Consider the following 70,834-nt stretch of genomic DNA (forward strand, 5'->3'; position numbering starts at 1 on the left):
ATTGGCATGGAACAGATCCTCCTTCACAACCTTCAGCTAGAAACACCTTGATCTTGGACTTGCAGCCTCCAGAACTGTCTTCTTCTGAGAGAGTAAATTTCTGTTGCTTAAGCCCCCCATCGTCACCCTTTGGGATGGTGGCTCTCACCAATGAATACACCTGGCACGAGGTGGAGCCAGGCAGTAAATCCAGGCTGGGCTCCAATGTCCCTGCTTCGGACTGTGAGGACAAGGCGTGCCATCAGCCAGCTCAAAAGACGGAGTCCTAAACGACACATTAAAAATATACTTCCGAGTGTTTTAGAAGAACCACTAGGGAAGAGGAGAGGCAGCGTTGGCTGAATTGAGCCCCCAAGACTTTGTTTCCCATGCCTACTGTTTTCCTGGCACAGGCAGCGAGAAGATGAACAGTTGTTGCCAAGTTCGACGATGGATGCCGAGAAGGGCAGCGGGCACGTGGGGAGGGCCCTCTAAATGAAGGGCTCCCCAGACGCTTCCACACAATTTCTGGACAAACAGGTAATTACAAACCACGGTTTCGTCCCTGCTCTTCACCAGCTGGCCTTTATTTGCAGTTTGCAAAGGTTGGTCCTTGGTAATTTCAGGTCCTCGCTTCAATTCAGGAAAACACTTCTGCTAATAGCCCTTCAGCAGCTTCGTGGAGACAAACGCACCTAAATGCTTTATCTGCTTTTTTGCCAGATACATAGTTGGAAGGCTATACTCGTGTAAAGACGCCTAGCCAGCAAGGCGACTGACGTGATGGGAAATACGCTATTTCACAAATTCAAATACAGTTCCGCTGATTAAAGGCACCAAAGATGATCTGCTCTTCAAATACTGAGAGCATGTGTGGATTTAGACCCTTGTTCCAAGTGCAGATAATTTTTTTTATGTTTATTTAGTTTTGAGAGAGAGAGAAAGAGACAGAGAGACAGAGCATGAGTGGGGATAGGGCAGAGAGAGAGGGAGACACAGAATCCCAAGCAGGCTCCAGGCTCCGAGCTGTCAGCACAGAGCCCGACACGGGGCTCGAACCCCCAAACTGTGAGATCATGACATGAGCCAAAGTTGGGCGCTTAACCAACTGAACCACCCAGGCGCCCCGAAGTAAAGTATTTTCTAATGACTTCTGCCCCATTCCTTGTCAATGGCATCTTGCACAATTTAAGATATACATGGTTATTTTTATATAGAGCCCATTTGGGCACCTGGGTGGTTCAGTCAGTCAAGCGACCGACTCTTGGTTCGATCTCAGGTCATGATCTGACAGTTCCTGAATTTGAGCCCCACATTGGGCTCCGCAGCTGGCCGCACGGAGCCTGCTTGGGATTCTCTTTCTCTCCCTCTTTCCCCGCCTCTCCCCCACTCATGCTGTCTCTGTCTCTCTCAAAATAAATACACAAATTTTTCATACAAGCCACTTGGTAAAAACTAAACCAAACCCAAACCAAAATAATAACAACATTCTCCCACATCATTCTTTAAAAAAAATTGTTTAATATTTATTTATTTGAGAGAGAGAGAGAGAGAGAGAGAGCTGGAGAGGGGCAGAGAGATCGGGAGACACAGAAGCCAAAGCAGTCTCCAGGCTCCACAGAGCCCAATGCGGGGCTCGAACTCACAAACTGTGAGATCATGACCTGAGCCCAAGTTGGACGCTTAACCGACTTGAGCCACCCGGGTGCCCCGACACTTCTACTATCATTAATGACACTAATGATCAATAATCCATAAACTATATGCCTGAACCCAGTCTTTCCAAAATCACATTCCTGTATAGATTCCGGGGGGGAAAAAATAAGGAAAGTATTCACCCAGTTAATTAATATTGACACGTCTATTTATGCATTCTAGTTCCTGAAGAAACATAAGGCATAGACCCAACCCTCGGAAACCGTTGGGGAAAGAAAAGAGTCAAAGCAGAAACAAAGGACAGAGCGAGCCAGTGTGGCAAAAGTCTCCAGCCTGAGTAGTGAGTACAGACAGCAGGAGGAAGCAGGGACTCGGGACATGAGTGGCTTTTCTCGCGTCCACCAGAGGGCGTGGGGGGAAGACGAGTTGGGAAATCTGTTCTGCCGCATCATTCTGGGCATATGGCAGGTGTTCAGGCAGTGTTTTCCCCCCGCATCATTTAAAGGGCTTCCAAGAAACTCTCCTGCTACCTCCCTCCGCCTTTCTTTGCTTATTTGCATACCGACTGACCTTAAAGTCTGTGTGCGCGAGATAGGTCGTGCCTGCAAAAGAGCGCATAATGTGCCTTTCGAGTTTCAAGAAAATAAAGTCAACACCTATGTGTCCACCGACCATTTTAAGAAGTAAAACGTTACCACGCCCCTTGAGTCTCACAGGAGCCCCACGTTTTGTTCAGAGGTTACCATTCTCCCAACTGTTCGCTGCTTACTCTCTTCACTTTAGAGTTTTCCCACAAATGTATATATCCCTGAGCAAAACATTACGTCAATTTGCCTGGTTTTGAAAGTTATAGAAACATAATTATACTGCAACTTACTTTTTCTTTTCAGGTTTTGGTTTTTCTTAATATTTTTAAATGTTTATGTATATTTGAGAGAGAGAGAGAGAGACGGATTGCGAGTCGGGGAGGGACAGAGAGAGAGGGAGACACAGAATCTGAAACAGGCTCCAGGCTCTGAGCCGTCAGCACAGACACCGACGTGGGGCTTGAACTCAGGAGCCGTGAGATCATGACCTGAGCTGAAGTCAGATGCTTAACCGACGGAGCCACCCAGGCACCCTTGTGAATGCCCCTTTTAAAAAATGCCTTTTAGTCAACTATTTTACATTTTTGGAGTCTTTTTACATTTCATGGCAATGTACTTACCTACACGGGTGGAACAAAACTATGTCCTCCATTTTTCTTTTAAACCAGAATGTAATTGGACAAATTGATCGTGCAACCTGGGTCAAGCCTGGAGTGTTCTATCAGAGAACCCATCTCGTTGCGTCTGATATGACAAACCCACCGGTGAAAGTGCCTCGTGTCACTGACACTTTAGGGCATTGTCTGACAAGCTTCTTCAAGGTCATCTGACTCTCTGGATAGGGAATTATAGCTTTGTTTCTTTCACTATTTTCTATTGATTAGGACCCAGAAACCTTACAACTCTGTAAACTTAGATGTTTATAAAAAAATACCTGCTGAGATGCGGAAGATTTTTATCTGGTAAAAGATAATTCTACAAGTTATGACTGTTTTATTTTTTATTTTTTTGCCCTGTAGGATATTAAGCCATTAAAAAAGTATAATTCAGAAATCACAATCCAGTATTTTATCTATCTCTGTCTATTATCTATCCATCAATATATCTATCACCTGTCTATTCCACTCACATGAATTTCTTGTATCTGCCCTTACACTGGCTTTATCATTCTACTGATTCTCTCATTAATGACTTAAGTGAAATTTTGACATATGCTCCCTATGTATTTAAATGTGTGTGTTTTTAATGTTTTTTTTTTTATTTTTTTTGACGTTTTTTATTTATTTTTGAGACAGGGAGAGACAGAGCATGAACAGGGGAGGGTCAGAGAGAGGGAGACACAGAATCTGAAACAGGCTCCAGGCTCTGAGCTGTCAGCACAGAGCGCGACGTGGGGCTCGAACTCACTGAACGCGAGATCATGACCTGGGCCAAAGTCGGACGCTTAACGACTGAGCCACCCAGGCGCCCCAATGTTTATTTATTTTTGAGAGAGAGAGAGAGAGAGAGACAGAGTTCAAGCAGGGGACGGGCAGAGAGAGAGGGAGACACAGAATCCAAAGCGTGACCTAAGCCAAAGTCAGACACTTAACCAACTGAGCCACCCAGGCACCCCTGAATGTGTGTGTTTTTTAGAATGTTTGTTTATTTGTTTATTTATTTATTTTTGATAGAGAAAGCGAGCAAGAGAGGGGCAGGGAGAGAGGGAGACAGGGGACCTGAAGCGGGCTCCACACCGACAGCAGAGAGCCCAATGTGGGGCTCGAACTCAGGAACCATGAGGTCGCGACCTGAGCCAAAGTCGGAAACTTAACTGACTGAACCACCCAGGCGCCCCTTGAATGTGTGTTTTAAAAAACATTTTGAAAAGTTAACTTGGATATTCCTATCCCCTGTGCATGTGGCCTACTAAAGTCCAAGCTCTAGGCCACCGGCGACCAAAAAAATACCTGCAGTAGAACTGCTTGCCCTCTGAGTCCAAGCTTTTTTGTCCTTTCTTCTCTCTGAGGAATTTCTCTATTTTCCTGACAGCTCAACTGTGCATTAAATTAAAAAACAAATTCAGGGGCGCCTGGGTGGCTCAGTCGGTTGAGCCTCCGACTTCCACTTAGGTCATGATCCCACTGTTCGTTCGTGGGTTCAAGCCCCGTGTTGGGCTCTGTGCTGACAGCTCAGAGCTCGGAGCCCGCTTCGGATTCTGTGTCTCCCTCTCTCTCTGCCTCTCCCTGGCCCGCACTCTGTCTCTCTCTGTCTCTCAAAAATGAATAAACATAAAAAATTTTTAAAAAAACAAATTTGCTGTGCTGTATTGAAAGGGATCTGTCTGAGTATCTAGGCTGCCATAGTGATCAAAATAGAAGTGCTTCCCACTGATTTGTTAGCAGTTAGATGCTCATTGTATTATGCTGACTTTTCTGGGCCAGGAAAAGGCCTCTTTGCTCTCTGGGTTCCCCATCCTCTGTACTTCTGCTTCATCCTGGGGGGCCCTGGAGGATGGGAGAAAGGCTGGGGTAGGAAAGAGAAGGGTGGGTACATTCTGACCCCAGGCCTGGTACCGAGGGAGGGTATGGGTGGCCAGAGGGCAACATAGAGGCGGTGAATGAGGGAAGAAGCAAAGGAAGGAAGATAGCCCCGCAGGAGGGCAAGGCCACACCCATGCCCAAGGGAGTCCCTGTAGTGAAGCTCCGGACTGCAATGGGACCAGAGCTATCTAAGGGTAAAGAGGGGCTCATGCTGAACAGCAGCAGGAATAAAACTGCAGCCTCCTGAGCGGTGGGCAGGGCGGTCCCTGCCGTCCCCTGGCTGGAGGCACCGGCCCTGGGTGTTATCCCAGCACAGGGGGTGTTTGGTGCATGGTGCTCACTCCCTCAGGGTTCTGCTTGCTCCTCAGGATGTGGGGGCTGACTGCGCCTGGCAGACTGAGCGGCCCAGGAGCCGTGGGACTGGGAGCCCCAGGAGCCATGGGACTGAGCTCCCCAGGAGCCGTGGGACTGGGAGCCCCAGGAGTTGTGGGACTGAGCACCCTAGGAGCCATGGGAGTGGGAGCCCCAGGAGTCATGGGACTGAGCTCCCCCGGAGCTATGGGACTGAGCTCCCCCGGAGCTATGGGACTGGGAGCCCCAGGAACCGTGGGACTGAGCACCCTAGGAGCCATGGGAGTGGGAGCCCTAGGAGCCATGGGGCTGAGCTCTCCAGGAGCTGTGGGACTGGGAGCCCCAGGAGCTGAGGGACTGAGCACCCTAGAAGCCATGGGACTGGGAGCCCCAGGAGCCGTGGAACTGAGCGCCCCAGGAGCCATGGGACTGAGCTCCCCAGGAGCCGTGGGACTGGGAGCCCCAGGAACCGTGGGACTGAGCACCCTAGGAGCCATGGGAGTGGGAGCCCTAGGAGCCATGGGACTGAGCGCCCCAGGAGCTGTGAGACTGAGTGCCCCAGGAGCCGTGGGACTGAGCACCCTAGAAGCCATAGGACTGGGAGCTCTAGGAGCCATTGGACTGACCTCTCCAGGAGCCATGGGACTGAGCTCCCCAGGAGCCGTGGGAGTGGGAGCCCCAGGAGCCATGGGACTGGGAGCCCTAGGAGCCGTGGGACTGAGCGCCCCAAGAGCTGTGGGATCAGGCTTGCAGGCCTGATTGCGCTCCCAGGAAGCTCAGAGCCTTGCGCTTGTCTCACGCATGGCCTCGCAAACTCTAACGAGGAGAGAAAGAGATTAAGAAGAAGGAGAAATCGAACAGAGGCAGGTTGTGAAATTCCATGTGTCTGAGCAACTGCCCTGTGGGAAGCGCTGTTGGGGGGAGTAATCGCTTCTTCGGTGGGGGTGGGGGGGGGGAATGTCAGATTTCCCAGACGGTCCTGCTTTCAAAGATTCTGCCCCAAAGTCGTCAAACTGGTCAGAAGGTTGCCTTCATTTGGGGACTGGAAACGAACTAGGAAGCAGCGTTCCCAGATGAAGGCAGTTCTTTCCTAATGTGGAATCTGCTCATTACTGGTTCGCTAAGCACAGACGGGTCACCTACTCTCCCAGCCCCTGCCTGCCCCTCGGTAAGAGGCAGAGGCTCCTACAGAGTCATTGTGTGTCTGCTGGTTCTGCCCCGGGACCTGCTCCGTCTCATGGGGACAATATACGTGTTTAGAGAACAGCCCCTCGCCCACCGTAACCTCCCCATCACAGGGATCTAGAAGGGGCTGTAGTCACAGTTGCCATTAGCCCTGGCCTCAGGGGACGTCTATATGTCAAACCAGTTAGAATGCTCCATGATTTCCCCACCGGAATTAAGTCATTCCTTTCCTTCGTGTCTGTGTCTTTCCTTCGTGTCGTCCCCCAGCTGCTGGCTATTAGATTGGGGCCCCGTTGAGCCTGCTGGGCCTTCATCCGTGACAAGCCATCACTGTGGCCAACCTAGCTTGGGGTGGGCCGCACAGGCTCCCAGGAAGCCTCAGCCTCGTGGGCTCCTCCCGCTGTGGGGCATCGGGGGGACAATCGACCGGTGGCCTGTGACCCTCTCGGGGCCTCCCTGGGCCCGCGTGCGACTTTAACAAACGCACGACCCTGATGTGCTGGCACTTCTGGCAAAAACCTGTTTGGGCAAACACAAAATCGCCAACCACGTTAAGCGACATGCCGCGTAGCATCTGTTCTGTGACCCGTGTGGCAGCTTCTGAGTGGATTGGCCCTTGAGCCTATCCTGAGGCCCAGCCTACGATGCTTCTCGCTTCTGGCTCCAGAGAGCCTCTGTGGGGAGAAGGGGTCAGGGAGGGCAGAAGGGAAGAATGTTTACAGCCCCTCATTTCCTTCTATTATGGAAGCCAGCCCGCCTCCTTCCCATTCTCCCTCTTCACATGAGTCCACCTGCACGGTTGTAAGAATGTTCTGTATTGGTTAAGGCTATTGGAACCCGTGACAGAAACCCAGTTTTCCCCAAGTTAAACCAAAAGGGGACTTTATTATAAAAATACCGGGGCCATCGTGCAACCCAGGTCGTGCCTGGGACCTCCGGGACATGGAACTCAGACGTGGTGTCTGTTTTGCCCGGAACATCGCACTGGGTCCTCCTCTCCTTCTTTCTGGAAACACGTCGCCTCTTCTTGTGTGGTTCCTGAGGAAACGTGACCGCACCGAGACCCAGACACGGAGGGAGAGACTTTTCTGTGCCAGTTGCGTATGGCGCCCATTCCTGGGCAGGACCACCGAGGCCACAATGGGACAGGCACTGAGGTCGGCCCATGGTGACCGGGAATCTGTGCCAGGACCCGTGGCTGAGATCAGGATCCTGTTGGAACATGGGGGCGGCTCCTGGCCCTCCCGCCTCTCTTAACACCCTGTTCGCGGGGCGCCTGGGTGGCGCAGTCGGTTAAGCGTCCGACTTCAGCCAGGTCACGATCTCGCGGTCCTTGAGTTCGAGCCCCGCGTCGGGCTCTGGGCTGATGGCTCAGAGCCTGGAGACTGTTTCCGATTCTGTGTCTCCCTCTCTCTCTGCCCCTCCCCTGTTCATGCTCTGTCTCTCTCTGTCCCAAAAATAAATAAACGTTGAAAAAAAAATTAAAAAAAAAACCAAAACACCCTGTTCTTAGAGGCTGACCCCCAAGCTGAGCGCTTGGACACTGATCTACATCCACACTGCCCTGTACTCTCCCAGTAACTGCACGTTCTCCAGCCGTCCTGCCCCAGAGGGTTGACAGAAAACCAGATTCTAAATCTTCCCGCGATTTAGGTGGCATGGCTGACCTCCCCTAGTCATTCGTAACATTATAAATGTCTAAAATTGTCCTAATTATTTATGTTTACGTCTTCATGCAAGCAGGAACCCCGTCAGTATTATGCACTGCTAAGCACCTAGGTCCTGGGACAACGTAAGCAGTAAAGATTCAATAAATGCAATTCATTTTAGTGAGTTTCTGCAAAAGTAGCAGACTGTTAGTTTTAAGCTTCGAATTCACATTTAGCAGAGGCAGGCCATGCCTTCACAGAATTGTCATGTATATTATTAATAGTTTTGCTCCACGTTTCCATGTCCCACTTCTTGTTCTTAAATGTTTATTTCTGAGGGAGAGACAGGGAGAGGGCAGGTGTCAGCAGGGGAGGCGCGGAAAGAGAGGGAGGGAGAGAATCCCAAGCAGGCCCCGTGCTCTCAGTGCAGAGCCCGACGTGCGGCTTGATCTCATGAACCGTGAGACCATGGCCCGAGCCGAAATCAAGAGTCGGACGCTTAACCGACCGAGCTACCCGCGTGCCCCTCCATGTCCTACCTCGTAATCCCTTCCTTTGTGCCCCAAGATTCTGTCTTTGCCCCAACACGGACAGCCAAAGGGGAGTTACCTCCTTTGGGGCAGAAGGGATCATTTCAGAATCTCAGGTTAAGGCGATGAATTCTTGATTTCTAAGATCAAAGGCACCATTCAGATGTAAAAACAAAAGGATATGAAGGGGGCTGCTCTCCAGCATAAGCAATTTTTCTTTGAATCCCTTTGAAACCTCTAAGGTCGGGCATGGAGAGGAAAGTTAGAGGGGAACTGGTACAGATTACCAGGCTGTCTGCTTCCACCCCCTTCCAGCTGAGTCCTGAAGATCGAGCAAGGTCTAAAGATACATGCTTTGTTGTTGTTGTTGTTCTTCTTTTTTTAAATGTTTATTTATTTTGAGAGAGAGCACGAGCAGAGGAGGGACAGAGACAGAGAGAGAGAGAGAGAGAGAGAAAGAGACAGACGGAACCTGAAGCAGGCTCCAGGCTCTGAGCTGTCAGCCCCGACCCCGATATGGGGTCGAACCCACGAACTGTGAGATCATGACCTGAGCCGAAGTCAGATGCTTGAACGACTGAGCCACCCGGGCGGCCCATACACGCTTTGTTCAAAGATTGGTCATTCCAGACTGGAAGTGCCTCATCTGGGCCTCTGAGCACTTTGCCAGTGTCCCCTGAGCTCCAGGGATGTAAGAGAGAAGAGAGGAGGGGACGCAGGGCTTTAAGGCCAAATGACGCCGAGTGATGTACCGAAACCCACTTCGGGATCAGAAAGACTTGGGAAGACAGTCGAGAAAGGACCCAAAAAGCAGACCAGGTACATCCCGTAAGTCTGGGGCTTGAGGCGAAGCATGCGCACATGAAGGCTGAGGCCAGGACAGGCACGTCAATGGGGGCAGCAAGGACAGAAGCCGGTGACTCCGTAGGGGAAGAGCTCACATCCAAGGACCAGGTAAGACAAACTACATTTTCCAGGATTCTGGAACAGGAGGGAAACAGATCAAGGAGAAACAGATGCAAACTACAGGCCCTGCGAGTCAGGATATGCCTCCCTTAACTCGGTTGCCATCTGGGGAGGAAAAGGAGGGGGTGGGAGCGAGTATTTAAATACTCTCAAATGGACCCAGTTTTAAAACTGAAAGTGATTGTACTAAGTTACTGCACACGAGGCAGAAGGGGGCTTTAATAGAACTTTTCCAGGCTATAGGAAAAGGTACTTACATTTTGCCCCCTGGAGGCCATGGCTGTGAAATTTTACTTGCCACGGAACCTTAGAGGCCACGACTTTGTTTCTACAGATGAGGAAACGGAGGCCCAAGGAGAAAGATGGGTGGTTCGAGGTGATACTGCCCTGCAGGGGCACAGCAAGGAGGGCAGCACAGATCTCCTGGATCTTGTTCCGGGGTGCCCAGCACCACAGGGCATTGTCCTGTGTCTGTCAAACTCTCGCACAAAGTACCGAGCCTCGTGGACGGAGCAAATGTAAGAATATGTCTGCCTAGCTTTTTCTCTTTTTCAAATAGAGATAAACTGAGAAGCTAAGTTTTTTTTTTTAAGTTTATTTTTGTTTATTTTGAGATAGAGAGAGAGAGAGAGAGAGAGCAGGCAGGAGAGGGGCAGAGAGAGAGGGAGATAGAACCCCAAGCAGATTCCGTGCTGTCAGCGCAGAGCCCAACGCGGGGCTCAAACTCACCAACGCCAGATCATGACCTGAGCCGAAATCAAGAGTCGGACGCTTAACCGACTGAGCCACCCAGGCGCCCCAAGAAGCCAAGTTTCAAAAGCTTTTGAGAGTCACGTGACAGCCAAGTGGCGTGGGACATACAAGGCAATGAGCATCTTTGATTAGTGAACGTGGTCTGCCTCCCTGCCTTCCCGTCGCTGTTCCTGACACTTAGCATAAAGTCCCCTCATGGGTGGCCGTAGCAACTGTGACGCACAGGGCGGTAATCAGAGGAGCTGGGTGGGACAGAAGAGGTGGCAGCTGGAGAAGTGGCTTATTCTGACAAGAGCGCTTAGGCAGCAGGTGGCAGATAGATTGAGGAGAAGAGGCAGCCAAGTTTCCACGCTCTGATGATGACGTCCCTGGGGGACGGCGCGGCTATTCCCAGGCTATCCTTCCACGGATGCAAAAGGTGACAAGGGCACAGGGCAACTCAGAATGGTGGTGTCGGCCCGTTAACCAGGTGCTGCTAATTCAGATCTGACACGAAGCGACTCATTCCTGCCCAGCCAGCCAAGCTCCAGTGTTCCCTCGAGGGCTGACCAGATTCCAAGTCATCCATCGGATGTCTTCCTGCTTGGTCTTCACTTAAGAACGAGTCCTACCTCTCTCCCTCCAGCTCAAGGACATGAAGATCCCTGAGATTCTGCCCCGGTCTTCACTTAAGAACGAGTCCTACCTCTCTCCCTCCAGCCCAAGGACATGAAGATCCCTGAGATTCTGCCGCGCTCAGGACGGTTTCCAATACCTTCGGTCTGTAGGCGGTAGCTTGGGCTTGGGAATTGAAAGTCGAAACTCCCACCTGAACTGTGTCTGCTCATCAGTCCCAGGGGCTTGAAAAGGCAGAAAGCAACAGAGACTCCGTGGTGTAGGAGGCAAGAGAATGAGTGTGGACGGGGCAGACCTGGATTCCAATCCTGGCTCTGCCTTCTCTTAGCTCTGTTTTGTTGGGAAAGCTGCTTATCATATCCGAGACTTGTTTTCCATTTTCTGTAAAATACGATTTTGGTAATTGCTAATAAGAATAAAGAAGCGTTTACCTGCTACAAAGTAAATATGGGGAAAAAAATGTTAGCTGGTATTGACTCTGTACCAATTCTTTGCCCCCCTCCCCCCACTCACAAGGGCTACCCAGATGTGCTAAGAGGGTTCTAAACCAGAGTGCATACCTTTGATTGCGTCCTACGTCGTTCACCTCTTACTCCGTATGATAATCATGTCTGCACATATACAGCTTCGGCTGGATTTAAGAACTGTGTCTTACTCACCTCTGGGTTCCTAGCGCTCAATGGAACAGACAAATCAGTAGGTAAGAGAGTGAACCGATTGTCGTATAGGCGATCTCTTAAAGTTTTCTTTCTGATTATGCCACATGATAGAAGGGAGAGTGCATGGGATCGGCCTGTGTTTAGGTGATTTCATTCAGAAAATTAGTATGCCTATTTCTCCATGGAAGAAGGAAAAGAAAGCAATATTACATTTTGGTTTAAGATATGCAGCAAATCCAAGGCAACTCCAGAATCAACACCTAGGCAGAAGAATGCTTGATTTCTGGCACGAAACTAGATCTCCCCAGATACTGGCAGCAGGGCTTACGGTAATTCAATTCTGCTCCTTTTCCTCGGTCTTTGGAAGAAATAAGCTACTGGGAGCTCAGACTCTGTACTTGATATCACAGAACTGCCAGAGATAGAGAATGAAGAGCTGAGAACAGAGACAAAGCGACAAAAGCCCCAGTCAGGGGGTGGGGTTGGAGACTTCGGGGTGGCTTAGTGGTACTTCGAGACCGCACTTACTTTAATGACTTCCTTTGTAAGAACAAGACAAACAGACAAAACTGAGGGCCCAGTAGCATCAGGAGCTGATTCCCGAGGGATCTCCAAGATCACACTTGTCACAACCATATCACACGGAGGGAATGTGTGGATGCTGAGCGTGGACCCTGCCCTTGGGCAGGATGTCCGGTCAGGTGTCACAGCTTCTGCTTTATCTCCTTCAAAGGGCCTCGTTCCCTGTTTTTTTTTATTTTATTTTATTTTTTATTTTTTTTTTCAACGTTTATTTATTTTTGGGACAGAGAGAGACAGAGCATGAACGGGGGAGGGGCAGAGAGAGAGGGAGACACAGAATCTGAAACAGGCTCCAGGCTCTGAGCCATCAGCCCAGAGCCCGACGCGGGGCTCGAACTCCCGGGCCGCGAGATCGTGACCTGGCTGAAGTCAGACGCTTAACCGACTGCGCCACCCAGGCGCCCCTCTTTCCCTGTTTTTAAGAGCCTAGTGTTAAGGCCATTCCTACAGCAGGGTGGCAGGGAATGGCCGTGAACCACACAAATGTATCTGCTAAACCCAAACTAAATATATTTCCAACTCAACTTCTCCTTAGCTGGATCCTCAAAATGCTCCTGTCCTTCCAACATGAAGTATGGTGGAGGGGAGATTGGAATGCAAAGAAACAAGACTCAACCAACAGCAATTCAAATACCTTGCTTTTGAAAACTTTACAAAACTATATGACCATTTTTTTTTCTCCAGGTCCTTCAAAAGCGCCTTTGCGAGCGAGCGAAGGGTCCCAGAGTTTACCTTTCATCAGCTTTATAGTGAGTTAGCTTTTGGGATATTTTAAACTACAACCTGCCCCCTTCCCCCAGAGCCCTTCCCCCCTCTTACCTGCCTTTCTTATTTATAGCACCACTGCCCTCTAGATACTATGTAATTTATTTATTATACCGACTTCTGCTAGAATGTAAGCTTCATAAGGGCAGGGATCTTTGCTTGTTTTGTTCACTGATGTTTCTCAAGTGCCTAGCACAGGGCCAGGTGCATAGTTGATGCTTCAAAAAGCTTTGTGAATAAACGAATGAAATAAATACTGCGTAATTGAGTCAATGAATGATCTAGCTAATCTAGGATCGGGACAGCAGTAATCCAGGATTTGGAAATTGTAAAATGTGAGTTCTAATCCAGACTCTGACCCATTATCATACAGACTTTCTGGGCCTCTGTTTCCTCGTGTACAAAATTAGGTGGTTATTTACTCATTCAAGTAACATTTAGCGCAACACAACTACGGTCAAAAAGATACAAAGATGCTTCCTTGCATTCAGAATCCTACCACTTCTTACAGAGCACAGAACTCCAACGTTTCAAAAATCCCGCCTCTTCCAAGCCCCGCCCACTCGCCTGGCCTTTCTTTAGGCTCCTCCCCGATTCAGCACTGCCGGCTGCCAATGCAGAGGCCCCGCCTCCGCCCGGCGCAGTCATCCAATGGCTAAGGTACACGGTTAGGTGAGTGCCAGGGAGCTTTAGGTGTCCTTTTGGCGCCTGACCAGAGTCTTGGGGAATTCAGTTCCTCTTGAATAGTCACTTCCCCGAGTTGTCTCTGCGATATGCAGGATCACTCTCTTTTCCAAGTTCGCTCCGAAGGGTCGGACAAAGCTCCTGAGTCCCATCGCTGCCCTCCCCAGGAGCGCTGGGCCTTCACTGGACGAGCCTCTCGCCCCGCGGCATTCTGGGAGTGGTAGTTTTCTTCTTCCCAGTTTCTTCCCGGCGGCCCGCTGGCTAAGACGCGCAGGACTACCACCCCCAGACGCCCGAGCGAGTCGCCAGTCACGTGGCCCGCAAGGCCGAGGGGCTGGTGGGCGGGGGCCCGGCCGGTGCTCCGCAGCTGTCTGTGGCACCCGGAGCTGGCGGGCCGTGCGGGCCCCTGGAGAGCCCGCCATGGTGCGCGCGGGCGCCGTGGGCACGCATCTCCCGGCCTCCGGCTTGGACATCTTCGGGGACCTGAGGAAGATGAACAAGCGCCAGGTAAGGGAGACCCGCGCTGGGGGCGCGCCCGGGAGCAAGAAAAGGCTGCGACTGCGGGAAGTCGGGGCTCCCTGGGTAGGGCTCGGGCAAGGACAGCGCCCCGCGCCCCCAGGCTCCCCCACCCGCCTCTCAGAGGCCCTGGGTTCAAGTCCGCGCAAACCTACGTGTGGGCACGGGTGTACGCTTTCCTGCGCTGACCCGAGCGCAGTGAGGGGAGTGTGGCCAGGAAGGGGAAGAGGATAGAAATCTAGTTCCGTGGATGTCAAATGTGGTGGAGAAAGCGAGAGATGACTCGGCCGTGAGTGACAGCTGTCTGCACGTTGTTTGAAGGGCCACCCCCTGGAGGAGGGAATAGACTTCTCTGTGAGGCCTGACATCCCGAAGAAGGCTGCCCGAGGATAGAAGGGGCGGAAAGGCAGGCGAAAGGAAAGAACTTTCTGGCAGTGGGAACTGTCCAGTGCTGCCTCCCGAAGTAATTGCTTCGCTCTCTGCGAAGTGTTTTGCCCACCGTGCGTCGGGACTAAACAAAGCTCCTTGTGCCTGGCGATCTCACTGGTGGTGCTCAATCATTTTAGACTGATGCAGTGTTCCAAAACTCTTCGCTAATCTCCGACTCTGTCATCTGGCTGCACCTTGAATGTAGGAGGCAGTTAGCGTGGGGCCCCTGGGCAGCTGGGGTGGACTTTTCGCTCTTCTGTGACCTCGGAGGAAAACTTCCTTCTTGCTCTCTCCTTAGTCAGCTCTTTGGCCAGCATCGCTGCCTTTGAGTCTTCAATATAAGGCGAGAGTGAGGAGCGACTGGAAAGGAGGCCCTCTCACCCCGGAAAAACGCCACAGCGTAAGCTTCTAGAGAGAGAATTTAGGGGACCTGTAGGGCACGTTAGAGCCTAATGGATCCTAATTCTTCTATTGATACTAACAATAAACTATGCTAAGAAAAATGGAACCATCCTATTGGTAATTTTGATTGTCTTTGAAAATGGTATAAATTCTCATGATTTTGAGACATCCTGTCATTTTTGCCACTATATTGAGGAGTCGGGTGATGCCTGTGGCATGGCACAACGTGTTCCTGTGGACATACGGTTTGTTATGTTTTTTCCCCGAATAGAATTACATACTACTGCGGTGGCGGGAGAGTTTGGTGACTTGAACTTCATGAACTATGTCTAGAACCTGGTTGTTTCTAGGTGTGCCTAGCTGATGAGCCCTTGGGAGTTTCTGTGATTAAGAGGAGTTGTGGCAGTGATTATCAACAGCTTGAAAAACCAACAGCTAATTCCCTGAGCACCGATGCTATTCCCAAGAACCTCCAGAAAAGGGAGCTTTATTTAAAAATCTAGACTTAATTGGCTAGCGTTTTTAAATGTCTCTAAAACTGGTACTGATTGCGGGTGGTTATAATCGCAGACGATCAGAGAAGGCCTTCTGACGAATGTATCAATTCCTAAACTAGTTTGCTTTTTGAAAAATCTGTATATTCCCTCTCTCAGTGATTAGGCCTGTTGGCTCTTGCATTGTCTATGTTTTGCTAGTTTTCTCATTAAAATTCAGAGGCTCAAATCTGCTGCCTCCTGGTACTTTTTTTTCCCCCCTCTCCTTTTAAGCTTTGTCCTTTTGTTTCTTTTTCTTTTCCCCTCCAAAATAGCATTCTCTGACACCTTGTCAGGCATGCATGCTCCAGCAATCTTGGAAGTGGGACCCCCTTTCTCTGCCGCCCCAGCTTGCTCTAAAGTAAGGCGAGAGCCACATACAAAAACAAGGATTCTTTGTTTCTGCAGTGAGGAACAGAGGAAGGAAGAAACACAGCGGCTGGCATGTCTGCTGCTTTGTGGGCCAGAATCTCTGGTCCGGAATGTTTGCTTAAAACTCTCAGACGTTAGCTATTTCATTTTTGGTTGACAAAGACTGAGTGTGGGCTTGCTTCTAAACTTTGCTGGGGTTGTGAATTGCCAAGCGTCTAAAATTGGTAGGCGAAGATGAATTAACAGGAGACACCAGTGAAACGTGGTGGCAGATTGTTAGATCCCAGTTTGTCAGCAGTTCAATCCAAATTGTGTCTCTAGATTCTAGGATTTCAAGCCTAGACTTGGATTAGCCAGTCTCTTAAAAGTAGGGGGTTGAAGTATGATCTGTGGTTTTGCAACTAGCTTGGTTATTAGGTTTTTGTATAATCGGTCGTTTCTTTAGCAAATCGATGTCTTGCTCAAAGGAAGTGTTTTTTTTGGGGGGGGGGGGATTTGATTTTACTTCCCCATGATGAATTTTGCAAGCACAGAAAATCATACTGGAAAAGGTAGTCTTAGTGCCGGGTCTTTATAACATAAGTGGCGAGGATTTACACTTTGCTTTTTTTTTTTTTTTAATTTTTTTTTTCAACGTTTATTTCTTTTTGGGACAGAGAGAGACAGAGCATGAACGGGGGAGGGGCAGAGAGAGAGGGAGACACAGAATCGGAAACAGGCTCCAGGCTCTGAGCCATCAGCCCAGAGCCCGACGCGGGGCTCGAACTCCCGGACCGCGAGATCGTGACCTGAGCTGAAGTCGGACGCTTAACCGACTGCGCCACCCAGGCGCCCCTACGCTTTGCTTTTATCAGGGTGGAGACCGATGGTTTGAAAGCTGGTCTACAAATGACAATTTCTGTTCAAAATGGTGGCTTGTGGCTTTCCCGGGCAGATCTGCAATTCATAACGAAACAACATTTACTTATCAAATCCTTCAAGGCAGAGTGGGTGCAGAAGTTTCTGAATGTGAGCTACAGTGAACAACTACTGCTTGAGACCAAGGTACCCTGCAAGGCGGATTTAACTTTGGAAGCAACAATTTAATGTATTACAGCCCGACACCTTAACCATATCTGCTTGGCAGTCCGGTCTCCTTATTTGCACTTCTGGGAATTTACTGAGAGTTTCATAATTTGCTATTGACATAGTAGACAAAGAGGATTTTTTAAAATATATATAAAGTTTTTATTTACTTATTTTGAGGGGGGGGGGAGAGAGAGAGAGAGAAGAGAGAGAGAGAGAGAATTCCCAAGCAGGCTCCGCGCTCAGAGTGCAGAGCCTGATGCAGGGTTCGAAACCATGAACCATGAGATCATGACCTGAGCGGAAACCAAGAGTCAGACACTTAACCGACTGAGCCACCCAGATGCTCTGCCAAAGAGTTTTTGTTTTGTTTTGTTTTGTTTTTTTAATGTTTATTTCTGAGACAGAGAGAGACAGAGCATGAGGTGGGGAGGGGCAGAGAGAGAGGGAGACAGAATCCGAAGCAGGCTCCAGGCTCTGAGCCGTCAGCCCAGAGCCCGACGCGGGGCTCGAACTCACGGACTGTGAGATGGTGACCTGAGCCGAAGTCGGACGCTCAACCGACTGAGCCACCCAGGCGCCCCAGTTTTTTTTTTTTTTTTTAAATATGGTGTGTAACTTTAATTTTGAATTCGATTTACCTTCTTTTCGACTGTTACATCAAAACGTCTTCATGGTCATTTTTATCCATTTTTACGTTTCCACTCAGTTGTTTCCTTCACAACCACCTGCAATGACATAACTTCACAGACATACACTCATAACAATAGGAACTCGGCTTTTCCCACCCACTGCCATGTGAGATTGGGTTTTCCTGTTTTGTCACACTCTTCAAAGTAATTATTTTAATGGCCATACAATATTCTGTCAAATCCCTTGAAACATTTATTTTCCCCAGACTTTGGAATTCTTCCAGGCCCGTCACTATTTTAAAGCATAGAGAAGAGTTTAAGAGAAGAAAATTCAGCCATGAATTCCACCATGCTAAGATGGCCTCTGCCAGCACTTGAGGGCGTCTTCTTGTGTTTGTCTGACAAACTGTTGTAGTTTGTGGAGATTCTCCTGCAGCCCACATACACTTTGGTTTTAAGTAGTGCAGTAGCTTGCCATTATTTACGCAATCGTTTCTCTGCTGTTGCTCCTTTATTTCTTTCTCTCTGTTACTAGAACGGGGACCGTGACGCATATCTATCTGCCTTTATTGTACACTGAATTCCTAGAAGGGGGATTATTGGGCTGAAAGTAACCTTGTGATACTAATGCCAGATCGCTCTCACCATGGTCGTATCCACATGCACATTGCACACGCCCATATCGTGCCACAGTGTACCCTGGGCAAGCACTGAGTATTGGCATTAAGAACAACAACAACAAAAAAAACCAAAAAAAAAAAAAAAAAAAACCCCAGAGGTGCCCTGGGTGGCTCAGTCAGTTAAGTGTCCGACTTTGGCTCAGGTCATGATCTCACGGTTCGTGAGTTTGAGCCCCACATGGGGCTCTGTGCTGACAGCTCAGAGCCTGGAAGCTGCTTCGGATTCTGTGTCTCCCTCACTCTCTGCCCCTCACCCATTTGTTCTCTCTCTCTCTCTCTCTCTCTCCCTGCCTCAAAATAATAAACATTAAAACAATTTTAAAACAAAAAAAACAAAAAAAATCCCACCCAAACTTGAAATTTTCTAGGCATAAAAAAAGGGGAGGGGGGGAAGCAGCATTTGGTTTGAACACTTCAAGTGTTTATTCACTGCTGTATTTCTTCTTTGGAAAATTAATGGTCTTCAGCTCTTACCTCTTTTTGTTGTTGTTGGGATTTTAGTGTTTTTCTTACTAGTAGTTTGTACCCACTGTGTATTAAAGATATTTATTTTCTCACTTTTTATTCAACAAATTGAGTACTTACTCTTTGCCAGACCTGTATTGAACAAGATACAGCTGTGAACAAGGCCAAACTGACCCTTGCTTTTGTGGAACTTACAGTCTAACGTGAAAGACACATTAGAAATGATACGTATATCGGCCGCCTGGGTGGGTCAGTCGTTAAACATCTGACTTCCGCTCAGGTCATGATCTCACAGTTCACGAATTTACGTCCCACCCTGGGTGAGCTTGAGCCCCACTTTGGGTGAACACGAGCCCCGCTTCCGGTAAAAACACAAGCCCCGGGTGAGCCCCACTTCTCTCTCTCTCTCTCTCTCTCTCTCTCTCTCTCTCTCCTCCTCACTCACTTGTGCCCTCTCTCTTTCTAAAAAAAAAAAATGATGTGTATAATTACAATAGTGATGGATGGCATAAAGAAGTACAGGATGCAGTGAGACTGTGTAAAAGTTTTACTAGAACACGGCCATATTCATTCTTTCCCATATCGTCTTTAGTTTCTTTCTCACTACAGTGGCAGAGCTGAGTCACTTCAACAGAGACCCTGTGGCTTGTAAACCGAAAACACTTATTATCTGGCCACTTGCAGAAAAAGTTTGCTGACTCCTAGTTCTAGTGGGTCAGGAAAGGCTTCCCTGGGGAGCCGATGCCGAAGGCAGGATTTAAGACGAGCAAGCATTAGGTATGCTGAGGAGTCTGGGGAGAGAGCCTCTGGCCAGAAGAAGCAGCCAGGTGAGGTCCCGGAGTGGATGGGAGCGTGTGCTCTCCGAAGCGCTGACAGGTGCCATTAGAGCACCTGGAGCGCAGTGAGCTTCACCAGCCGAAGCTAGGGATTTGGGGATGTACCAGACAGGGCGTAAGAGACCGTATTTATCCTCAGAGCAGTGGCACACAGTTGAAGGGATGCGGTCGGAGCAGGGCATGGAGACGATCAGATGGCCAGAGGCGCCTCTGAAAATGAGTACGGGCTGTAACAGGGAGAACGCACTGGAAGAGGTGTGCGTGGACGTCGGGAGACTGGTCAGCAGGCTCTTGCAGTTGCCCAGTGGGCGATGTTGGTGACTCGGATGAGAGCGCAGCCAGTGGGAATGGAGAGGTTGGAACAGGGTCCAGAAGTATTTAGAGAGTAGAATGTGTAGAGCGAATGGGTGGGTCGGTGGGGGGTGGCCCCTGAAAGAGCAAGAGTCCTGCCACGTAGGTGACTGCACAGGCGTATGTGGGCAGGTGGGGGGGGGTCATTGAATCAGAGACGTGGGGATTGAGGAGTTTCAGTTCCACGTGTGTTGCCAAAAGTGGTTGGTTCGGGTGGGGGAAGGAGGTCTTTAGAAATGAGGATGTCTAGGGACTGAGACCCTAGAGGATTGGGTAGGCCGTCCACGTGGCTCGTCGGGTCACCCAAGGCAGGGGTCGTGAGGAGGAGGATAGAGGCAGGTACTGGAGTAAGGAGCCAGCCTGGAGGCCCCGAAGGGAAATGCCCTGAAGGACTTACATTTCGAGTAGCAGTAGGCACAGTGACTTCTGTCCTTAAAGCCTCTTGGAAGACCGGAGACGTCTGGCCCAACAATTCAGCTACAGCCGGAAGGGTGTTGGGATGTGGGCAGGTGTTGCTTTTCCCCTGTCGTCGCCAGGGGCTGGTGGGTGTGGCAGGCGAGGCTGTCAGCAAGGAAGAGCCTTGAGCTTCAGCAGGACAAGCCGGGTCGATGTTCACTCAGTGGTCTAAGGTGGGACGAGGCCAGCTTCGAACTCGATATTGTCTTGAGTGGCTTTCTGCCTGTGTTCTTAACCAGATATCATTTACTTTCTAAAACGTTTATGGAAAGTGCAAACTTCCAGGTGTTTAAAGTTTTTGTTCACTTTGAAATGTAATTTGAGATGCAGAACAGCCTCATTGCTAAGTGCTAGAGGACTGTGAAGCCTCATGTGGGGCCTCCTTGGCCAGGGCGCCAAGGGGTGGTTCTAGGCTCTGTGCCAGGCTCTCACATCAGACGTGCCCTCTCTCTGCCAGAGCGGTAGGCCCTCGGGGTAGAACTTGAGTAACAGACTTTTTTTTTTTCATTTGCATCCAAGTTAGGTAGCATATAGTGCATCGGTGATTTCAGGAGTAGATTCCTTAGTGCCCCTCACCCATTTAGCCCATTCCCCGCCCCCCACAACCCCTCCAGTAACCCTCTGTTTGTTTTCCGTATTTAAGAGTCTCTTATGTTTTTGTTCCGCTCCCTGTTTTTATATAATTTTTGCTTCCCTTCCCTTGTGTTCATCTGTTTTGTATCTTAAAGTCCTCCTATGAGTGAAGTCATATGATATTTGTCCTTCTTTAATTTCGCTTAGCATGATACCCTCCAGTTCCATCCAAGTAGTTGCGAATTTGAGTAAGGGACTCTTCAAGGTTGAGGGTTCTGGGAAATCCCAGAGAGGTAAGTTGAGTCTTACCGAGGCTTTAATAAAGTGGGTCCTGTGGATTGCTCTGGTTTGTTGTTGTTGTTGTTTTCTCTCTCTTCTCTCATTGAAAGAGAAACAATAAATGGAAGGCTAATTCCACGGACAAAAGTTGAAATGCTACCTAAGTTTGTAGTTTGCGTGACTTAGTTTAATGTCCTAAAATAAACACAGCTTCGTTTGTTTGTTTGTTTGTTTGTTTGTTCAAAAACCAGCTCATCCCCAGCTTAGGGCTAGTGAATATAATTCCATTGGTTTTCACTTGGGGTTTGGCCTTTTTCGTTCCAGCTCTATTACCAGGTATTAAACTTCGCCATGATCGTGTCTTCTGCGCTTATGATCTGGAAAGGCTTGATCGTCCTCACCGGCAGCGAGAGCCCCATCGTGGTGGTGCTGAGGTAGGTTCTGCAGGCTCTTAGGCTGCCGCCTTGTCACAGAGGAGCAGCGTCGCCTTGAGCGAAAGCCTGCACGGCAACCAAGACTGGGGATTTTGGTTGGATAAAGTGTTAGAATTTTCTGCTGATACCTCTTTTCATTGTTTCTGACCTTTGGTGACAAATCTTGTCTTTCTCAACAGATATTTTAGAGCTTTTATCGTGTTGATGCTAATGCTCCAGTGCAATATATTTGCTTTTGTATTTTAATGCTTTAATCTGCCTAAAATAACGATCATATGTTATTTATGCATTAATTGATTTTGAAACATAAGTAATTTAAAGCCGTTACTTGGTTTTCTTTGTGCCAAGCAGACAGGGAAGTGTATATCCCCGGTGCCTAGCGGAGCGTGCTGTATTTTTTCAAGCCTCTTCTGCAATACTGGTGTAGGTGGCTACTCTCTTGAGACTATTACTCTTATAAAGCACAGGAGGTTAAATTTAGAAAAGTTAATACTTTAATTCACTTCATATAGCTGTAAAGTCAGGCAAGGGGGAAAATTTAATCAGTTTGAAATTAAATAACCATATTTGGGAGTCCTTAGGTACCTCAAGATGCTCTCTGTCCGTGTGTCTTAGACCATTGAGCCTTACGGTGGGTGGGAATGGAGGCTGTTATTTTTTAAAAAATTTTTTAAATGTTTTATTTATGTTTGAGAGAGAGAGCTCGAGTGAGAGAGGGAGACATAGAATCCAAGGTAGGCTCCAAGCTCTGAGCTGTCATCACAGAGCCCGACACGGGGCTCAAACTCGTGAACCGTGAGATCGTGACCTGAGCCGAAGTCGGACGCTTAATCGACTGAGCCACCCGGGCGCCCCTGGAGCCCGTTTGTTTTATGAGCGGGGTCACCACTGGCCGGTGCAAGAGCCAAGGTCAGCACACAGGGTTCTTGGCTTCCAGACCAGTGCCCTTTCCCTCCCCTGCTACCTGCTACCACACCATGGGGCTTCGGCCATGGCCCTGGCTTCAGCAGGTTGCCCCTGTGTGGCCGGCCAAGGGGCCTACTTCTAGGGGTACACTGCTTCCATAAATGTAGGAGCCTTCGGATAGCATACGGGATCCCAATTCACTGGTTTTCACACTGCGCTCTAGGACTGCCCGGGGGGCCAGTGGACAGGTTAGGAGGGAGAATGGGATCGAGTGTGTGGATTCTAGACACCCCAGCCTTGCTTTAGTCATGACGGCTCCATTTGTATGTATTGTAGGTGGTGATGCTTCCTCGTAAGATTTCGTTTGAAGGAAGGGTTTCAAGGCTTTTTTTTTTTTTTTTCCTAAATAGAAATGAAAAAACCTCAAATTCAGATGGGCCTTCTCACTTAACAGATAAAGAGCCTGAGGCCCACCGAGGCCAAGCCACTTGCGTCTTACAGTTACTCTTGGCAGATCCAAAATTAGATCCCAGGTGTTCTGGTTTTCCTTAAATCACACAGACACAGTCGTACAAAGAAATTGTTGTAACATTGCAGTATCTGGGGACTTTTTTTTTTAAAGCCTCCTTTATAGTACTAAAGCACTCTGGTTTGTCAGCATAAACTATTGACATCATGAGAAATGTGTGACCTTGGGGAACATTGACCTTTGGGGAATCTCTGGCCCATGAGGAAAGCAAGTGTAGTTGATATCAGTGAAACATTTCAAAGAAGTGCTTTCCTCATGGGCCATGATAACGGCTTTTGGTGGCAAATGGTACTCTTGCTGCCTCTGAGACTCGTCCGGAAGGTTTTTCTAGCTGCAGTTCTTCATTGTTTTCTCTTTCTTTCCCTCTCGGTCATTTATATTTCTAGCACTCTCTCTGTTTTTTTATTCATTTCCTGTTAGATCTGTTACTATCCTCAACTGTCATTGGTTTAACTTAAAAATAAATACATCAGCAGGTACTTAGTGACAGGCCGGTCCCTGCTGCATCTCTCCTTGCTGATCTGCATTCATTGACAAGCTTAAGGCGTTCCAGTGCAGGGAGGGACAGGAGGGTCAACTTCTTGAGCTGCACCTGTTATGAGCCCACATTTCCCTTTAAAGCACCCCACTTCTTCACCAGTCTGGCTCTTCCTGTCCCCTCCTGCCCTCAGCAGACTCGCTGGTTTTTGATTGCATGGCCCCTATGTTGCTATATTTTTAGGTCTTATTTATTTTCTCATGCGTTAAGACAAAGCATGAGCATATGTAAAATGAATTGTGTCTTGATGATTTCGGCTTCTGCTAGATTGCAATTTACTTTGACTCCATCGACGATTTTTGGCATGGGTTTAAACTGGTACCGTGTGGGATTATTTATTGACCTCCACATCAGAAACAGTCAACATTTGTTAGAATTGGGCTCCCTATAGAGTACGGTCTAAACGATGATCCTGCAGGAGCCCAAAGACTTGGGTTCGAATTCTGTCCCAACCCTCAGCTTGGTTTTCGGATAGATTGCTCTCCTAAGACATTCGTTTGTTGGTTTCTCTTCCTTGAGTGGCAATGCCATGTCCTAGGTGCTGGGGATGAACCACAAAATGCAAGAATTGCCCTAGAGTACCAACCAGCTTTCAGGGTCTGCAGTTCCGAATGGAAATAGTAATGTCTTTGTGGACGTAGGACTGTTTTTTAAGGCTAAAACTTGGCGGCTTTTACTTCAAAGAGTTCACATTACACTTGGTTCTTTTCTCTACCTAATACAAAGTACAGAGGGGCCTGCTACTATCCTTTTCATACTTAAATCTAAGAAGAAATCCTTTCCTTTCTCACTCCGTGTCGTCACCGCGAACAGTCAGAAGGAAACCACAGTGACTTGTTTCACAGGTCCTAGATACGTGACGACGGAAGTTGAGACTCTCACCGATACGTTTATTATTGTATTCTTCGTGAATTTAAACGTTACCCTTGGGAACCCAGGCTAATTTGGATGTGATTTTGTGTCTCTTCCCAGTGGCAGCATGGAGCCGGCCTTTCACAGGGGCGACCTTCTATTCCTGACAAACTTCCGAGAAGACCCTATTAGAGCTGGTGAAATCGTGGTCTTTAAAGTCGAAGGACGAGACATTCCAATAGTTCACAGAGTAATCAAAGTTCATGAAAAGTAAGGAGGCTTTCCTTCTTTTCGCTGTTGTTTGGTGAATTTTGGTAGCCGGTTTTATTTGTTTTATTTTTTATATATTTTTATTTATTTTTTCATTAGCACTGATTGTTATCAAACTTCTATTTATTTGTTTTTTCATTTGTTCCCCCCCCCTCAGGTTTTTATTTAAATTCCTGTAGTTAACATACAGTGTAATATTAGTTTCAGGTGTAGAATTTAGTAATTCAGTTTTGGCAGCCGGTTTAATGGCTGGTTAGAAGTGGCAGAAACTCTGGATTATGTTCCTAGACCCGCCGTTCACTAATTGGGTGACTTTGGACCTGCTACCTCGCCCAGCCTGTAGGATGGGGCTGATAACATTATCATTTCCCACCGTGACTCACGGGACGATTGTGAGAACCAGACGAACAGGTGTCTCCTGAGGCCTCGGAAACTTAAACTGCTGTGTGACGTAAGGTGAACCTGCTGTAGCCTAACACTTACTTGAAGGAGGCTCAGAGAGAATCCAATCCCACCGCAGCTGAGGATGATCTCGATAGGACTGTCTTCTGACACGCAGAGAGCCGCCTGTTTCCCTGTGCCACTTTGGACCGAGTGGCACGCTCTCAGCGGTCACCTTAGCCCTGGACGGACGCAGACGCCTTTTCCGGCTCATGCCGTGGCGCGGGCAGCGCGTGTCCTGTGCCGGTTCTCCCCCCACAGATGCGCTTCCTTTCCTTGACATGCCAGCGGTGGCCTCTGAAGACACGCTTGGGAAACTAGAAGCTTCTATCTCAAATGTACTAAGTTCTCATGGGAGAGTACAGTATCAGTGGAATAGAGAGTATTAGTGGAAACGTTACGTTTTATATACTCGGCTATTCATTTACCTTTACGCAGCTTAGCGTAGCATTTCCACCTGCCTGAGTTATGGAATTGCACTTAGACGTGTGTGCTTGTGGTTTTAAAAGAACAGAGCCTTTCTCATCTTCTCGTCGCGCGTGGACGTGGGGGGACGCGCACACGTGTAGTGCAGCTATCCGAACGCTTCCGGTATTAGGTTCCCATGCCACTCCCTGCTTCCAGGTGTTCCCCGAAGACATTGATAAAGAAGTTGAAAGAGAACTTATTCAACGTGGAGGAAATAATGATGATTTTCTATAATTTGCATGAGTTGTGAGAGAGGCCGCGTGGATTTTTATCCTCTTGATTTCCTTTATAACCACAGCTGCAAATCAGCTTGCTGCCTTTGGCATGGCTTCAAATCTTTGTGGGCTTTCAGTATTTTATCTAATTATAATGGGGCATTTTTTCATTTGTTTTATTGGAAGAAGACCCTCTTTAGAGCTCTATAATGCTATAATGTTGTGTTTCTAGTGACAGGGCCGTGTAAGCATCGGTTTGGAGTGTTTAAAATGATTCCCACATGTCTCTTTAACACGCTGGTTTTATGCCATTTGTGATTCCTGTTTCTCTGCAAACCAGATTTTATACCACTTTGCTCAGTGGTGAAGGAGATCATGCATTAACATTCTACATTTGGCGAGGAAAAGTAGGTTTGAGGAGGGGTAAGGGCACACTGGGGTTTGAATTACCTTGCGCTCAAATCTCTGTGATCCGGGACCAAGTTCGTGTCCTGAGCGAAGCGGAGTATAATCCGCGGGGACACGCTGGTCTTTGCGGACTAAGAAAGTGAAAGCAGTTGCTGGAAGCTCATCGTTGCCCTGCCGGGGCCCTTGCGCTTTGCCATGCTTTTTGGTTGGCAGGAAAGCTTGGGCGTTTTAGAACTTGAGGCTGCAGAAACGCCAGTAGATTCGTGCTTTAGTCGGACGGTTGTAGTCGGATGGTTCCCTGTAAGCCGTCCCCTCAGACCAAGAGAGATCGAGTTCTCGCGGAATGCTCGTCCGAATGCCCGCAGCAGACCGTCCAGTGCCGGGTAAACTAAGTGCTTTCTAATGATGCCGTGCTGAAAATCGATTTTGAAAAGTCATTATTTTGCTTTCTAGAGATAACGGAGACATCAAATTTTTGACTAAAGGAGATAATAACGAAGTTGACGACAGAGGCCTGTACAAAGAAGGCCAAAACTGGCTCGAAAAGAAGGATGTGGTGGGACGAGCCAGAGGGTGAGCATTAACCTTTAAGTTACATAAAGGCTTCGGGAACCAGAAAAATAGAAACAAACTAAATGTACGGGCTAAATAGAATCACTCGCTACAAACAGTCTATGTCGGGAGAGTTGGGAGTAGTCTGAGTTGTGCTCCGTGTATGGGGTCCACGGTGTAAATACAGCTCAGAACTAAGGACCGAAAATCAAAAACTGAGTTCAAGTATATTGTCTGCATCATCGGTTTAATCCTGTTTTTGAAAGCAATCGCCCCGTAGAGGTTAGGTATTTGTGGTTTTAAATAGCAACTACAAGAGACCCTCCCAGAGATAACCACCGTGGAACACTGTTCCCTGCGCCTTATACAGATGCGTGTGCATATATAATACATGACTTTACATAGGAGGATTTTATTTTGTTTCTTTACCCAACATGAAGTTAGAAATTGGTGGCTGTGTCAAATCTACATCCAGGTAGTTTTAAATGGCTACGTACCGTTGTTCCCCTGAGAATCACAAAATCACAGCTTACGTACCCAGTCCTTTCCTGGGGGCGACACATTTAGGTTATTTCCTGTTTTTCACTGCCCAAAACAGTTATGTGATAAATCTTGTAATATTCATCCTTGCATAATTGCGCCAGCAATGAGTTCTGCTTCTGACACAGCACAGCGTGTATCCTCTTATAAAAAAAACAAAAAAGGCAATTTTTCCCCTCTCTTGGTAACCCTTTTCTATGATTAACCCTTGTTAGAAGTGTCTTTTTTGTTGTTGTTGTTGTTGTTAATCTTCTCTAAATCCCATGAGCTGTCAGAGGCTGGAGAACACTGGTTACCCTTTTCTAAGATTCAGCTCTACTAATCAGATTGTGATTTGAGGTCTCTTTCTGCTCCTTTTCTCCCTCGGCTCACCTTTTAACTATCTTACACCGCCGCGTTGCACCTTGAATATCTGTGGGGAGATGGGAGTGACTTCCAGCTGGTCAGTCCTCTACTTGTCCTGTCCTGGGGACAGGCTGTGTATAAAGGGGAGGTTGGAGCCGCTGACTTAACATAAGATTGGAGGGTACCCATGTGTTAACCGCGTTTCCCGTGAGTGAGGGGAGACTTGGGTCACACTGATTACATATTGACATTAATTTTGTCAGCAGAGTCATTGGCTGGCTTATGCCCCGGACCTTCGGTGTCTGGGAGCATAGTCACATGTGGGTATAAATTATGGGATTCACATCTGGGTTCACTGCCCAGCGGACGTGTTGGTTATATTTGAAAAGCCCTGTGAAATGAAAATGATGATGTTCCTTCAGTTGCAGACTGATTCTCCGTGTACTTTGAAAGCTTTCTCTAACAGCGGTCTTCATATAGGCTATCTGAATGTTACTTCTCCCCTGAAAAAATTAAGAACCAGCTTGATGAAAGTTGTCCGTTCCATTTGTACAAGCAGCTCAACTAATTATTTTAATTCTGTTATGGTGAATGCAGCGAGCACAGACAAGTGGCATCTCTAGTTGAAATCATGTGCCTGCTTAGAAAATGGTCCTGGCTGTCAGTTGTGTTGCTTTTGATTAACAAAGCCTTTTGAGGCAGGAGTGACAATTATTCTTACAGCCCCAATCAGTGCTATTCCCAAGGAAGATTTGTTTCCTAAGGCTGAGTTAGAGTATTTTTAAATGTTGCTGTCATCGTATTATAAGCAGTTTTTATATTTCTGGCTTTTCGTCCCACAATTTAGGTTTTTACCGTACGTTGGTATGGTCACCATAATAATGAATGACTATCCAAAATTCAAGGTAGGAATTTGTGTGTATGTCTGAATTAAATATATATATATATATATATATATACATATATATACATATACGTATATAGGCGCTTTTACACGTGCAATTGTAAAGATGCAGTCTGTTTAAAATGTTTGCCTTGTTATTCTGTTTTGCAGAGTATTTGTATTGAACTACAAACTGACATAACCGTTTAAATTATCAACATTGAAATTCGTTATTTAAAATAATTACTTTCATCTTTTATGTTCGTGGTGTATTCTAAAATGTCACCTATATATTCATTGCTGTTTATCATGAAAACCTTTAAACATACCAAAAAAAAAAAAAAAAAGCGATACAATAGACTCAGTAATGCCGATCTCCCTACTTCAATAAAAATGGTGTCGATGTTTTTTTTTTTTAACAACCACTCGAAGAACAATAGGACACGGACGCAAGAGTGAGCAGTGGATTAGCTGTGTTTGTTGGGTGCTTGATCCTTGGTCCATCAATGTACTGGGGGCTTTTTAAACCATAGCAGGGCAGGCATGAGAGAAGAGGTCACCTTTTGATTCTGTCCCCAGCCTAGTATTGAGCGGACTTCAGCTGAATACGTTTATAGAGCAAACTTATTTGCAGACCTCCCAGTAATTTTCCACTGTGTTTTCTTTCCAGTACGCTCTCTTGGCTGTAATGGGTGCATACGTGTTACTAAAACGCGAATCCTAGGATGAGAAGTTCCTGGCACCAGATTGAAATGAATTCTGTTGCAAAAGAGAAAAACTAATATATTTGAAATGTTCCACTTTCTGTATAAAAGGAAACAATGTGGAGACATTTTTGTCTTGTCCAAATAAATGATTCATCAGGAAAGACTGTTTTCTTTTGTGGGCTCTGGTCTGAATCTGCCCAGTCTCTGTGGCCCTCGTCGTAGTCACTCTAAACCAAGCACGGGGGTCTGTGCCACTTCAGGAGTGAGGCGGGCCATTGCTGGACCTGCTGGTGTTGACAGCGCACAAGCCACATGGTGTAGTTGTAATGTCTGGGTTTCGGAAGTAAAATTCTTCACATCACGTAATAGCATTTCCGAGGGAAACGCACAGGCCCTCAAAAGCAAGTGATTTCTCACTTATTAGAGTATATTCCGATCAGGGAATAAAGGCTAAAACCTTTTTAAGAGGAAAGAGGTGACCTGCTTTGTTTTGTGGTGCGATCTATCTTGAAGTGGTTGGATAAATTATTGGAACAGTGCTTTTCGTAAATTATGAAAACAGTGCGGACTCCTTTGAAAACTTACAAAAGGTACAGACGTGTAAAAGGAGCTCATCCCTTTCTGCGGCCTCTCGGGGGGTCTCCGCTGTTTGAGCGACATGTGCGCCCCGTAGAGTCCGGCATATAAGGTGGCCCCTTCGCGAAGACATGTATCAGCCACTTCTATCCCAGCCACCGCCTTAGGTGCCGGGGACATGAAGTCCTAGCCTGGATGGCGTTTGCCGCGTGGGGGAGGAACAGATAAGAAACTGACAGCGATTTCAGGAGTGACAGTCGCCCTGGGGAAGATTAAACAGGGTCAGCTGATAGCGAGAGAGAATTCCTGCTTTCCGTGTAGAGGTCGGGGGAGGCCTCTGGGGAGAGGGCCCGGAGCAGAGTTAAGAAACGAGGCAGGGGGATCCTGGGGAAAAGCATTCCCGCCCAGCGTGGGGCCCCGGACAGGGGAAGGATGTTCTCAAGCTTTCGCGAGCACGCAGAGCACCCGGCTGTTGTTACATGCAGATTCTGACCCGGGAGGGCCGGGGCCTGAGACTCTGCATTCCTAACTCGCTCCCGCTCCGCGGGGCTGGCGAAGCTGCTGGTGCCCGGACCACGGCCCGCGTAGCAGTGTTAGAGGAGTAGAAAGGAGGCCAGTGGCGTTTTCAAGTACACTCTTCACTTTTACACAAGTGTTCCCTTTTCACTGGACAATGCGATGGTGACATCCTTTCAGTGAGAACTTACAAGTCTGCCTCCTCCTTTGAGGTCTGCCCAAACCTGGGGTAAGCGTTGAGCATCCCTAAAAGCCACTTAACCACCTATAGGCCTTGAGCAGGCTCAGTTCGCGCAGCATCAGATGGAGGACAGCAGCTGCTGCACTTACCCCCCGCCCCCCCTGCCCCCCCCCCCCCCGCCATCCCCAGGAACAGGTGCCCATAACTCACCGGATGCTCAGCACGGGTGCTCGACATGTGCATAGTGCGCGCTCGATAAACGGTACCCGTTGTTACGTAAGTCCTTTTCAGCGTCAACCTGGGCCTCGTCACACACCTGCTCTTCTCTGAGTGAGCTCCTGATCTGGGAAAGACCAGCAGGAGTGATCCCCGGGGGAGCAGCTCGCCCTGGAATCCTTTATCTCTGCGGAAATAGGCTGTGGCAACAATGGCCCTCTCGTCCTGTCGAAATCAACAAAGTGAAAGAAAAAACGTTTACAGGATACTTTCTGAAACCATTATTCTCTTGTGCCCATTAATAAATTCTTTTCTCAAAGATTTTTGTTCCCTTAACTAAGAATGAAATATAAAAATGTTGGGTCAAAGCTTTATTATTTTATCATCTTCTCGGGGTTCTGGTGCTGGTTCGTATAAGCTTGAAAAAAGTCTTGACATGACTAAGCCTATCGTTAATTCTTTGCACGTACCTGACATCCTGAAATAAACTTTACAAAGACAGCCGAGAACCCTACCGTGACTCAACCGGTGCCATTCAGTTGTGGTTCATTAGCAGGCACCAGCCCTTGGGGTCCCTTCGATGCCGTTGGTGCCTTTATGAAGCACAAGTGATGTAAGTTCGTGTTGGACCAAAGTTCCTTGACCCGCGGGTCTCAGCTCCGAGAGGACTTCTGGAGTTAAATGGTGTTTGCTCTACTGTGTGCAAAGCACTAGAGGTTTCCATCAAAAACTGGGAAGTTTCGGTGCGCCTGGGTGGCTCAGTCGGTTAAGCGTCTGACTTCAGCTCAGGTCACGATCTCGCGGTCCGTGGGTTCGAGCCCCGCGTCGGGCTCTGGGCGGATGGCTCAGAGCCTGGAGCCTGCTTCCGATTCTGTGTCTCCCTCTCTCTCTGCTCCTCCCCCGTTCATGCTCTGTCTCTCTCTGTCTCAAAAATAAATAAACGTTAAAAAAAAATTAAAAAAAAAAAACTGGGAAGTTTCCACTATGGGAGCAGGCTTCGGGTGTTTTAAAAAGTTAGCCGGAGAACCTCTGGTTTCCCAGCCCGTGGGCCTCAGCCCAGCTCTTTCTCCTTTGATGATGAATGCACCAGTCTTATCCAGATGCCACGCACGCACACACAGCAACCAGCCTGGGGGCTTTAAACCGCTCTATAAAAATTCGGGGCCTGCCACTGTCCCCAGCAAGGCTGAGCAAACGAAGCCTCGCACTGAGGTGGAGGAAGTCTGACCGTTTTAAGGGAGCGGGGTATGAGAACCTTTAAATTAGGGGAAGTGATCCTGGACGTCTCCGCTTTAAAAAACTCCCCAGGTGATGCGTATGCGGCCGGGGTGGAGAACCGCTGGGAAGCATCGGTACAAATCGGTTGGGAGGCAATGTGATGACGATGCGTGTTCATTCGTGTCTTCCTTCGTGGAGTCATTTTCAGATAGCATGATGGAAAAATCCAGAAACGCAGCATACGGATGGGCCACCCTCCGGCCCCCCTTTCCTAGTCTGAGGCTAATGCCGCCAGCAATGGTCATCAGTTTCTGGGTTTCTGCTCGGGCACCTCTTCCTCCGAAGCAGCCTCCCGGCCCTGGGTGTCACCCAGACACCTGGGCACGGTGTCACCCAGAAATTCAGGGCAGCGATCCAGCCACTGCACCCTGGATTCAGCAGGTTCCCTGGCTTTCCAGTAAGAGGCTTGGTGTGGGGTGAGGCGGGGTATTTGCAATCACATGGAGGGTTAAGCCCTGCCTCCACTTTCTAGATATGTAGTCTGTAACGAACCCAGACTCCACTTCCTCCTCTTGAGAATGACTGTCAAGGCAGGGCAAGCTCTTATTAGACGCTCGTCTTAGTCCAACAGAACTTTACCCTCTTTTCCAAGAACGCTGGGGTTTGAATACTGAGAATTGATTGATTGCCTCCCAATCCTTCTGGAACATTCTTTCCTATCATCTTTGGCCATGAACTCTCGCTATAGTTTCTCTGAATTTTTCATTTGCGTCCCTATGTTGTTGCAAACGGACCCCACGGCAGGGGTATTTTCCCTCGGAGCATCAGCTTTTAGCCATGGGAACTTGCAGCATGATGTGAGGAGAGCAGAAATCCCTTTGATCTCACCCCCATGCCCGTTCTGTGCCAGTTCCACACAGTGTGGGCGTGAACGCCTCCTCCGCGTGCCCTCTGTGGCACAGCCTCTGTTGGGTCTCCTCTAGGCTTCCCTCAGTCCTCACCCAAGGCCATCTACCAGCAGCCTCTTGGCAGGTTTCGTGCTTTCCCCACAGGGTGTAGCTTTCGGTACACAGCGGGAATTTCTTTTAACAGACTTCATTTTTTAGAGCAGTGTTAGGTTTACAGCAATTTGAGTGGAAAGTACAGAGTTCCCATATTGTCCCTGTCCCTCAAACGCATAGCTTCCCGCCATGGACATCTACAGCACAGTAGGGCATTTGTTAACGATGGATGAGCCTACAGTAACACGTCATTGTCACTCGAAGCCTATAGTTTACATCAGGGTTTACTCTCGACGTTGTATGTTTCAAGAGCTTGGACAAATGTATAATGACATGCATCCATCATGATAATACCATACGGATTAAGTTCACTGCCAAAAATCCCCTGTGCTCTGCCTCTTCATCGTTCCCCCCCCAACCCCTAGAAACCACTGATTTTTTTTGAAAGAGAGCGTGTGCCAACAAGTGGGGGAGGGGCGGAAGGAGAGGGAGAGAGAGAATCTTAAGCAGGCTCCACACCCAACACAGAGCCCAATTCGGAGCTCAGTCCCATGACCATGAGATCATGACCTGAGCTCAAATCAAGAGTCTGATGTTTAACAAATTGAACCACCCAGGCACACCCCCCCCACACACACACACTGATCTTTTTTATTGCTTCCATGATTTTGCCTTTTCCAGAATGTCATGTGGTTGGAATCACACAACACGTAGCCTTTTCAGATTGGTTTCTTTCGCTTAATCATTTGCTTTTAAGTTTCCTCCGTATCTTTATCTGTCTTGATGACTCATTTATTTTTATCACAGAGTAATACCTCATTGTATGGATGTACCACCATATAGTGATGTATGGTGTATTTATTTACCTACCAAAGAATATCTTGCTTGCCTCCAAGTTTTGGCAATAAGCAAAGTTGTTGTAAACATGCATATACAGGTTTTGTGTGGACATAAGTTTTCAGGTCTGGGTAAATACCAAGGAGTGTGATTGCTGGGTCTTATACTAAGAGTGTGTTTAGTTTGGGAAGAATTTTGCATTCTCACCAGCGATACATGAAAGTCCCCGTTGTTTCCCATCCCTGCCACCATTCGGTGTTGTCAGTGTTCCAGAGCTGGGCCATTCTGATGATCGTTAAGTGGATTCTCGTTGTTTTACTTTGCATTTCCCCAATGACATGACATGGAACACCTTTCATATGCTTATTTCCCATCTGTGTATCTTCTCTGGTGAGGAGTTTGTTAAGATCTTTGGTCCATTTCTTCTTTATTTTTTTTTAATGTTTATTTTTGAGAGAGAGAGAGAGAGAGAGAGAGAGAGAACGCGAGCAGGGAAGGGGCAGAGAGAAAGGGAGACACAGAATCCGAGGCAGGCTCCAGGCCCTGAGCTGTCAGCAGAGCCCATTGAGGGGCTCGAACTCACGAACCGTGAGATCATGACCTGAACTGAAGTCAGACGCTTAACTGAGCCACCCAGGTGCCCCAGCACCATTTGTTTTGAAGAGACTGTCTTTGCTCTATTGTATTGCGTTTGCTCATTTGTCAAAGACCAGTTGACGATATTTACATGGGTCTGTTTCTAGGCTCTGCACTCTGTTCCGTGGATCCATTTGTCCAATCTTTTACTAATACGACACTGTCTTAATTACTCTAGCTTCATAGTAGGTCTTGAACTCAGACAGTGTCAGCCCTCCAACTTTGTTCTTCTTCAATACTGAGTGGTTTTTCTGGGTCATTTTTGCCTCTCCATAGAAAGTTGGGAATCAGTTTGTCAATACCCACACTGCAGGATTTTTACTAGGTATTTATATCTGGAAACAAACATAGAATCTTCCAGTGCTGTATTCCTTTGTCAGTTCCATTCCTCATCCCCCTCGATGAAGAATTCCTACCTTCTTTTAAATCTCAAGTTAATTTTTGTCCCGATTTGTGCATTGGTATAGAAATATCTGAGCCTCTTCTTCCCCCCCGAGATACGCTGGGAGCTTCCTTTGCGATTTTTCTGTTTTGCTGTGACGTGCCTAATATCCTCCGTAGCATCTGGTTTATCTGCCGTGGCTGCATACATATTCCCCCTCCCTCTTGGTTATCAAGTTCAAGAGCTCTTGATTAGATCAGTGGATTTAAAGGCAGATGGATTGACTCTGACTTCTCACTAAGGAAAAAACGCATCATAACGGAATCAGGCTGCCATTTAGAGCTCCTACCTGGTAGCACTGGGGGCATGCGACTGGAGCTCCGTAGTGGATGAGAGACCCAAAGGGAGCCTGGTGATTCACTCTCGAAGTTAACAAATCATCCTTAAGCTGGGTAATTTAATTCCTATGAGTGCAAAGCTATGCTTCATGGTCCCGCGTCACGCATTGTACATAAGCCAGATGCCTTTTCAAGTAAACATGGGAACCCAAAATGGAAAATAGCATTAAAAGATCATTTTTCACATTTTCAGACGTGCAGTGTTATATTTCCTACTTTCCAATTTTTAATGGCAAAGTGAATGAACCACGGTGAAACATTTTAAAGCCAAGCAAAGACCCATAAAAGAGCTTCCTTACATGAGTGTAGAAAGTTGGGGTTCTCCAAGTGCTTACTTGTCACTTGCCCTCTGGCAAGTCAGGAGTGAGGTCAGCTGCTACCTTAAAGGTCCTTGTAAGTCGTCTTGCCTGTTCAGAAACTAAGTGGAATAAATATTCCCATGGAAAATGTTCTCCTCTGTAGTTTTGAATTTTATGTTCAAAGAATCTCTTGACTCCATGCTTCATAGATGATGGGTGTGACCATATTCTTCCCATGAGGAAGGTCTCTCCTGGACATTTCTAGACTACCTCCCAGACTGAGATCCTGGAGGTAGAACTTTTAGACAAGAGAGCCTTCTATATCCAGGGAGTTCATACAAATGGGGTCACTGCAGATGCCTTGATAGGTGAGGTAGAAAAATTGGGGGTGTTGAGGAGTGTGAATTCCCTAGGGCTGTGGAGTCACATTTGCTTTGATTAAGCAGCAGGGATTGTTATCCAGTGCCCTGCACCAAGATCCCACCCCCAACTTCTCCTTGGGTGGGTGTAGACCCAACTGGCAAAGGCCATCCCACCTCCCCCACCTCCCGCCTCACAACATGTGCTCTTGTAAGTGGTTTTTGATGGATTGGCCAGTGTAAAGTTATGGTCAAAATTGGTAAGATAATAATAATAATAATAATAATAATAATAATAAATTTTTTAAAATAACAAATTTGTCTCATTCAAGCAACTGATAGGAGCTTGCAAAGTAAGAATCCCAATGGGCACTCTGACAAGTAAGATATAAAGTGAAGATCAAGGGCTTTAAGGGGAAATCTGAAAAACAAATAGTCCCGGATAAAAAGAGAAGTTAAGAACCAGTTTGGGAATGGAGCTCCAGACACCACCTGTAATTCTTCCCAGCTCCAGTCTGGGAAGGAGGTCTGGGAGGGAGAGCCACACTGTCCCCATCCCCTCCCCAGGGCCGTGATGGGTTTCCCCATCAGAATGCCTCTCACTAGCAACCAGGACTGGGCTACCAGGACCCAAGTCTTCGAGCCCCCATTGCGCTGTGGAACCCCCTCCTCTCCCTCCCCATCCCTTGCCATTTCCAGCTTTTGCCACGTGGGGAGTTAGAGGCGGCAAGAGGCCAGTGGCGGGGAGGAGGCCGCTGGGGTAGGTCTAGAAACTCGAGTTTCTGTATTTCATTTCCTAAGTTTCCCATCATCAGCGGTTTTCAGGCCCGGCCACCCATTCGAATTTCCTGGGCACACCGAGTTTCTGCCCATCCCCCCCCTGACATGTGACACCCTCCCCGAACCTTCCCACCCATTTTTGCAGGCGGGACCAGACATTGCATTTTGTGAAGCGCCCAGATGACTGTAACCTGGCGGGCAGGGCTGTTCCTCACGGATGTGAGAGCAGCTTTCTCACCCCTGTGTGGGAAGCGTGTCCATTAAGCAGGTCAGGAATTCCTCTTCCAGAAGGGGTTTCCAGGCCAAGGGAGCCCTGCATCCTGTCAATTCACCAGAACTTCTGGAACCTGATCCACCCACCTGGCCTTTACCATGGCACAAATGCCTTTCCCGGAGAACTGATTCTTCACTCGCCTCCTTGGGCACTATGACCAACTCCCTCTAGGCCCGCAGTAGTTCAGCATCTGAGAAGGGTGTGTGTGTATACAAGGGACTTGGGGAGGAGAGGGGGGTGGGCACTTTGCTCCCCGCCTGCATGGGTGGCCCTAAGTCGGAGCTTTCAAACCTTGACTGTGCATAGGAATCACCTGGGGGTCTTGTCAGACTGTGGATTCAGTGGAAAAATGTCTATTCGTGTCTTCTGCCCATCTCTTCACTGGATTATTTGTTTTTCAAGTGTGGAGTGTGGTGAGTTCTTTATAGATTCTGGTTACTCGCCCTTTGTCCGATATGTCACTTGCAAATATCTTTTCCCAATCCGTCGGTTGCCCTTTAGTTTTGTTGACTGTTTCCTTTGCAGTGCAGAAGCGTGGGTTATAGATATAATGGAATAGTACTTGGCAATGAGAAAGAATGAAATCCGGCCATTTGTAGCAACGCGGATGGAACCGGAGAGTGTTAGGCTAAGTGAAATAAGTCAGGCAGAGAAAGACAGATACCATATGTTTTCACTCATATGTGGATCTTGAGAACTCAACAGAAGACCGGGGGGGAGGGGGAGGGGGGGGGAGTTACAGAGAGGGAAGGAGGCAAACCATAAGAGACTCTCAAATACAGAGAACAAACCGAGGGTTGATGGGGGAGGGGGAGAGGGGAAAGTGGGTGATGGGCACTGAGGAGGGCACCTGTTGGGATGAGCACTGGGCGTTGTGTGGAAACCAATCTGACAATAAATTATATTGAAGAAAAAAAAAAAAGAACGTGGATTCTGAGTCAGAGGACTGGGGTGGGGCCTGAGATCGTGCATTCCTAACACACACACACCGGCTGCTGGTGCCGGTCATTGGGCCTCTTGGCAGAGCAAGGCCATAGGAAGCTACTTCCCTCCCACCCCTTCCTTGGAAGTTTCTGGAGTTTAAATTTGGGCCAACTTTGTTATGTGGCTTCAGAGGTGAGGGAAGCGGGCCCGAGGGGGACCTGGGATCCTTGCTTGGGCAGGGTCGGATGTGACTGTACTGATTTGACTCAGGCAAGGTCTTGAGGCTACATGGAGACCAGAGCCCAGGTGAGGGGGGGTGTCCTCTCCTAGCCAGGTAGCCGGGCTGGGAAGCTTATCCACAGAAAACCAACCATGACCTCGAGGCAGCATGAAAGGACAGGCCCTCTCCTGTCCGTGCCCTCTGCGATTGTCCGTGTAAGGCGACCGTCTGAGCTCACGTTGACCTGCTTGTGCTGTGTCCACCTGCCATCATCACCTGTCTTTCCCCCAAGTGCCAGTTCCTATGTGTTTCCTTAGCGCTCCAGGAGAGAGCGGAGGAAACAAGTATATAAAAATCTTGAGCTGAGAGTGGCTGCTCAATAAATACATTTGTTGGGGGAATGTGAATACAAGAATTAGCTTGAATATTCCGCTCAACATCTCGGAAGAACCGGCTTCGGGACACAGCGGTGTCATTTAACAGAAGTATTAAGCAGGGTCCCCTGTCGCACACGTCTCCAGGATAGCTGCCACTAAGGGGGTGTCTTTGATGTCATTTCTTCCCCCAACACTGGCTTATGTAGCTGTGAGTTCTGAGTCTCTTCTGTAAGCCCGTCCGGGCAGAGGAATTAGCAGGAAGGCAGCAAGAGATCCCCGGGGCGATTCCACTTCTGAGGAAGCCTGAGGCTATTTGCATCTCTAATCACAAGGAAATAACTACTGACAGCCCCAACTAAAGCAGAAATAATTAAGAACGAGAGTGAAATTCCTGTACCAGGAGGAAAATGGCACGTTAATAAAAAGTATTAGAGGCCAGAGCATAGCAGTAAATTGCAGATTATGAAATCATATTTGAAGCCTGCTTGAAACTCCGTTAACTTTGCCCCTTGGAATTTGCAACAGTGTGATAGGCTTCAGTTGGCTGTTTCAGAATTCTTGGATTATTGATAGGTCAACATATTATATATAAGGTTAACATATATATATATATATATATGTGGTAGGGGAGCCTGCATTACAGTCGAATAGGCTGTAAAATGTTAGTTTTTCTCTGGTCTCCACTCAAAACTAGCAGCCTAACTGGAGACTCTGTGGGTTGGTCAAAGTAACACACTCATATGTGGTATATGTTGCTTCTGAAATCCAAAAGGCTAATCAAACACCGTGCCTCCTTTCTCCTAGTAGATGCAAGGTGTAGCAATTCATCTCTTACTAGAGAGGGAAAAGCTTGACATGTCCCAGGCCATCGAACCCCCAGAATCATCAATTAAGTGGGGGACACCTGAATCACGTGAGATTTATCCTCACCCTCTGATGTGCGTGGGCCTTTAGTAAGGGCATCTAAAGCCACTTCCTACTTCTTCCTCATCAGATTCAATCAGCATGTCAGTGTGGGTATCCCAGGGACACTGTGTGGACTGTCAAAATGACCAAGATCTGTCTGGACCGTATTATGGCGGGGGGCAACGGACAAAGTCCTGAAGCAAGACCGTAAGAGTGTGCTGTTCGCTCTGCCAGGTAGAAGCAAATTGCTTTCGATGGTCCTTGCACGTTGGTAAGGAGGAAAAGGCATTATCTAGGTCAACAGATGTGTGCCAGGTCCCAGGGCTCTGTTGATTTGTTCAAGTAAAGATACTACATCTGGGCGAGGGGCTGTAATTGGAATTACCACCTGCTTTAACTTACAACAGTCTATAGACTTTCTCCAAGACCTACCCAACTTCTGCACAGGCCAAACAGGTGAGTTAAATGGTGATAAATATCATACCCCCACCCCCCCATTTCTTTCAATCTTTTGATGATGGCCTTGCTCTCTATGCTTCCCCTATCTTGGTAGGGAGGGGAGAGTTTATAGGCCTCTACCTAGCCCTTCCTACCATAATGACCCTTACTCTACATGTCAGAGAGTAGTTGGAGATTCTGAAGGGGCCAAGTACATCCATTCTAAATATACAGCTAAGAACTGGGGAAATATCCTGAGTCTGTAGACCAATTAATTCCACTGTGAGTGGAATTGGGCTTAGACTTGGGCTAAGACCCATTCACTTGACCACTATAAGCCCTCACTTTGATGTGTGAGAACAGTCACATTTAGGTCTCCAGGGATCAAGGTCAATTCAGAGCCAGGGTCTAGTAAGTTCCAAAATATCTAAGTCTAGATACTTCCATTTCCCCAACGCACCGTCTCTCTAGTAAATGGTTTCAGATCCTTTTGCAGAAAGCTTTAAGGAAGATTTATAACATGTATATCAATTGTTTGTACATTTATAATAGGTACTTTTATGTACACTTATAACGTGTATATTTATGTACTTCCTCAAGGAGACACAGCTTCCCTGCAGCTAAGGACTCTGGGTCTCGTCGTTGATTTATATCTGGAAATTCAGTGAATGATCATGACTGGTTACTCAAGTCAGGTTTTGGGCTACCAGACCTAGAGGTTTTTTTGTTTTTTTGTTTTTGTTTTTGTTTTTCTTGTTACATAAACCAGGACAATACTCTAGTGGGCTATCTATTGTCTTCCTAGAGATACCAGGATCAATTCACCACCACTAAAGATCTTTGAAGTCCAAGGCATTCTTATCACTGGTACATCCCTGCTGCCCTTTACAGATGTGCCCACTTTGACTTTGGTAGTTAAAGGCAGCCACCTCCTTGCTGCTACTCTAGGGTTCCTTTATCACCCTTGAGGTCGCAGAACCCAACTCAATGGTGTTTTCCAGTGCTTCCATAACCTATTCTACAAGGAGACCAACCACATACTTTTCAAGGGTTCAGATTCTTCCCTCACTTATGTAAGTTCTTCCCTCACTTATGTATTTCTCAAAGCCTCAGCTGAGAGGGTCTTCTGGACATTCCTGTGGAAAGCAGTTGGGGGTGAGTGGGGGTGCAGATTTCACATGATAAATCCAGTCCAACCTTCCCACCTAAGCACACTGCAACAGAACTAATCTCACCAAGCGTTGGGGTCTCTGTTTCCTCCCTTGAATCATGGAGCTGCCCTGGCCAACGGAGTACAATGGAAATAATGTTATTAGGCTTTAAGGGAAAAATGAATATAATTTCTCTCTCTCCCTCTCTGCCCCTTCATCTCTCTCTCTCTCTTTCATCACTTGGTCCGGGGAAGCCAGCTCCCATGCCATAAAGACACTCAAGTAGCCATGCGGAGAGGTCCTATAAAGACGAACTGAAGTTTTCCGCCAACGACTAACAATGTTCTCATTCTGTGAGCCAGCCACCTGGGAAGTGGACCCTGTAGCCTCAGCCTCCGGCCCCCAGATGATCTCAGCCCCAGCCAACATCTGATTACAAGCTTAAGAGAGGCCCCAAACCAGAATGGCCAAATCAAGCTACTCTTGAATTCCCAACCCATGGAATTTATTTTGAGAAAATAAGTGACTATTGTCCTTTTAAGCCACTATGTTTTAGGGCACTTTCTTACACAGAAGTGGAAAAGGGATACATACGCATTGCTTATAGATACATACATATGTAATGAAAACGGAGGGAAACATGCATGGCTGTGGTTTCTATTTGAGGATAGTCGATACTTCTAGGGATAGAAAAAAGGAGATGAGGCTGGAAAGGAGTCCAAAGTAAGCTTCAGAGGGATCAGTGCTATTTTTTTTTTAAATGATCTAAAGCAAATATGGCATAAGTTATGGTAAATCTTCTTGATATATACATAAAGTGTATTTTATATTATTCTGTACATTTCTATGTGTTTAAAAAAAGTAAATTAAAACACTGAGGGTGAGAGGGCTAAAATATACTTTTGCCTAGATCACGGTTTGCCCAGGTTGAGTTTACTCCAGATTTTTAATGGCAGAGTCTGATTTGGGCCATTGGCTCTTGGTCTGCTCTTCAGATTTTCATCAGAGACATCAGGGCTGTTATTCTTGCCATAGAGAAGGTGACAGAAGAAGGTCCCCCGATGACTCTGGCAATCCTCCTATACGTAGAGCGGAGGGAGTTTATTTTCTAAAGCCACACATACGTGGAGGTAGCTGTTCATAACCCTCTAAGGGATGGCTTTTATAAGTTTTATCTCTGTGAGTGAAAACATATAGGAGGGAATTACAGGGACATAATGTTATGGATCATAGAATTTTAAGGTAGAAAGGAAACTCATCCCCTCTCTCCCACGGCAGCGGGGTGTTTTACAACGTCCCTGACAAGTAGTGAATCAAGCCTTGCTTTTCATACCTAATGGTGACGGATACTGTTTCCTGGAGCAGAGTGTTCCGTGGAACAGCATAGAAAGTGCTCCACTCCTATTGAACAGAAGCCCGTGTGACTCTCACCCACTGCTTTAGCCTCCAAAACAACACATAAAAAGTTTACTCGCGTCCTCATGACAACCCTTCAAATGTTTGAAAACAACAATCTGGTCCCTCTTCAGATTTCCCTCCTCCTGGTAATGCACCCTCAATTCCTTCAGACAGCAAAGGCTCTGGCAATTCTTGAATACCTGTTTTATATGCCGAGTGGTTTAGATCCAGGGTTTTATAGACTCTTCAAATTCCCCGTGATTATCCACATCACAGATAGGGAAACTGAGGCTCAGGGAATGTAAGTAAGTTGGCCTAAGACCACAAGGCAAAAAAAAAAAAAAAAAAAAAAAAAAAGGAGCAAAGCTCACTAACCAGGCTGTTTGTGAGACGTGGGGCCCTCAGAGGACACTGCAGCCCTCCCCGCCTTCTCCTGCTCTAACATGAAGCTCCTGAGATGTGATGCCAAGAACCAGATACAACACAATGAGCTCATAGCCCGTTGTGATGTTTTAGCTTACTCGGTCGTCTCTCCGGCCCTTTGAATATGCAAGAAAGGCATCAAAACTCACGTACTGTGGGTCGGGAAACAGGCTCAGCAAGATGGGTGGCACAAAGACATCGACCAACCCTTGAGTAGGGGATTTGGGATGGCAAACCCACATGTTCCCATTCAAGGTGAGTTTTTGCGTGGTGCCAAGATGCGTCTCCATGATCCAGGATCTCAGCAGCCTGAAGAACTGGTCCCACCCTGGTTAATCTGGATTCAAGTATTACAATTGTCCACACATGGCCCCAAATGGTCTTCGCTTCTCTAGCAGCTACGTGACAGTAGGAGAGAGCAAGGTTCTGTTAGCCAGCGGTCCCCCAAATCTGTATTTTACAGATACCACTGCGACAATTGAGTTTACGTCGCTCCTAGCGGACCTCCCACTTTCTTCCGCCCCACTGAGCCCAACCCTGAGCTCCAGCCTGGGAGGGCCTTTGGAACGATCACCGTGTCATCCGGTGCAGTAGCGACTCCCGGTAGCACCAGGGGACAAGCACCCTTGAGAAGCACCCGTTTTGGTCATAGACGGGTTGAGGCCACGGGGGGAAACACAAGGCTAAGGACTGAGCCCGAGGGTGTGGGTTCCAAGTGCAGCGCCCGGAGGAAACGTGATTGCAGAAGAGGGACATCGACGTGTGTTCGGATGCCGCCGTGACACCATCCCTGGGCCAGCTTCGGGTGTGTGGTGGGAGGTAGAGCATGAGGACCAGTCCCCTGGGCACATAGTCCCTCTAGGCAGTGGGGGAGGGGCGAAACTGATGGGTTTGGGGGAAGGAGACACAGGTGGAGACACCCCCCCCCCCGTCGCATCCTAACATGAAATCATTCTAATTTATTGCAGACCTGCTCAACGTCCCAGTGAAGGTCATTCAATGTCACTGCTTTCCTCCACCTTTGCCCCATTGTGGGATTCTGGTCTAGAAAAATCCCACCCCGGGCCCCTCCTTCTGGAGCCTCCGGGTAAGGGCAGTAGGCCCCCTCATACCCACAGCCGCCTTTCTCTAACTGCTTAGCCCACTCTCCTTTTCCTGGAACCATTTCTCCCCAACAGATGGTGTTTATAGACAGGGAAAGAACGGGAGTTCTTCAGCTGCAAGGCTGGCAATCAATACCCAGAAACCCGCCCTCTGGAGGTGGCCGCCAGAGGAGGGGCTTTCACAGATGTGGCCGCCAAAAGAGCTCAGGGCTGACGCCAGCCCCCACCAAGCCTGGGACGGGATGCATCGGGGACGCGATGACAACCTATTGTGCTTGTAGCTGGCCAGGGGCGTAAACACGTGTGTTTCTTGCGGGTTTCTCTTCTTTGGCCTTCAGGGCTGTGTGTGTGTGCAGGTTTTATATCCTCGCAGCCAGTAGCAAACAGAGACCGGCTTTGCCCTGAGCTGTAGTTCATCCCGCCTCGAGGAGGCATTTATTGAGCCGTAGTCCCTGCGTGTCGCTGTGGGATCCGGGAGGAAGGCCAGCGAGCTTTGGCTGATGAGCCGGTTGTGCTGTCGGGGCGGCCTGCCCTCTGAGAAATGTCCTGGGCGATGGAAGAAATAGGATGGGAGGCAGAGAGGGAGCGGGGCGGGCAGCGTGTTTGTGTTCGTCTGCTGGGAACCACAGGAATAGCCGGTAGATGTGGGATCACACACGTGCAGGGGCGCCTCCGACACCCGGGGATCTTGGGGGCGGTTGGGAGGGAGGTTTGGGTCGGAGATGAGAGAGGGGCCTGATTTCGGAACCAGCTGCTGGGGGAGTTTGAACGGAGGGGTGTGGCAGTGAGTAGGGAGTAGAGGTGGCATGGGGGCCACAGGTGCTGAGAGACCATGGGAAAGGACACAGGCCCCCCCATAACCCCAGGACGAGGCGTTACTAGCTGCAGACAGGCTTCCTGGTGGGTCAGGGGCCTGTCTGTAAGAGGGCCTGGCAACGCGTGGGAGTTTGAGGCGCCCCCCACACACACACACACCTCAGCCGGTAACAATTTCAGAAACCCCTCGATGCCCCCCTCTCCTTCCCCGTGAAAAGGCAATGTCTCTTTTGGTCACCGCCTCAAACGTCTGCGGCAAAGATAAACACCTTTACACTACAATTTGCGAGAAGGCCTGAGACACAGCAGGTACCACGGCAGGGACAGCCCACGTGGGGTTTAGAAGCACAGGCTTTGGGTTGCAGCGAGGCCTGGAATCCATCCCAGCCCGGCCGTTCGCTTCCTAGGTGACCGCTGTCACTCCCTGAGCCTCATCTTCTCCGATGGGGGACCCCAATGTACACCTTCCTTACGGGATTCCTGTAGGGGTTAAAGGAGCCAATGCGCTTTTTGGTGCGGTCATATTGGTCAGCCACCGACACATAGCACTTGTTGGCAGCCGGCCCATGCCACTGACTGGCAGAGGTTCGTTGATCGACAGGTACATGACAGGATCTCTATTTATATAAGAGGACAAGCAAAGAGAGCGTCAGAAGATACCGAGGGGCTCAAAGGGGGAGAAGAAGAAGGGGAAGTTAGCAAAGACGACCACGGCTGGCAACAGAGGGCAGAGATGCGTGGGGTTCCCCACCCTGCCCAGGGGTGCGTCTGGATCCCATGAGCCACTCAGTGAGGGATCTTCGGGTTGTCAGTCACAGAAGCAGGTGGCTCGGCTTCCAGTCTTTTCCGTGGATGTTTCACTTGGGTAAAGGAAACTCACTCCCAGGCCAACTGCTAATTAAACAGAGCCCAGGTTGAGACTTGATCTCTGGCCTCAAGCCATATGCAGTCAGAGTGGGGAAGTCAAGTGCCAGCCGAACACGGAGACCAGCAGGTTGAACTGGGAAGGTGCAGTGGACTCTCGTCCCCTGCGCTGGGAGCAGGGGCCCTGTGGCTGGGACAGCGGGAGGCCACCAGGATGAGTGGCATTTCTGGCTGAGCCTTGGAGAGTAGGGTCAGTACCACCGGAGCACATGGAAAGAGCATTCCTGCGGGCAGAACAGCAAGAATAAGGGGGAGTCTGAACAATGGTGGGGAGACCTGCCCCCGGATGAAGTTGCTTGTGTCTCAGGGTGCTGGGGACACGTCCATCCCAGCTGAACCTAGCGAAGATTCTGGCAAGGGGCAGCTCAGAGTCAGGTTCCTGGGGGCATGGAGGAGATGCACTGGTCTCCTGAGGGGCGGGGAAGGAGCTGAGAGAACAGAAGGGGCAGGAAGGTCAAAGCAGGGTTCCCCCTGGGCCGAGGTACCACTTCAGAAAACACAAGGACAGGACACGCTCGGGGAGCACGCAGGATGGGACAGGGGTCTTGTCAGGTGAAAAGGTGGCACTTGTGTCAAGGAAGGTGGAGGTGGGGAAGGGCCAGGTGCAGTGGAAGGTTTCCTGATGGCTCTTTATTTTTTTTTTAATTTTTTTTTCAACATTTATTTATTTCTGGGACAGAGAGAGACAGAGCATGAACGGGGGAGGGGCAGAGAGAGAGGGAGACACAGAATCGGAAACAGGCTCCAGACTCTGAGCCATCAGCCCAGAGCCGGACGCGGGGCTCGAACTCCCGGACCGCGAGATCGTGACCTGGCTGAAGTCGGACGCCCAACCGACTGCGCCACCCAGGCGCCCCTCCTGATGGCTCTTTAAAGTGAGAACAAATTCTACAGCTAATAACGATAAGGAGGCACCTGGGTGGCTCAGCCGGTTAAGCATCTGACTCTTGATTTCGGCTCACGTCCTGATCTCACAGTTCGTGAGACTGAGCCCACGTTGGGCTCTGCGCTGACAGTGCAGAGAATGCTTGGGATTCTCTCTCTCCCTCTCTCTCTCTGCCTCTTCCCCACTTGCACTGTCTCTCAAAATAAGTAAATAAACTTAATATATATAATACATATTTATATGTTAATATATACATCAATCAACGCTCCATAAAGATCACGAACTTCTGGGAAATCAGACAATAAGTCTACACAAGGGAAAAAAAAAAAAAAGACTTTGACCTGGTATGTTGTCTGACTCTATTTTGTGGCTCTTTCCCTCCATTGCGTCAAGCGGGTGTAGACAACTGTGTCCGTTAACGCATATTCAGTTCGTAACATCCCCGTCCTTTGGAAGCCACTGTAGCTACGATGTTGTATGTTGAATGACGACAAACACGTGGCAGTTTTCATCTTTTGTTTTTGTCATCTCCCCACATACCACTTTAATGGCAAAGCAATGAAATTGCCAGCATGAAAGCCATTGATGTCCCCAAGCTCACTCCTGGATCATTTTGCCTGAGGTTGGAAAAAACAAAAACAAAAACAGTAAAGCATCTTCCTTCAACCTCGGGGGACATATTCCTTGATATTCACACTCTTAATTCAACTGAAACTGGTTTATCTGGTTTCTTCAGACTATAGGCAAGTTAAGAGGTCGTGAATTTTTTTGGCTCCAAAGAATTTCCTCATGAACCAACTCTACTGTTAATTCAACCTGCTTCTTTAGGATATGTAAGCCTCAGATGAAGAATGAAAGCTCAACACCAAGGAGACTTCGAGTCTGAGTTGTGATTACATTTACGCCTCGATTCAAAAATTATAGAAGGAGCCCCTCCAGCCAAGCTGAAGCTGGGTCTATAACCCCCACTCCATTCATCAGGATTAACAGTTAATTTCAATTCAAAATCAGGACAAGCAGGCATTCCAGAGAGCCTCCCCAGGCACCCTGGACCCAGCACGCTAATTTCCTGACAGTCAGCAACGAGCTGTTGTCCCTGAGAAGTCCTTAAATGGTGCGAGGCCCAATTATTTCAGGTAGAAGTGAAGCCGGTGAGGCAGTCCCAGGTCCCAGTGACACAGCGCTATATACAGGCGGGTTCTGGGGTTTGGGAAATGACCAGAAAATCCTCAATGTGCACATATTCAGATACAGCAATTCCACTGTCAGGACGGGGCCCCGCAGAAATGTTCATCAATGCCGACGAAGATCACGCTCTCGGATGTTTATCACAGTGGTGTTTGCGACACCAAGGCAGTCACGTAAATGACCACCAAGTGGCAGTAGGTTAAATAAGTGACAGTCCGTTCACACGCAGGGGCAATAGTCCTGCAAAAGGAGAAGACAGGGAAAAAACCTTCGGCATACTGACTAGTGAATAAAGCAAGCTTCGGAATAGAATGTGATCCCCGAGAAAGGAGAATACGTGGACGTGTACCATGGTGGGTGAGAGTATACGGTCTGCAGGCAGACTGCCCCGGCTCAAATCCCAGCTCCATTATTTACCAGCCGGTCACCCCGGGCGTGAGAAGGAGGCCTTGGTCTCCTCATCTGCAAAATGGGGATAATGAAAGTGCCAGCCTCCTAAACACACAACAGGCTTTCAGACAAAGTATCACACTATTAGTAACGAGCAACTCCGGGCAGCTAGACTTGGAAGGAAGGGGGATTGAAATGGTTACTATGTGAGCTTCCAGACTGTTTTACATTCTTTGTAAGAACGCTTAAACAGACTTTTCATTTTTTTTTAATGTTTATTTATTTTTGAGACAGAGACAGAGCATGAACGGGGGAGGGGCAGAGAGAGAGGGAGACACAGAATCCGAAGCGGGCTCCAGGCTCCGAGCTGTCAGCACAGAGCCCGACATAGGGCTCAAACTCATGAACCGTGAGATCGTGACCTGAGCCGAAGTCAAACGCTTAACTGACTGAGCCACCCAGGCGCTCCCCCTTCCCCCCCCCTTTTTTTTTAAATGTTTCGCTTAAACAGTCTTTTAAAAACATTTCCTCTGAACTAGAGGCCATCTATTAACAGACAACTGCTCCTGCCACAGACTCAGTGGACTGAGGATTAACAAAGGGTGAAGATGTTTATCCGGGACCTGGAGACACTGAGCTGCTCCTAGGTGACGGAGGCCTTGGTCTTCGGGAAAGCCAGGCCCATTGAAAAGCGCAAAATTCGCAGCACAAAGGACTCTCTCCAGCCCCTGCTCTCCTCCCCCCACTTCGAGGCGTGACCAAACTCTGGGAGCTTTCTATCAGCCCCTAACCATGTCCCTAGGATGACCCTAGTTCTCTTAAAATGCCAATCTAAGAGGGGCGCCTGGGTGGCGCAGTCGGTTAAGCGTCCGACTTCAGCCAGGTCACGATCTCGTGGTCCGTGAGTTCGAGCCCCGCGTCGGGCTCTGGGCTGATAGCTCGGAGCCTGGAGCCTGTTTCCGATTCTTGTCTCCCTCTCTCTCTGCCCCTCCCCTGTTCATGCTCTGTCTCTCTCTGTCCCAAAAATAAATAAATGTTGAAAAAAAAATTAATTAAAAATGCCAATCTAAGAAAGCTCAACGCTGTCAAAAGAATTTACTATTTGTTCCCTCTAAAACATGACCATAGGCCCCCGGCATTTCTTTTCTGGGAGCAGTTACCTTAGAAACATTGCAATTATAAATTCCTTCTCTGCCCCTTTGAGATGTAAGTTTTCTGCCACCCGGAAATGTGTCCTCCAGGATCTGGGAGTCACCTCCACGAAATGCAGGCGTCCGGGGCTACCCCTTCCTTGACTCCCAGTCTTGCGGGAGAATAGGAGCCCAACTTTGGTGGGCGCCTTCCAACTTGCAAACTATCTCCGGTCGTAAAGATACGAGAAGCGAGAAGCGTGTTATTCCACTGGATAAACACCCAATAGCAAACACGGATGGTCTGAGCACACTGACCCCCGCGAGCATGTCCTTCAGTATTTCTCCTTTAGCACAACCCAGTGTTGAAAAACTCTCTCGCTTGTTTCTCGGGATTTTGGCTAAGATCAAGCGTAAACATTCTCCCACCTTCTATTTCAGTTCTATACCGAGGACTGTCTCCTACTGCACTCCCTTTGGCGGCTGTCTGCCTCTGTGTCTCTTTGACACCACTGGTGGGGGGGGGGGGGGGAACGGTCCAACAGGAAGCCATGACCACAGAGGAAGGAGGCCTTGGGAATTACCCAAATGGTATCTACTGAATCTCGGCCTCCCAGTAAACCGCAGAGGAAGAAGAAGGTAGTGAGGGCTCAGTAGGCAAAAGCCAACTGAAATGTGCAAAAGTTTTCCTCCCCCCCGTGTGAACATTTGAAAAGCTCCTTTCCTGAGTACTTTGCAAAGTACTGGGAAATGTGCTCCGCTCTCAATATACTGCATCTCGCGAAACCCTCAGAGCAATCCTTATGAGGTAGGTGTCATTATTTTCTTGGAATCGAACCCTCAGGAAGATTATGAAATTTGATCAAGGCCACACAGCTGGCGAGTAGCAAACCCGGCTGTCAAACTCAGTGTCCCCTGTCTCGGTAAGCTTTTGCACAGCTAAGACAAAAAGCATGAGAGCACGCATGTGAGGTACAGCTTAAATTCCCTGTTCGTTCTAGACGGTTTTCTCTCCATGGAAGGTGGTCTTGGTACACGTCATCGAAAAATGGCCTTACTACAATGGTAGCAACAACACACATCTCTGTAGTAAAATGTTCAGCCTTATTCCCCCAAAACTGGGTTTCAGGCCCCTGAAACAGGAGTGGTCATTGAACAGAGCACAGAACCCTCCCTTCTTTTCTCCATAGAACCTACTGGTCTCTGAAGTGTCACCTCTAGGATCTGACTCTCCAGCTAGAACATCAGCTCCCAATGGACAGGGGTTTTGTCTCTTTTGTTAACTATCTGTCTACAGTGTCTAAGAAAGCGCTGGGCCCATGGATGGCACCCAGTAACTATTTGTTCACAAAAGGAAGAAAGGAGGGGCACCTGGGTGGCTCAGTCGGTTAAGCGTCCGACTTCAGCTCAGGTCATGATCTCACAGTTTGTGGGTTCGAGCCCTGCATCGGGCTCTGTGCTGATGGCTCGGAGCCTGGAGCCCGCTTTGGATTCTATGTCTCCCTCTCTCTCTCTGCCCCTCCCCTGCTCATGCTCTGTGTCTCTCTGCTTCTCGAAAATAAATAAATGTTAAAAAAAAAATTTTTTTTAAAGGAAGAAAGGAAGGAGAGGGGGAGGGAAGGAGGAATAAAGGAAGGAATCTGAAATGGGATTTAGAAATACACTATCTCTAATTTTATCCCCACCCTCACCTAAACTGAACGAGGAGGGGCTGTGGTCCAGGCAGGTAAGGGACTAGCCAGTAGGGAGGAGGTCTCTTTACTCCTCAGTCAGGAGGGTGATGGCGATGGTGAAAGAGAGGGCCAACTTTGAGAAGAGCCTAGACGGCACAAGGTTTCTCAGCTTCAGCACCATTGACATTTGGGGCCAGAAAATTCATTGCTGTGGACTTTTCTATGCATTTCAGATAATTAGCCACACCCCTGGCCTCCGGTAGGAGGTGATGACAGTAACACTGCCCCCCCCGCCCCACCCCCTACCTCTGAGTTGTGACATCTAAAAGAGTCTTTAGACATTGCCAAATATCTCGGGGTGGGGGGATGGAAGCTGGAGATGGGGGTGGGGGGCAAAATTGGCCAAGGTCCGGAACCACTGGCTTAGAAGATGACGTAACGCCTGGCTGCTAAGCAGGTAAAGAGGGGGTAATTAAGCTCCGGTGCTTAAACGGAAGTGGGGGACACTTCAGGCTTTTGGGGGGTACTCAAAGCCACTGCACCCACTGTGAGGAGAACAGGAATCTTGGCACCTGGTAGGGTTCCAAACTCCAGAAGCAGAGGAATATTCATCAACATGATGACTCAGGAAATGAATGTTCTCATGAACTGCCTGCTGTTCCAGGTAAGAATTTAAGACATGTAATAAGAAAATTGATCTGTCCACACATGGTGAAAGAGAATCGAACGAGCAACGAGCTAGGCGGATTCAAAAGCCTCAAATCATTCTCTCTAATACCGGCACAGCCATTTCTTTTTTTTTTTTTTTAATTTTTTTTTCAACGTTTATTTATTTTTTGGGGGGACAGAGAGAGACAGAGCATGAACGGGGGAGGGGCAGAGAGAGAGGGAGACACAGAATCGGAAACAGGCTCCAGGCTCCGAGCCATCAGCCCAGAGCCCGACGCGGGGCTCAAACTCCCGGACCGGACCGCAAGATTGTGACCTGAGCTGAAGTTGGACGCTTAACCGACTGCTCCACCCAGGCGCCCCGCGGCACAGCCATTTCTGAACACAATTAACGGCCTTGAAACCCGGCAGGGGAATTCGGTGGAAATCATTTAAATATTTATTTGATAGGAAACCTCTGACCCGGGCAATTCATCGAGCAATTAAAGAAGGAGAGCCTGGAAGTTTTGACGGAACGTGGTCTTGAGTTCTGCGGACAAATGGTCAGGGCAAGTAACAGTGGCGTCTTAAATTAGATCTGAATGTGACTGAAGAGTCAAGGGTCCCATTCGCCTCCGTACAGGAAGCTGCATTATCCAATACCCTGGGCTCATTAACAACCAGGAGGAGAAAGGAAATCTGACTTCCAATTTATTATTTTTTTTAATTTTTAATGTTTATTTATTTTTGACACAGAGAGAGAGAGAGAGAGAGAGAGAGAGCATGAGTGGGGGAGGGGCAGAGAGAGAGGGAGACACAGAATCCGAAGCAGGCTCCAGGCTCCGAGCTGTCGGCACAGAGCCGGGCGCGGGGCTCGAACTCACAAACCGCGAGATCATGACCTGAGCAGAAGTTGGACGCTTAACCGACTGGGCCACCCGGGTGCCCCTAGTGTATCGTGATTTAAGATTTTGCAGCAGGGGACGTGGGAAGGGCAGATACAAACCTGCTGTCCCCGCAATCTACACTCAGGGGTGCAGAGTTTTCCTAAAGGCAAATGGAACTCTGGTGAGGTCCAGACCCTCCCTCATCTGGCACCAAACCATCATTCTGTCTCCATCATCGCCATCATCAATACCACCACCTCCTGAGTCCCTACAGATAGCCCAGCCTCCGTTGGAAGAGCTTGATTTAGCTTTACAAAAATCTGTAACAAAGGCTGGTGAACATCTAGTTGCTACTTTGACACGTGCTTTAACACAGGCATACTGAAGAAAGGAGCGCTCGAGAGAACACACGAGACAGGAAGCTAAAGATTGGCATAACGGAAGAGATTTCTCTTTTCCTGATAGCTGAATAATCTAAAAAGCACTTTAAAATGCTTAAGTCGTAGAGGACACTTATCCTGATGAGCACGGAGAAATGTACAGAATTGTTCAATCATTGCATTGTACCCCTGAACCTGTTGTACACCTGTAACACTGCATGTTAATTAAGCTTCATAAAATAAAATAAAATAAAATAAAATAAAATAAAATAAAATGCTTAAGTCGGGTTGTTTTTTTTTTTTAAGTCGGCTTGTTTTTGTTTTTGTTTTTTTAATGCTCACAACAACGCTTACAAAAGAGAAAACAGATGCTGAGCAGATAAGTGCTTTGGCCAAAGTCACATGTAAATGGGGAAGAAGGGATTAACAACCCATATTCCTTGGGGAACAAACTGCACCAGGAGGAAATCAGTGAGAAAACCTAGAAGATTCCCAGTAAATTTGAGAAAAGAATGTGACCCTAGTTGTAGGTAAATTCTATTTGTTGGCTGTGGTCAAAGAGACATGACATTTGCCTTTGATATGCTCCTATGTCGTTTTTCAGAATCTGGCTGTATTGCCGAGGGATTTGTTTGGCGGTCGGAAAAACCTTATTAACAGTGGCTTAAACAGATAAGGGTTTATTCGTCACATGTGACAAGGAGATGGAGGTGGACAGATGCTAGTGATGATGTCCCATTTCAGCCATGTCGGGGCTGACATCTCTGTGTCTTTCCGGGCCTTCCTGCCATGGTTGCAAGATGGCTGGTACAACTGGGTGAAACGAGGCAGGAAGAAGGTGGAAGTTTGGTGCTATCCATATCCATTTCCTTTCTCATGATAGCAGAAGACTTCCTACAGCCACAAGCTGACTTCCACGTAAGTCCCAGTGGCCAAAATAGGTTACACAGCCACTCCTGCCCCCGGAGAGACTAGGAAAGCAGGAAGCAGGACTGCCATGACTGAGTTGAAGCGGCCACGCTCCATCACGGGAGGCTGGGGATAGCAAGACAGAAGGAAATGGCCATTGGGAAGCAACTCAATGGATCTACAACAGCCTCCTCGTCTCCTCTCTTCCCTTCAGCCAAACAACCGGATTCCTGCAGTGCCTTGATCTGAGTAGCTGACGTGCTGTAGCTAAAATGGGAGTCAGTGGGACGCTCAGACGTGCCTGTTCACAATAGTTCACTTCCAGCAGAGTTTTTCGAAGGAACTTAAATCACAAATCTGGAGAAATGGCTTCTGGAAAGCCATCCCTTTGCAGGGGCAAACATCCATGAAGAAGTCTGAATGTTCACGGGAATAAAGGTCTGGCAGGCATTTATTTCTGGGCAGTAGATAAAGTAGAATTAGAGGCCCTCCAAACATAGAGGAATACCTTGATGGATCACTTAAACGGGGAGGATTGGCTTCTGTACCAGGAGATGATGGTGGGCGGTTTTTTAGAACCTTAAACACATGCTTACCTAGTTACCATATGACCAAGCAATTCCACTCCCAGGTACTTACCCCAGAGACATGAGAACATATGCCTGCTACACAAAGATATAAGTGTTCACAGCAGCTTTGTTAGTTATAGTTAAAAAAACGAACAAAGAACAGAGCAAAACAAAACAAAACAACCCCCCACCCCGCCCCGTTGGAAACACTCCAAATATCCGTCAGCTGAGGAATAAGGAAACAAATGGAAAGACAGCCACAAATGAAAGACTATTTATCAGGAGAGACGAACATCCGATACATGCAACCGTGTGTCTAAATCTCAAAAGCATTACGGTAAATGAAAGATACCAGATGCAAAAGATTATCGACTGTAGAATGTCAGTGATACGAAATTCTAGAGAAGACAAACAGATCTGTGGTAACAGAAACTGCAACAGTGATTTACTGATGCTGGGGGTACGCTCGGAGGGGACGGAAAAGTTCTTGATCGGGGTAGTCGTACACACTTGTCAAAACTCAACAAAGTGTATCCTTAAAACAGGCGCCTTTTAATATGTCAGTGATACGTCAGTAAAGCTGGTCTAGGGGCGCCTGGGTGGCTCAGTTTGTTGAGGGTCCAAATCTTGATTTCGGCTTGGGTCATGGTCCTAGCGTCTTGGGATTGAGCCCCGCCTCTGGGTTCTTGCTGAGCATGGAGACTGCTTAAGATATTCTGTCTCCCTCTGCCCCCTTCCCCCACTCATGTGCTCTCTCTCTCTCTCTCTCTCTAAAAGTTAAAAAAAAGTTGGTTTATATTTTTTAAAAGTTGGTTTATATTAAAAAAAATCTCCATTTTCAAATCAGTAGACTTTAAAGCAAAACAGATGACTCTCCATAATACGGATGGGTCTTAGCTAATCAGTTGAAGGCCTTAGTAGAAAAGGACTGATCTCCCTTCAGCCAAAGGAATTCTACCTGCAGTCGGCCTTTGGACCCTGCAACTCTGCCCTGAGTCTCTAGCCTGCTGGCCGAGGCCATCAGATTTGGGACTTTTTAAAAATTTTATTAAAAAAAATTTTTTTACATTTATTTAGTTTTGAGAAACAGAGTGAGACAAAGCATGAGCGGGGGAGGGGCAGAGAGAGAAGGAGACCCAGAATCTGAAGCCAGCGGTCAGCACAGAGCCCGACGCGGGGCTCGAACTCACGGACCGTGAGATCATGACCTGAGCCGAAGTCGGACGCTCAACAGACTGAGCCACCCAGGTGCCCCAGATTTGGGACTTTTAAGCCTCCAGTACTGCTTGAGCTAATTCTTTAAAATCTATAGATGGATAGATAGATGATAGACAGATAGATAGATAGATAGATAATAGAGAATCTGTATATATTCATATATATACATATCCTGTTGGTTCATCCCTCTGGAGAACCATGACTAATGCAGACAGGTAGAAATTAGGCGTGAAATTAGATAAAGCTCTGGAACCTTAACATACAGCTTGCTACACCAGGGTCAACAATGAAGAGTTGTGTTTTAACAGGGAAAGCCTGTACCATATCCAGGGTTCTAATGCCAGCTGCTTGACCATGGACGCTTGTCTGCATTTTCTAAGGCTCTGCCTCCCGAAGAAAGGGAAAAATAAAACCATCTACTTGTTAATAAGAGTTAAATGAGATATCAATACAAAGCAATGCTCGCTTTATCGGAAATACCATGACTACAAGAGGGTCACACAGAGTTAAGCCTCCTGACTTCCGGAGCACTTCTCTTTTCTTTGTCTCTGGATACCTACGTAGTGTCCCCTCCTTTGTCTTAGGTGATGACCAAAGTGGCCCCAATTTGAACCTGAAGAGGACCAACACTAGTTTAAACTTGAATTAGAATTCTGATTTTGGCAGAAAGGACCCTCACGCTATTATAATATTAGGTGCTGTGGTCAATCATTTTAAGTAGCTTCCACCTAATTCATTTGAGTTGATGTTATTCTCCTCACCACTGTGGTCAGCAGGCTTCCAGAAACGCCATGCAAGCCACAAGACGTGGTTCTGCGCCAGGCCCCACTCCTTCGCCGGCGTTCCCAAGAGGCCGTGTGGGTAGGCTCCGTGTGTGCACTTGACCCACCAGGCACCCTTGTTCCCATCATACTGTGATGTATTGGTCTGAATACCTGGGTGCCACAGAGCTAGGCGCCGTTGAGAAGGAGCATAAGAGAGACAGATAGATGTACCTTGATTTGATAAGTCAAATCAAATTAAGCTAATAGCATTTCAGAGACCGTCCCGAATAATATTTTTCTTAGGAACTCACTACTAAACTCAGTTGCAACTTTGCCTGGCTAGAGTTGAAAGACCATGACCAGGAGAAGCCAGCTGGTGGGGGAGAGGGGAGTGGCGGGGGGATGATGGTTCGGAGAGAACTATGCTCTACGTTGACGCGGTCAGCTTCTCACATTGTCTAGAAAGCGCTTTCACATTCACGGTCTTTTTTATTGTTGTCCTTGCAAATATCCCAGGAGAGAGACAGGGTGGGGAGCATAGCCTCTGCGGATAGATGCTTAGAAGAAAGAGCCGGAGTTGCTCAGGCTCAGAACTTTCCCTCCTTACAGCCTCAGTGCTCACCTCTACACAGTCTGCGGTGTGTGTGTGGGGGGGGGGGGTAACGTCTGAAGCCCCCCAGCCTTCCAGCCAGAGTTGGCCCGAAACGGGCAGCATCTCATACTCTGGCTTTCATTTCCCTAGGAGGCCAAGTGACATAAGCATATATCTATGGAAAGTTCTGGAAAAGAGTGCCTCTTGCCCGCCACATCCCTTGACCGATGCTCAGCTCCCTCTGGGGCCGATCTAAGCAAGCGATTCCTTCGTGGTTACCCTCAGCAGCACCTCTGTCTGGCGCTTTCTTACGTTTAAAGGGGACACAGTCACACTGGAGGTTGTCCAGGTCAGTGAGGATTGGGGAGGGGAGGAGCAACCGTTGCATTTGGGGCGTATGGATGGCACAGGGAATATCCCATGTAGGGAAGAGTTAGGGCAGGCCTGATGAGCTTGGGAAGCGCGCAAGGGTGCGTCGGAAGGACTGGGCAGGGCAGAATAGGACCACGTGATGGGGGGGCGGAGCCGGAAACCCTCACGATAAGGAAGAGTTTTCCAATGTCAGTGTCCAGTGTCGTCCCAAGAGGAGATCGCGTGAGTTCTCCAGCATTGGAGGTGTTCAAGTGGGAACACGAGGCGCACCAGGTGAGGGAGCAGTTAAGTTAGACCCGAGGTTCTCAGCTGGTGACGATTATCGCCTGTGATGGGCCTATTTGCAATGTCTACAGGTACCTCGGTTGTCACAACCGAGGGATGGTACTCGCATCTCATGGGCATCTTACCAGGCCCAGGTCGGCCCACACAACAAAGAGTTATCCGGGCCCGAGTCTGAAGAGTGCCGAGGTTGAGAAACCCTGGAGCAAATAAACTGTCAGTCTGGAGTCTAGGGCAAGGGCCCCATCTGTCCGGGGGCCCGGAAGACCGCGGAAGGTGACCAGTGAAATGCCAGGAATATCTGGATTTCAAGGAGGATCGCCCAGTAGTATGTATGGTCAAGTAGAAAAATCTCAGAAACATATTTTCGGTTTCAGACGTGGTGGGCTAGATTTTTGAGACTCCGGCCGTCCCTGCTGTAGCCAAAACTCCGAGCCTCTCCAGAAAGCGAGTGTGTGTGCTCCCACGGCTTCTGCCTACTTCCCCGCGTAAGTTCTGGAACTACAAAGAAATCCATTTTTACCAGCCTTAGCACACTTAGAGCTTGGGAATCAGATGGATCTGAAGTCGACTCTTGGCTCTGCTAATTACCATCTGGTCATTGGACAAGTCATTTCATTCTGCTGGCCCTCACTGTCCTCATTTGTAAGACGGGGTAAGTGACATCTGTGTCACGGGACAGCTGTGAAGGCCACACGAGTGAAGGTACACACAACCAGGCACAACGCCTGGTCCATCAGAGGTGTCCACTAAGTGGCAGCTATCACTTCTATGATTACCTGCCCCCTCAGGGGATCTAAATAGCACGGGAGATCGGGTGAGGCCCTGAACAAGGAAGTTACTGCTTCCTTGAAGCTCACGACGTAAGATAAAAATTAGCTTGCCCTAATTATATTTCTCCATGATTAAAATAAATCAGCAGCTGCCCGTCGATAGATACACATGACCTCACTTGACCCCCTTAACAACAACTCAGTTTACAGATGAAGAGCGCTAGGTGACTGGCCCGAGGTCGCATAGTGGCTCCTGCGTGGCCGAGGCTGAATGAGAACCCACGCGCACGGGGCACACAACTGCCCTGTTGCTGGCCATCTTGCCTCTCAGCCTTCTTCCGTCGTTCGGCCCTGGGTCTGGAAATCCTGGGGCATCTCACTGCAGCAAGATCTGCCCTCAAAGCCTGCCACAGACACCAATATGTACGTGACCCGTTACAGCGAACGTAGCCCCTACCCCTTAAGAAGAGACTCCCAACCTGGACAGTGGGGGGGGGGGGGGGGGCAATGAAAGAGATGGGACCTGTTTCCGTATGTCAAAAAGTCACCCTAAAAACATACCTTGACTCTTGACAAAGCTGAAAAGATGAACTAACTAACGTTGCACCGATTTGAGCTGGAATTTCGTTGATTCTGTGTGGTAATACTGCTTATGTCAATCAACATGGTTAGAAATTCCGATGGACAGTTCCTATGGCCCTCGATGAGTGAAAATGGGAAATCTTGACAATGTGATCTGCTTCGAAATCTGAATTCGGTGGGAGAAATTAAGAAAAAATGCCCATGGCGGTGAAATATCTGGGAGTCACTAAGCTGAAAGGAAAAATGCAAATCATGGAATATTAGGCACAAGACAACGTGGACCTGAGGACCTGGGGACAAGGGTCATGGTGTATGACACGCTGGGTGTTCATCTTCCTTTCTTTTCAGGGAACACTGCCCTGCTCCACGCAGACCCTGCCACCGATGTCCCCGTGTGTTCCTAGCCCCTGACAGGAGTTGCCTGGACATTCTGGACACACTCCTCTAGAAGCGGTGTGGCTGGGTCAAATAATGAGCCAAGTTGATGACATTTCTCTCTTGGAAACCGGGAATCAGGAAACTGAGAGGTGGAGTCAGTTTCTAGCAGAGGTGGAAGACAGGAGGCTGTGTGAAAAGTTGTCCCCTGTAGCAGGTGCTGGGTCGGGGTGGGGGGTGGTGGCGGATAACTCTCTCTTATCGGGTGGAAGCTGAATGGGAATGGTGACCCATGAGTGGGCAGGAATGTCAGTCCACAGCATGGAGAATGGAACAGAAGTGGAGAGGAGGGAATACTTCATGGGCAGCGGCTCTAGGATTGGGGTTAGTCCTAGCTCCCGTAAAACCTAGACGTATGTTTCACCCCCTGTGGAGTAGCGAGCCCACTGGGGGAAAACAGCCATGGAATTCCTTGGAAAATGCCAGCTGGGGGTGGAGAGAAGAGCACCCAGGGGTGTGGCCCTGCCCGTCTCCCACAGGAATGCCAGGGCTTAAACTCACAAACCATGAGATCGTGACCCGAGCCGAAACCGAGAGTTGGAGGCTTAACCGACTGAGCCACCCGGGCAGCCCTGGTCCCCCTCTTTACATCCACACTCACACCGCTGCCCCATGGGGAACAGGGCTTCCCCGCCTCTAGACATTGGGCACGGCCCTGGGACTTGCTCTGGCCCATGGCATGCCGGGTAGACAGATGACTGTGTGAGTTCTAAGTCTAGACATTAAGAGAGCTTGTATGTTGTCTCTGCCACTGCCAGAAAAATATACTCTGGCTAGCCCACTGGTTTCAGAGGGTGAGAGAAACGCGGAGAAGAATTCAATCAAACCTTGGCCAGGAGCCAAGACCAGCAGGGCTGACGTGGGATCAACGGAGCTGCCCTGGGCCACCGGCACACACGTGAAAAGTTAATGCCACTGAAACGCTGTGCCTGTTTTGTTGCACAAAACTTCCGTGCAAGTAGCTACATGGTAAGATCCCTTTGCAAAGATTAGATTGAATGTTCCTAATTTGGGCCCCAGTGATGAGTGAGAGTATCGCACCCCATTGAGCCTCCAGGGTGCTGATCATAGTAGATAGTAAGAGATTCCCTAAGGGATCTAGATCCTTGGGGCAGAGGAGCTGGGCGACAGGTCCAGTCTTTCCTGTCCATGGAGAGATTCCCCTTTCTGCCAGCCTTGTAGGATTTTGTTTTACTTTATTAAACACAAGTTGCAAGGCTCTCCTCACACCTGAGGTCCACTAGGCTGGTTCTGGCGGCTGTCCACCGAGGTGCCATCGGGGCCAAGCAGCTGACCGTCACAACTCCCAGTCTCTGTTACGCTTCCCCGCGACCCTGGGGCTGCATTTTTGCCGATGAAATAGGACAGGAAGAGGGAATCGCTGCGTGTGGGCTGGCGTATCGGGAGAGGACCATGCCTCCTCACTTTCCCCTTCCTGCCGCCTTGCAGCCCAGGCCACGGAGTCAAGGAGAGTACGCTAGGCCGGTACTAATGAAGTGTGGTCCATGCCCCAGCGGCTCATCCTTGACTCGTTTGTTACTCATCTACAGCACGATAGAGAGCTCGTGCCGGAACGCAATGCAATTCCATCACTAACACACTGTTCAGCTCAGCTGACACTTTTCCCCCGTGGTAAGATGTTCTCGATGAAGGAAGCAGTGCATTGATTGACATCTTGGTGCCGGCTCCTCTGCCTCCTCGCAGAACAGCCCTGTGAGCAGCGCCACACCGGGGAATGGTACAGGTACAAGATGGAACGCACCCGGGTTCCCGAACATCCATGTGGAACGGAGCGGCTTCCCCACCGAGAACACCCGCTCTGGGCTACAACGAAAAACAGAAACAGACCCGTCTTATCAATGTGGCATTGCGCGGTGAGATGTCGGTCTCGTAGCATTTTAGCTTTTCCCTAAGTCGGTAGAGTTAACCATCTCTACCTGGCAGGGCTGTGGTGAGGATTTTAAAAGGCATCAGAGAAGGTACTCAGCCAGGATCTGTTAGGTCGCATTCACGATCCTCGCTGAACCAAACATGCTATGGTTTCCTTCTCTAACTGGATCTGTCGGATCTGTTCTTGCGCCCAGGAGTGGGCCAGACACTGTGGACACAGCCCTGAGCAGGACGGACACGGTCGCTGCCCTTATCACTCATAAGGGCAAAGCAACTCACGAGTCCAGGCCCAAGACCGGGTGTAGACGGCCTGTGCGCTGGGATGCTTAGAGGAAGGCCGGAAGTGAATGGGGGCACCCAGGTACTTCCTGGCCTGCAATCGACACAAGAAACAGTAGTTGGCCTGAAGTAGAAGAGTCACACTTTCGGTACAATTGTCCCTCACGTTCATGTATCTACAGCGTTTTTCCATGATCTCATGGGAGAAAAGCATCATTTAAAGATCTCAAAATAGGAGCGCCTGCGTGGCTCAGTGGGTTGAGCGTCCGACTTCGGCTCAGGTCACGACCGCACAGCTCGTGAGTCCGAGCCCCGTGTCGTCGGGCTCTGGGCTGACAGCTCGGAGCCTGGAGCCTGCTTCGGATTCTGCGTCTCCCTCTCTCTCTCTGTCCCTAACCCACTCTCAGTCTATCTCTGTCTCTCTCAAAGATAAATAAACATTAAAAAAAACTGTAAAGATCTGAAAATAATCTTGATTAAACTAAGAAAGGGACATTTTTCTACAACCTAATCTGGAAAGATGAAAGTTTCACGCTCCCCCACCAAAGACCCAGGGTTGTCGAGGGCGTTTAGACCTGAACAGTTCTTAGGTTAGTCGTTCGTGAACCAAGTACGCATCGGACACCACTATGATTCAGGTTCTCTTCAGGAACACAGGCGGACAAAGCCAAGTCCCTGTGTTTATAGTAAAGGTCACGGCCAAGTGGGAGGTAGCCAGCCTATGGATGACCACCTGACGGTCGTACCTCTGCTTACTGATGGGATGAAGAGACTGGGGACCCAGGAGAGACGGGAGTCCAGGCCAAGACCAAGCGTGGGCTTTTCCTCAGAATTTTCACTGGGTCATTCTCTCAGGATGGTGGTACTGTCTTTCCTTGGCTGATCACTGCGATCGTAAAATTAGCATTTTTTAAAGTCTCATACCCAGACACGGGCATGGAAATACTTGCCCAAGCCCAAGGATAGTCAGTGGTGCCACGTGCACGTGAAGCCCTCTAAGAACCGCACAACTACAGCGAATCACCAGTGGAGGAAAATGTAGGATTTCGACTTCATCGGCGCCCACACCAGAGGCCCGGCGAGGAACACCCGCACTTGGTGCAGGAGCATGCAAACGAACCCCCAGCTCTGGCAGCCCGAACGTGCAACAGCATCCTACCAGCTTCTGTTTCTTGTGGCATTGCTGGGGCGTTCGCCCCCTCTGTGTCCGGGGCATCGGGACGGGAGTCCCGCCCTTAACCATTCTTCACAGCTGAGAACACAAGGCGCAGAGGGGAGTTGAGCTACTCTGGAGAGGTGTGTGCCTCGCGGGTGAGGGGCAGCTCGAGCTTTCTGGTGGATGCAGCCTAGGGACCTCGGCATCAAGGCGGCTTCTTCACGGAAGCAATATGCTTATGAGAGAGGGGCCAGGTGCATACTAACATTACCGTTAGCTGGGTTCCCACAACCTCCCCGTCCCCGCTCGTCCTGCAGTTCATCATACAAGCGGGCAAGGGCGGCTCTGAAACCCCAGGCGGGGTGAGGCTGTTGCTGGTGGCGGTGGTGAGAAGGGCGGTCCGTAAGAGGGAGACGAGGGTCCTTGGACTGGGGCCGCCACGAGGGAGCTGGTCCACGGAGGGGGAAAGGCGTGAGAATCAGAAGTCCCTCGCTCTCCTGGAGCCACCCGCCCCCCCCCCCCCCCCCCCCAGTGAAGCCCAGCCTGGAAGCGTCCATCCTCGGAGGGCTTACCCCCTCCTCCCCGCCCCACCCCTGCGATCTGGCCTGGGGTCGCGGCTCCCCCCTCGCAGGATCCGAAGGCAGCTAACAGGGCAGACCCCTCCCCACCCCCCCCACCCCCCACCCCGCCCCGGTGGCGCCGGGGAGGAGTTCGGGAAATCGTGTCGGAGCGGAGGCGTCGAGGGTGGGCAGAATGAATCCCGCGTGGGCCGGGCGGACGCGACTCCGGCGGGGGGGGGGGGGAGGCGGCGAGGGGCAGGGTGGACACGGCCTTGCCCTCCCCCTCGGCGGGAAGACGGATGGTCCCTGGAGACGGCTGCCCCCATCGCCCCGGCTCGGCTTGCCGCGCGGAGACGTCAGAGCGCTCGGGGCCGCGGCGCGGGAGCCCCCCGCCCCGCCCCCGCCCGCGCCGCCGTATAAAGTCGGGGCCTGGCGGCGGCGGCGGCGGCGACGCTCTGCGAGTCCCGGTCCTCGGCCGCTGCTCCGTGCCGAGCGCGCACTCCAGCCTCCCCGCCCGCACCATGCGCCGCCGCCAGCTCCCCCTCGTCCTGCTGGCGCTGGTCCTCTGCCAGGCGCCCCGGGGCCCCGCCGCCCCGCTGCCGGCGGGCACGGGCACCGCGCTGGACAAGATGTACCCGCGCGGCAACCACTGGGCCGTGGGTGAGTGTCCCGCGCGCCGCAGCCCTCGGCGGGACCGCGGCCGCCCGGGCCCCGTCTCCCCAAGCCCTCGGCGTTTCTGGGGCGCCGGCTTTGGGCGGCGGGGAGGGGGGGAGGGAGGGTCTGCCCCGACCTTTCCAGCCCGGCACCCCCCTCCCGCCCCCCACCGCCTTCCGCGTCCCGGGAAGACGTCCCCGAGCGGCCTCAGGCCGGGCGGATGGCCCTTTCCCGCTCTGTTCCCGCTCCCCCGCGGGGACCAGGGCCGGCGCGCGGCGCCCCAACAGCCCAGCCTTCCCTCCGCGCCGACCCCACGCCTCCTTTGACCCGCGCCGTCGCAGCCTGTCCTTGAACGACGTGGGGAGCCGGGTCCCCGAGCGCGTCCCGGGGCCCTGGGGACCCCGGCCGCCGGGAGCGGGACGCGGGCTGCGCGCCGGAGCCGAGCGAAGCCACAGGTGTGGGAGCGCGTCCTGGGGTCCCTGGCTGCTCAGCGCGCGGGGCTGGAACGCCGCCGCGTGTCCGTGGCTCTCTCCAGTTCCCTCGGTCCTCCTGTCGCGGCGGCCGCTTCCTCTCCCCTGCCCTTTTGGCCGGCCCTCCCTCCCTCCCTTCTCGAAGGCTCGCGGCGCCCGCTCCCCGCGCCGATCCCGGCCTCTCCGTCCCCCGAGACCCCGCTGTCCTCCGCCTCCCCAGACCTGCCACCTCGCCCTGCCCCCTAGCTCCTTCCTCCTTCCCGCTGCCCACTCGTCCCGGCCTCCGGGTCCGGGCCAGGAGGTGCGCTGTCCCGGCCCCGAACCCCGGCGGCGAGGACCGGGCGCGGCGGTGGAGCCGGCGACGTCCGGGGGGCGGGCGGCGGGGCGCGCACCCACAGCTTTCCCCGCAACCGGCCGGAGGGTAGCGATCCCGCAGCCTCGCGCTGGCCCAGCGTCGCCCCGGGGGTCTCCGCCGCGCCAACCACAGGCTCCGTCTGGCCAATACGTAACGTCCAGCTTCCTCAGACACCTCCCCGTAGGGCCACCTCCGACAGCCCCAACACTTCCCGGGAAGCTAGCTGGTCCATCCCGAAGAGGTTTAAGGGGTGGCGGTGGTGGGGTGTGTGTTTCCCTATTTCTCTAGCCATCTACTCAGAGTGTGGGAGGGTGTGTTGGAAAGACACTTGCTAATCCAAGTATCGGGCGGTTCACAGATGGTGTGAGGACCAGGACGGATTTCTGGGAAGAGGTGAGGCTGGAACTGTCACGCCCTCAGCTCCACGGCTGGGTGTGCCGGCAGAGAAATCCAGAGCTCGGCGGGGGGTTGGGGGGGGGGGGGGATGTGCAACGGGGTAGTTAGTTTTCATCGTCCCTACAAGAACTGTCTGCCAAGTTTGGGCGGCCCGAGGTGAAGGTGTTTGTGATCTCGGAGGGACACCCGGAACCCAGCAGGCGTGGAGGGGAGAGGCCGGGATGGGTGAAGGTGAAAAACCCCTACCCTTGAAGAGAGAAGGATATTTGCAAGGCATTACAGAAGCCAAGCCTAGAATTGATACTTGAAAGGGGCTTCTGGGAATTTAGAGGGAGTGGCCACCGTCCAGTCCAGCCATCAGCCAGTGGCTCTCAGATTTCCAATCTCCTTTTGCTCCTCCATATTTTTGTACTAAAAAAAGGCTTATTATTAGGTAACCCTTGCAGGCTAAAAGCAGAACAAGAGAGTTATTTGGGAAGCTAGAGTCAGGTCGTTTCTGATGCAAGCCAACCTCCACGGCTGTAGTCCCACAGCACATCTGTCCCTCCACCCCCCCACCCCCACCCCCCAGGAGTTAGGGTGTCTGGCATTTAAACACCCTTCCTTCCTGATGGTGCTTGAACTTTCCTAGAACATACCGACCAGCGGCCACCCCAAATTTCCTTATTTTCCTATTTGTTCTCGAATGCACTCTTTTTCTCTCTTGGCTGGCTGCGCAGAGCTGATTAGAACAAGAGACAGAGGGAGGTGAAGTAGAAAATCACAGTTGGGTCTAAAATAACATTGGGATTGAGAGAAAGTTTGCTTTGGACAGACATGCTCTCCGTGGGAATCTGAGCACTCATAAGCATGAATGGTGTTGTTAGGTTTTAAATTTAGCCCTCCACTACCATAAGTAAATGTCTGTCCTCCTCAATCCCTGAAGATTTGCAGTTTCATGTTAATTATATCAAACGAAAGCTACATATTGCTGTCCATGAGGAAGCTGTCAGCACCAATTTGCAGGTTTGTTAAGGGAATTGCTTCTTGCAGCTGAGACAGGCATGGTGTGGCAACGGAAAGCAAGTTAGCAGATGGAAAACTTAAATTCTTATGTGGCTTGATGTTTATGGAAATGTTTTGTTTGTGCGATGAAAATAGAGGTCCACACCGACGCTGGTAACTCTCCCCTCCGCTCCCATGAAATGCTCCTGGCAGTGGCTCTAACTTTGATGCCCAAGCGTGTCCTGGCAGGCTGCATTCGGAAACACCGGGGTTCAGCTGCAGGTGCCTTTCCATTGTAGGGCTGCCCCCAGAAACTGTGAGATATAGTTTAAGGATCACTCCAGAAAAAACCCAGCTCTTAGAAGTGCTCAACACTTTGTGTCTTAATGGATATTTTCCTAAGTTGAGGTGATCATCAAATTTGGAGCTCAGGAAAATTGCTTTATGTTTCAAACCTGCTATTTTAGTGGTATTTTTAAGCGATTATAAGGGACAAAAGTTGTTTTTTTGGTTTCTTTTTTTACTTCTGGGCAAGGTTTTATTGTTTTCCAGGGCCTGTCTTTTGTCTATGCTGAGGTCTCTATTACTATGATATGGACACGTAATAAACGGTGATGGGAGAAATAGAGGTGGACGGGTCATCCATATCCACGTTGCCATGGAGACGGTTATTTCATTGGTAGTGGCCAGCTCCAAAGTGAAATAGGACCCAAGGAGTGTGTGCATCCCTGGGACGTTGTGGATGGTGCACTTCCAGTCCTCATAAGCAGACCGTGGATCTGGGGGTAGGAGTCTGAACACCACCCACCAAACGTGCAAATATGCACACTGTCACAAGGTCCTATGTTCAATCAGCCACAGAAGGGAGGATTGCTTTATCTTCCCGTTTCAGAACAGTCCACCAAATTATTCGGGCATGACAACAATGTAGTTCCTATTTGTAAAAACATCTCTTTTGCCCCCCCCACCCCCCGCTTCATTGGCAGTAACACCTTTCTCAGTTCTAGCATCCTGATGAGAGCAATGAGGGAGAGCAAGAGGGACCGAGGTCATCACTGGAGCATCAGGTTCTAATCCTGCCTTCCCATTATCGTGATTCAATTTCCTCCATATAAATAAAGCCAAATGCTTCGCTGCTTCCTGAGCAGTTGTGCCCCGTAATCACTGTTAGGGCTAAGAGCAAGGTTATTTCGTGGCAACCCGGCCCCCCCCCCCCCCCCCCCCCGGTGACCAAGCAGATAGGTGAGGTGCCAGGCCTTCAGGATTCCACTCGTTCGGTCGGGAGCACGTCCCAACTATGTGGAGTGGCATGTCCTAAGTGGGTTGGCAAGTGTTCAGACGGCAGTTCAGTAAAACCCCGTGTGAAGGCTCCCCGATACCCACCAAATTAACGTCTCCGAGTCACCTAAGGAGTCACGATCGACCGATATACGATCCCCGGTTCCTCTTTCTAACATCAGCCTTTTGTAGGCCTTACCCTTCTCTCCAGACCCCAGACTGATTTCTTCCTGCCTTGTATTTTCAGGAAGTTCAAAGACGCTTCGAAGCAGAGTCATGTGGTAGAGTCTAGACTATGAGCTGATTTTATTTTATTTTATTTTTTTTTAAAGTTTATTTATTTTTGGGACAGAGAGAGACAGAGCATGAACGGGCGAGAGGCAGAGAGAGAGGGAGACACAGAATCGGAAACAGGCTCCAGGCTCTGAGCCATCAGCCCAGAGCCTGACGCGGGGCTCGAACTCCCGGACCGCGAGATCGTGACCTGGCTAAAGTCGGACGCTTAACCGACTGCGCCACCCAGGTGCCCCAGGCTGTGAGCTGATTTTAATCCTAGGGTCTTCGCTTACGCGTGGGTGACAAGTCTCGTTTTAGTCCAACTTTATTGTGGGGTAGATCCAGCGAAACGTCCTGTAAACACCCGCCTGCCGTAAAGTCACAGCAAGGCCGTCGCTGTTGACGGACAGAGCTCTGGTCAGGTTCACTGACTGGGGTCCGTTACATATTATTCCCACGCCGTTTACCTTAAATGCTTCTAAGGCCGGGCAGCATCGGAACCGCAAAGAGCTTTCCTTGCGACCTTTCAAAGGCATCGTGGGTCTCCTAGTCTCAGGAGTTTAAGAGTCCGGTAAGTTCCAACTGCAGAGAGATGGGGGTAGGGGAGCACTGACGAAAGTCAGATAATGTGAGTATTATTAGCACGGGGCTAAGGTGTTAGCAAGCAGAACAGACCTTGGATTCCATACCCACATCTGACGCTACGGCTATCCCCACTTGCCTACATGAATTGCCACGTGTTTCGTGGCCTGGCCTCCTGCACAGCAACCTTTACTCACTTATGTGGCGTGAACGCATCCCTGGAGCCATCGGTAGACTTTCACGGAGTCTTGTAGACATCCCAGGGAAAAATCTGCACGTACCGGGCTGCTCCGTGTTGCTCGGAAGCTGTGTCGAGTCGTTTTTTTTCATCACGTACCCCACAAGTGAGAATTTCTGAGCGACCTCTCTTGGATTCAATCTCAGCCCAAATGCTAAGAAAGTTGAAATGAAAACTTCCTTTGGTGCAATTGTGTCTGAGGTAACAGGAGAGCAACATCTTGTGTCATCACATGAGAGAAAGCATCAAGGCTTTCCAAGGCCCTTCTTTTCGGTAGCAGTCCACAACTGACTGAGGAAGATGCTGAACCTCCGTCACGCGGGTGGGAACAGGAGTCGGCGCGCACAGAATCGGTGGTGGCATTTTAGATATGGAAGGTTCCTCAGGCCTCATCTAGTCCCACCTGTTCATTCGATAGTCGAGGAAATTGAGCCCCGGGGGATGCTCAGTAACTTGGCAGAGGTGACCTAGCCGGTTAGCCGAGGTGCTGGGACCAAACCAAGGTCCCCTGAGTTGCAGTTTTAAATTTTGTCCAGCTGATCGCACATTTCGAAGAGGGAACAGAAGACGCCAGACGTTTGCCAGAACTAACTTCTGATAATAAAATGCTGTTTATTCTGCACCTAGGAGGAAGCGGTACCAACCTAGAGGGGGGGTCCTTTGAAATTTCTGGTTTCTTCGTTCCCCTGGGCTCAGTCGGTGGCATTCTGTTTTTGTGTTTCTGTTTACAGGGCACCTGATGGGGAAAAAGAGCACGAGAGAGTCCCCGTATGTTTATGAAGGGGGGAGTCTGAAGCAGCAGCTGCAGTATATTCTTTGGGAAGAAGCTGCAAGGAATTTGCTCAGCCTCATGGAAGGAAAGGGGACCGGAAGCTATCAGCCGCCTCAAAGGGAGCTCCTGGCCATCCGCCAGTCCCCTTGGGATTCCCAGGATGGCAGCGCCTTTAAAGTTGTAGGTTCAAAACGTAAAGGTACAATGTGCTGGGGAAGTGGGGTGGGGTGGGGGTGTTTGGGGAGAGTCACAAGGAGGTGAGGTGTGAGCAGAGAAGAATAAAATTGTTTAGATGCAGGCCTTCGCAGCCACTTAATTAGGCAGACATCCATACACGCTGAGAAACGAGCAGACACTTCCGTGTTCTTTCCATCAGAAGAGGCGATGTTTCCTCCTTGCATCTCAAAAGGGTATCGGTTCCTGGGGCGCCTGGGTGGCGCAGCCGGTTAAGCGTCCGACTTCAGCTCAGGTCACGATCTAGCGGTCCGGGAGTTCGAGCCCCGCGTCGGGCTCTGGGCTGATGGCTCGGAGCCTGGAGCCTGCTTCCGCTTCTGTGTCTCCCGCTCTCTCTGCCCCTCCCCCGTTCCTGCTCTGTCTCCCTCCGTCCCAAAAATAAATAAAAAACGTTGGAAAAAAAAAATTAAAAAAAAAAAAAAGGGGTTTTGGTTCCATACTCCAGTTTAGGAGTTCTATTAATTACTGTGTTTAATAGCGATTGCGCCCTGATGAGATTTTTTTTTTTTTTTTTCAGCCCGCCGGGCCCTCCCGGAATATTTTGATGGTGAGGCCAGAAATTATTTGAGTCAATTCCTATGTCTGTTTTGGGTGAGCACTAGTGGGAGGGGCGCTTCACACAGGCTTTTAGAAGAGAGCATTCTGGTTTGCGACCTTTTACGCAAAGTGGCACTCTTGTAGAAAGGAAGCGAAAACAATCGTACCAAATTGGCGTTGCTTAGATACAAAGACAGGAAATGGGATGGGAAGGAGAAGAAGATGTAAAGAGAGGAAGCAAGGCAATGGCAAATGAGGTGATTCTCATCACCCTTGAAGAAGTGTCCGTGAAATTTGTATAAACGGCAAAAATAATAAAACTGAAACTCTTGCAATCCTAGTGATGGGCAACTTGTACCTTAAACTAAGTACTGGCCCGAGCAGTTTGCCCGCATTTTCTCTGTGAATGCTCACAGCAGTCTTCGGAGGAAGATTCGAGAAAATCCTACTGTTCTCTCCATTGTAAAGGTGAGGAAACAGAGAGCAGGCACGTAGCTCTTCAGCGGCGAGAGCAGGGCAGGGGCCGGCGCTGTGTCCCTTGGACGGTATGCTGCCGTGTGAGATGTCTCCTGGGGACCGGCTGGTCCTCGCTGATCTCAAATATGAAGGATGCAGGCTACAGAAGTAGCGTGAAGGACCTCGGGAGGAAGACTCTAGTAGCCTTCATTCACAAAGAAAATCTGGATTCAATCAACGGATGCAGAAATAAGTAGCAACTTTGCACAAAGTCCTGAGTGATGCTCTCGCTCACATCTGCGGTCTAGGTGTCACGACCGGCTCCCTTCTTTGTTGGGGGGTGACATGGCCCCGAGGGCTTGGGGGGGGTTGTGACTGACTTCTCAGCCCCTGGCTGAGGCCTTTTCTTGGTCAGCTGACTTTATGGACTTCCTGTGGCTGGATGTCCAACAGCAGTGCCTTCTCCTTTGAAGACTAATGACAATTGCCATCACAAAACCCTCCAAAGCAATTTCACAGACGCTGA

At 49.4% G+C, this 70,834-nt stretch overlaps 2 protein-coding genes across 3 annotated transcripts in view; both read left to right on the forward strand.

Annotated features, from left to right (window-relative positions):
- The first annotated feature begins 13,433 nt into the window (after window positions 1–13,433).
- SEC11C (SEC11 homolog C, signal peptidase complex subunit) lies at window positions 13,434–29,321 on the forward strand. The gene is made up of 6 exons (XM_043558999.1): window positions 13,434–13,990; window positions 21,397–21,506; window positions 24,452–24,601; window positions 26,587–26,706; window positions 28,418–28,475; window positions 29,124–29,321. The coding sequence occupies exons 1-6, from the start codon at window positions 13,904–13,906 to the stop codon at window positions 29,175–29,177; spliced, it is 579 nt and encodes a 192-aa protein (XP_043414934.1). The 5' UTR covers window positions 13,434–13,903; the 3' UTR covers window positions 29,178–29,321.
- A 34,202-nt stretch (window positions 29,322–63,523) lies between these two features.
- LOC122470809 (gastrin releasing peptide) overlaps window positions 63,524–70,834 on the forward strand; it is a 10,467-nt gene continuing 3,156 nt past the window's right edge. Inside the window, exons 1-2 of one of the 2 annotated variants that reach the window (XM_043559000.1) lie at window positions 63,524–63,736; window positions 69,041–69,280. In XM_043559000.1, coding sequence (XP_043414935.1) covers window positions 63,598–63,736; window positions 69,041–69,280 — 379 coding nt within the window. In that variant the 5' untranslated portion in view covers window positions 63,524–63,597. The remainder of the gene's footprint in view (window positions 63,737–69,040; window positions 69,281–70,834) is intronic. The other variant, XM_043559001.1, reaches the window with a different exon arrangement.

The sequence above is a fragment of the Prionailurus bengalensis genome, chromosome D3, assembly GCF_016509475.1.
Source record: "Prionailurus bengalensis isolate Pbe53 chromosome D3, Fcat_Pben_1.1_paternal_pri, whole genome shotgun sequence".
Lineage (NCBI taxonomy): Eukaryota > Metazoa > Chordata > Mammalia > Carnivora > Felidae > Prionailurus > Prionailurus bengalensis.

Excerpts from the sequence above, each read along its gene's own strand:
- SEC11C (XM_043558999.1), top strand. The coding sequence starts at position 13,904 with ATGGTGCGCGCGGGCGCCGTGGGCACGCATCTCCCGGCCTCCGGCTTG. Across the intron at positions 13,991-21,396 it reads GGAAGATGAACAAGCGCCAG|CTCTATTACCAGGTATTAAA; the intron begins GTAAGGGAGACC and ends TTTTCGTTCCAG. Across the intron at positions 26,707-28,417 it reads GTGGTGGGACGAGCCAGAGG|GTTTTTACCGTACGTTGGTA; the intron begins GTGAGCATTAAC and ends CCCACAATTTAG.